The sequence below is a fragment of the Arvicanthis niloticus genome, chromosome 18 (assembly GCF_011762505.2).
Source record: "Arvicanthis niloticus isolate mArvNil1 chromosome 18, mArvNil1.pat.X, whole genome shotgun sequence".
Lineage (NCBI taxonomy): Eukaryota > Metazoa > Chordata > Mammalia > Rodentia > Muridae > Arvicanthis > Arvicanthis niloticus.
The window spans coordinates 49,686,669-49,757,674 of NC_047675.1; the positions used below are offsets into that span (position 1 = coordinate 49,686,669).

The 71,006-nt window shown below is 44.7% G+C and overlaps 2 protein-coding genes across 7 annotated transcripts; one reads left to right on the forward strand and one right to left on the reverse strand.

Moving 5' to 3' along the window:
• Window positions 1–677: 677 nt before the first annotated feature.
• Taf5l (TATA-box binding protein associated factor 5 like) lies at window positions 678–26,154 on the reverse strand. 2 transcript variants are annotated; one of them, XM_034522844.2, is made up of 5 exons: window positions 25,932–26,154; window positions 13,373–13,517; window positions 11,126–11,230; window positions 6,827–7,551; window positions 678–2,465 (listed from the first exon to the last, which is right to left on the reverse strand). In XM_034522844.2, exons 2-5 carry the CDS (start codon window positions 13,512–13,514, stop codon window positions 1,668–1,670), a joined length of 1,770 nt encoding a protein of 589 aa, XP_034378735.1. In that variant the 5' UTR covers window positions 13,515–13,517; window positions 25,932–26,154; the 3' UTR covers window positions 678–1,667. The 2 variants fall into 2 exon arrangements, with proteins under 2 accessions (XP_034378735.1, XP_034378736.1); XM_034522845.2 differs by lacking the exon at window positions 25,932–26,154 and adding an exon at window positions 25,597–25,819.
• Urb2 (URB2 ribosome biogenesis homolog) lies at window positions 26,129–52,540 on the forward strand. Of its 5 annotated transcripts, none has more exons than XM_076916036.1 (12): window positions 26,129–26,266; window positions 26,795–27,038; window positions 27,435–27,631; window positions 28,108–28,246; window positions 29,695–29,871; window positions 32,112–35,442; window positions 39,257–39,417; window positions 41,825–41,935; window positions 43,677–43,919; window positions 46,814–46,901; window positions 49,950–50,089; window positions 52,039–52,540. In XM_076916036.1, the coding sequence occupies exons 4-12, from the start codon at window positions 28,121–28,123 to the stop codon at window positions 52,234–52,236; spliced, it is 4,575 nt and encodes a 1,524-aa protein (XP_076772151.1). In that variant the 5' UTR covers window positions 26,129–26,266; window positions 26,795–27,038; window positions 27,435–27,631; window positions 28,108–28,120; the 3' UTR covers window positions 52,237–52,540. The 5 variants fall into 5 exon arrangements, with proteins under 5 accessions (XP_076772151.1, XP_076772153.1, XP_034378898.1 ...); XM_034523007.2 differs by having other exon boundaries at window positions 26,239–26,423; XM_076916038.1 differs by lacking the exon at window positions 27,435–27,631.
• Window positions 52,541–71,006: the final 18,466 nt, after the last annotated feature.

A 71,006-nucleotide genomic window follows, 5' to 3' on the forward strand; every position in this document is an offset into this window, starting at 1 on the left:
TGCTGGGATTAAAGGTGTGAGCCACCACTGCCCAGCTATTCTTTGTTTTTTGTTGTTTTTGAAACAAGGTCTCACTACACAGAGAAACCCTGTCTCGAAAAACCAAAACAAGCAAACAAACAAAAAACAAAACAAACAAAAAAAAAACAAACAAACAAAAAAACCCAAGGCCTCATGTAGCATGTAGCCCAGGCTAGTCTCAAATTCCTGATCCTCCCCCCACACCACTCATTTTGGAATTCTTCAACAGTTTATTATTAACCCAGCTTTTAGATCTCTGAGTTTACAATGGTATTTTTCTTTTCATTTGAAACAGTGCCATACCATGTACCCTTAGCTACCTGCAACTATGTAGACCAGGCTAGCCTCAACTTTATAGAGATCCACTCTTATCTGCCTCCCAAGTGTTGGGATTAAAATTGTATAGTGTCACATCCAGCTACAATGGACCCTCCTAGAGATTCATCTTTCGTCAGCAGCCAGCAACATTGGATGCAACCCTGCTGCAGGCAATCCAACTGAATACCAGGAAGAGGATGATACAAAGTAAACTGAGACCACTAGACCTGTTTTGTGGCTAATCTGGCCCACGCTCTGCCCACTGCTCTGAAGGTGAGGCACCCTTCTAGAACCAGTGATGGACTAACTCTTCTGAAAGTATAAATGAGATACACGCATTTCTTTGAAACTAAATACATTTTAATAGAAAACAAAATACAAAATAACTCTTTTCAGAAAACAGAAATATTTAATCCTTTAGCAGACATCAGAACTTGCTTTGTCTTTAGAGCATGGTTGATACTTGTGAGTGCACACTCATGATTCATCGACACCGCAGTGAGGTGGACGCAGGTCGTGAGGGAGAAGACAACCAACAAGCCACATCTTGGAATAAACAGTCATCTTTAAATCCAGCATTTCTTAAGTCTATCTTGTGACTTATTCAGAATTACTCTTTATCATAATTTTGCTGATGTTGTAGGGATGGAACCCTGGGTAGCTGGTGCAGCGTTGAGGCCCGCCCTCTGCCCTCCACAGTGCTTCTCCCCAGGGTACAAGTGCTGACAGAAGTGCAGCCAATGAAGAACACCTTTGCCATCATCACTGCAGGAGCCCGTGCTCAGGAGCCAGCTGCCTGCTCACAGAAGCACAGCATACGGTGCCCCTTTCTCCTGATACACTGGGCCGAAGTCTCAATTCCCTGAACCTCAAAATTCCAAGTATTATAGCCAGCAGTGCCAGGAGTCACTTGCTGCCAGTGCTAGGTTTTCTCTTCTCAATAATAAGATTATTATAATAATAAAAATCCTGGTTTTATCCTTATGGAAAAGGAAAGACGGCCAGATCATCCCTTCCTTTCCTAGTTCCTGTCCCCACTTCCCTCAAGGGGCAGGCACAGGAGATGCTGTCTACAGCTGCTACAGGGAGAGTTCTGCAACTGTCCACCCACTGGGGAGAGACAAATGCAAAAGCAAGGAGCCTGCATGAAGCAGGAGGCCTCATGCCTGGGGGCATCCCAGCTCTCAACAGGAGTCTTGTGCACCAGGGCTGTGCTGAGTGCATGTGGGGGAGGGGAGGGCTCGTTTGCAATCACTGATTCGGTTTTAGCAAGTCCTGGACTGTGACTAGTCTTCCAGCCCCACCCAGTCTGCCACCTGGATAAAAACTTAATGTTCTTGATTCTCTTGTGTGATTCCAGTCACCAGGAGGAGGTTGCAGGCCATGAACTGTACACTCAGGACGTTGCTCATCTGCCCAGTGTACACACCCACGAGCTCACCCGAAGAGCCGTCAGCAGGTGTGTTGCAGCATGTGCTTCTGATGTCCCAGACACGCACAGAGTTGTCCATGGAGGCAGAAGCGATCAGACCGCTGTCCGGGCTAAAGGCCAGACTGGTGATGCTGTCTGTGTGGCCTCTCAGTTCTTTAAAAAGCGTCCCGGAGGCCAAGTCCCACAACTTTAACCGCTGGTCCTCACCAGCAGATGCCAAGTACTTACCATTGGGAGAAAAGGAGAGAGAGAGCACGGGGCCTCGGTGACCCGTAAAGAGCCGCACCGAGTTCCCCTGCTGGGCGCTCCATAGCCGAACAGTTTTGTCAGTGGAACCTGTAGCTAAGTAGTTTGAATTGGGGTGGAATTTGACACAGTCCACATCTGCCAGGTGTCCTGCATAGATCCTCAGCGGGTACGTCCGATCAAAAGACCACAGCCTGGCGGTTCTGTCATGGGACCCACTGGCAAAGTACAGGCTGTAGGGGCTGATGTCCACGTCCCACACAGGGTAGGCATGTCCCTGATACAGCACAGTGTTGGTGAAGCTCCCCAGGTCCCAGTACCTGATAGACATATCTTCAGAACAAGAGAGCAGCCCTGAGCTGTCTGCGAGGAACCGTGTGCTGTACACTGGGCCACAGTGGCCCCGCAGGATCTTCATTTCTGTGCCTGCATTGTCTTCCTCATTCTCCTGGAACATAGTAGGTGGGATGGTAAAACACAAGAAAACATTTAGTGGTCTTACAAGGAAAATAAGCCCGAGAGAGGAAAAGCAGAGAGCAGGGCCTGCCTGGGAAGCAAAGTCTGTCAGAGGGCATGCTCTTCATGGCCACACCAGATTGAAGATTGGACCTTAATCTTTCAATGAGGATCTGACACAAAAGCAAGCTTATGGAAGAGCCACTATTAATTCTAATAGGTATTTTTTTTTTGAGAAGACTGACTTCTAAATTGGCAGTACCTAGATTCTCCCAATGGCACTGTCTCAGCTGTCAGCTCTCACTACTATATAAACCACATGATTCCGCTTTTCTACTCAGTGAAACCTTCATGCGATAGGCCTGGTAGTCATAGCACTGAGACATCTACAGCAGGAAAAACCTGAGCTCAAAGGCCAGCTGAGACCCACTGACAGCCTATTTAGAAGAATCCGAAGGACCTGAGCCAAAGTAAAACCTAACTGTACAGAAACTTTAAGTCAGAGTATACAGCCACCAGTGGACTATGAATGCCGACAGAAAAAAGCTGGATAAGATGACATGATTGCAACACCAGTACTCAGGACTGTCAAGATTTTAATATTACAGACCAGGGAAAAAAACAAAAAACAAAGGGAAAGAGAGGAAAGGAAGGTAGAGTTTCCAACATGTCTCCTAAGGTAACAAACCACAGATTGAGAATGACAACCAGGGGTGGTGGTTTAATCCCACAACTTTAATCCCAGCACTCGGGAGGCAGAGGCAGGTGTATTTCTGAGTTCAAACACAGCCTGGTCTTCATAGAGAGAAGACCGAGAAAGTAAGAGTATGAGAGAGAAAGAGACTTAAAATAGAGTCAAGTAACTCATGCCACCCTCGGAATAATTTTTTTTCATGGAAACAGACATGTCTACCATAGTACTTGGAGGGGAAGTATGCTCCCACAGGCTGTGTCTGAATCCATTTCTCCACCCTCTCACAGGGAAGCTCCTGAACACTGATGGTGTGATTCTCCACTACAGTGCGTTTTAAAGCTAGAGACAAACGTGATTCCGTAACACTTAGCTTTGTTGATTCCTGCATAGGAAAAGACCTCAAGCCTCGGCCAAGATACAAAGACACCAGAACATCTGTTGCTGCCTGCCAGCATCACAGCCTAAGACAACCAGCTATCATCTCTGGTACGGCTCAGCTCAGGACCACACAGGCATGTGTGCCATCCAGTGGCTGATTCACACATGCCAGCTCAGGAGTCCTCGTACATCCTCTCCTGCTGACAGAGCGCGTTCCAGAAATCCTTCCTGTGTTATATTCCTTGCAGTTCAAAGACATGGGCAATGCTGATTTGTACTGTATACGTATGCCAGAACATCCAATCTTCCTTTGAGCCAGATATACTTTGGGAGATCTGAACTTTAGCTCCAAGCTCTTGTCCTCCTCAGCTTTCAGAAAGCGAAGCAGTTATTTCTATCTAGGCTTAAGAGCATGGTAAAGCCGGGCAGTGGTGGCGCACGCCTTTAATCCCAGTAGAGGTAGGTGGATCTCTAGGTTCAAGGCCAGCCTGGTCTACAGAGTGAGTTTCTAGACAGTTGGGGCTATGCAGAGAAGCCCTGTCATGGAAACAAACAAACAAACAAACAAACAAACAAACCAAAAAGCCCCAAACAGACAGACAGACAACACTGGAAATAGGTGAGTCCGCTGCATAGCAGAAGAGATGGCCAGAGAAGGGAAGGTGGTCTATGGGGCAGACACATATTAAGTTCTAAGACAACACAAAACAGGTGTAACGCGTCATCTCTCAGCTTATACAGTGAAATAGTGTCCATATTGGATTAAAAGGAATAAATTAATTCTGACATTAACCACAACCCTTTCTACTGGACTCATATACTAGGGCCACCTGAATAGTACTAACTTACACTAAAGTTTTATACGCAAGTAACAGAGACACACTGCTGACTAACACAGGGTCTCGTGGAGTCTAAGCTGGCCTCAGGACACTCACCAACAGCATGTAGGGATTGCAGCCACTACCCATGGTGGAGACGGAACCCAGGGCCTTGCCACAGGCCTTACTTTTTTCCTAACCTAAACCATGATTTATATGCAATATAAAATTCTCAAGATTTAAAGTAAGGTATGTAACTCAATAGTATAAAGGAGTGCATGTCATAAGTCAGAGGACTGTGTGCAGTGGACTCTCTCCTTCTACCTTTACACAGGCTCTGGGGATGAAACACAGGTTGCCAGGCTTGCATAGCAAGCATCTGGCTGACACAGCTCAGTGGTAGCCTACCACACTTGCCACACCTCCCTAACACTTAGTGTTTTCATGTCATGTACACAACACTCCAGGCCCGTTAGCAGTCAGTATTCCTTTTCTTATACTTTGCCTGGCTCTCATCTGCTTCTCTTTCTGTGGAAGGACCTACTCCATAGACTTTTGATGAAATACAGAAGAGCCTTCTGAGACTGGCTCTCTAAGGCCGCATAAGCTTTAAAATTCCATGTGCCAATGCCCCATTCCTTTTCACAGCTGCATGTTTCATGGCTGGGACAGATCACAATTTTGTTCATTCTACCTTGGGGATTTGAGCCACACTGCCACGCCCATTCTCACACCTGTTCTTATGTGTGACACACTTACAGCTCTCTTGTATATACAGAGCATGGAATTGTTAGATCTGAGCACTGACTTAACAGTCTACTGTCAAAATACGACTGTACCACACAGGTTAAAGCTAACTGGGTCTTTTACTTGGTCCGTGGTTCCTGTGTTTTTCTGCCTAATCTCTGCAATTCTGTGGCCTTACCACTCACATCTCCCCGCCTCACTCCCATAGGCAGGTGAACTTCTGGCCCTGATTGTAAATTCTCTAAGAAAAATTATGTCCAAACTCTCATTGCAAAGACATTAAAAAAATCAACCATCACTTACTTTGCTTCCCCCTCGAGATGCTCCTTGTGAAGAACTGGCTGAGAAAACACGCCCAAATGGCAGACCAAGGCTGGAGCACACAGATCCCAAGAGGTGGCATTTTATACTACAACTGTCATTTGTACTATAGTTAATTCACTGTTAGGAAACAGAGGCCTAGGTCAGCAGTAATTTAGTGTGGGTATGACAGGACCCACAGTTAAGCATAAACCATTCCCCCGCTGGCTGGTGGACAGCCTCTTCTGCCATTATGACCACTGAGGCCCCAAACACAGACATCCAATGGACACTTCCCCTTCCTTACCTCTGGATAACCTAATCACTGGGCTTTGTGTTTCCTGTCTGCCCTGACTACCCTAGCCAGAGCGCACCCCCATGACAACAACATCAGCAGCCTGTCCTCTCTGCTCTGACTCCCCTGGCTCCAGTCACACTTCATTTCCTTCAGCCCTGGAAAATTCGTGGAAGCTCACATCTTCAAATACACCTTCCCATGCTTCAGACACTACAGTGCCCCTCCCTTCTCCCACCTGTCTAAATAATCTCCAGAGTCTGTGCCAAAGGTAGTAAGGTCTGCAGCATTTCTGTACTCCAGAAAACTGACAGGAAATGAGGCAGAAATGACTCAGTTGAAGTTAGGAGCTCAACAGTCTCCAGAAAGAGACTGTTTGAAAATTCAACCCAAGAGCAACAGTTGGTTCCCTGGAGAGCCCTAGAAACTAGACTCCACTCACAATCAAAATCCTCACTGCACTGTCTCAGTGCCAAGAATCAAAAGTTTAAGGTCAGCATGACTCAGAATGAAGCTAGGGGTAGCCAGAGCTCACTATGTGTACAATACCCACAACATTCTTATTGGCTGCAGCAAATTACCCAGTGTTTATTTTTCAGTGTTTCAAGAAGGTGCAAAGAATTTTCTGTCCAAAACGTCTCAAAGCAAAATTACCTGCATGCCATTGGTAACAAAACAAAAATGTCTGGGCCCAGCATTTGTGGCCCACAGAGCCAGGATGAGCGCCTCGCCATGCTCTTTATGTTCACAGGCTGAGAACCAACATCCATTTCTGTTCATATGTAGACCCTGAACTAACAACTCTGCTCCTCACTATTTGAACACACACAGAGCACATGTGATGCAATCCCTAAGTCAACACCAGCTGAAGGGAAGCTCTGTCAGTCAGGCTTAGTGCTGTTACCTGCTTTCCAGACAGCGACAACACTGTCTACTCACAAGTAATGCTGAGTGTGGGGAAAGAGCTTTACTGTGCATTATCAGGCACGGGTGGGACTTAATGCCATATCATCTGACTGGAGTCCTGCTTTGGCTGTCTAGAAGTGAACTACAGATTACTATTTCAGTGAGACAGGTCAGGTGTAGGAAGAGCACTGTAACAGGAGTAAGTGGCACCCTACCTCCTCCTCCAGAGTGTCACAAGCTAGCCGGATTCGGGACGTGTCCACATGGTGGGGCTCTGATTTCAGCTTTTTGGATCGCAAGCTCCAGAGCTTTATGCAGGAGTTGTCAAACCCAGCAGCCAGCAGTTTGCTATCAGAGGAGATCTCTGCAGTATTCAGCAGCTGTTCCGTGTTATAGAAGGCATAGAAGCAGATGGTGGTGAGGGAGGGAGGTCCATCCTTGACCCGCTTTATACTCTCCTGCAAGACTTCCAGGGCAGCCTCGTTCTGCAGAATAGGGTTGGGCACATCTGGTGGCTCCAGGCTGCTGCTCTCACTGCGGGAGGACCCACCGCTGGCATACAGCTGGTAGTCTGTCCTCTTGGCAGGTTGCACGTCCAAGTGAATGTGCACGGCAAGCACCTTGCACAGGGCAGTGTTGTTGTCGCTTTGGAGGTAGCGGATAAGGTAGTTGTAGCTATCTTCCTGGAGACGGACTACATACTTGTTGTCCAGGAATGCACGAAGCTGGAAGTTTGACAGAATGTCCTGAATGGTCTGCGTGGTTTGCAGCTGCTCGATGATGTCCTTCTGACTTGCATTCTGCAGAAACATTCCATGGAAGCGGCTATAGAAGCTTTCCACGGTGCTCTTGGGGCCGCTCTGGACCAGATTGAGGTGGAGGTAGACAAAGAGAGGGTAGAGGAGAGGCATAACTTCACGGCTGTACTGGGAGTCAGAGTCTGCAATGAGGAACAGTGACATTCAATAATACTAAAGAAATAGGCTTCTCCTACAGCCAGTAGGAGTTACTCATACTTCCGGCCCATACAGATCTAGAGTTTCAAAGTCTTCCCAATCAAACATGGAAGACTATGAGGTCCAGTCAAGGTCAGGGGATTTGGCCATGTCTTGTGACTGCTCAGCTGCTGTGGTTAGGCCTGTAATCTAGCATCTTCATTATTCCTTAAGTCAGAAACCTATACTTCTGAGAATCCTTAGAGGGGCTGTTTTTTGTCAGACAGAGTTATATGCAAAGACTTTTATTCTGATAAGCTTCAAGATAAAAACACAGGTATGTTCAAAATCTCCTGGGTAGCAAGCCAGAGGTGGTGGTGCAGGCCTTTAATTCTAAGGCTTGGGAGGCAGGTGGACCTCTGTGTGAGGCCAGCGTGATCTACATAGAGTTCCAGGCTGCCAGGAATATACAGAAAAAAAACCTGTCTCAAAAAAATCTTCTGGGGCTGGAGAGATGGCTCAGCATTTAAAAGCACTAACTGCTCTTCAGAGGTATTGAGTTCAATTCCCAGCAACCACAAGGTGGCTCACAAATGTGTATAATGGGATCTGATGCCCTCTTCTGGAGTATCTGAATATAGCTACAGTGTACTCATATACATAAAATAACACAATAAATCTTCTAAAAGAAAGAGAGAAAGATAGATAGATTCATCTTCTGGATGGCACTTAGCCTTGGTTCTGTGAGCACTGTAGCCAAGAGTAAAATCACACTTCATTGGCTACGCAGGCTGGTTTGTCCTATGCAGCGGTGAAAATATTCATTCAAAGCTTCTACTTGCTTAGTGAAACTTCCCTTTGTAGTGAGAATTACAAGTTAGATCTTTTTTTTTCTCTTTTTGTCCCTGAGAGCACTCACTGGTCAAGATACTGATAAAGACTACTGAATCAGGCCTTACTGTCAGCTGTATGAGAAGAGGTGCACACAGCACCTCAGTATGAACGAAGCTGAGGACAGAATGAGTGGGGCTCTGCAGACATGGCATTAGGGACAGAGGGCAGCCACTATGGCATAAGGACCATACAACAGCCAGGTCAGACTCTCAGAGCCATGGCAGTGTCTAGACACTTGAGGGCAGCACAATTGGCCCTGGCAAAGGCAGATCCACCTGTTATGGCCCCTTTAACTTGAACTTCACTGCTTTTGGGGTTTTACCTGTTCTTTATCGTGGTAAGTTTGGATTTTGCACAGAAACAGAAAGGTTTTCTATCGAGTATAACCTTTGCTCATGTTTCAGTAGCCAGTACGTACGTTCTGCAAGCCTGTTTAGAAAGAGCCACTCCACAGCAGGAGCACAGGAACACACTAAGATGTGATCATCCAAATGTGTAGCAGTGTGAACTCCCACAAACCCACACTCAGTGAGAGAGACAGCTTCGCTAAGAAAGCACCCTGGTCTGTGATAAAATTACTCAGAAAAAAAATTAGTCTATACTGTCATGATTAAAAACTTGTTCCCGAGTCATCCTGGAGTCATTCATCATGGAACAGACTACATCCAGTACAGGAGTTCACAGGGCTCCTCCATGATCCAATTACACGTGTGGCAGAACCCTGTCTGGCTTCCTCACTGGAAGTAAGTAAGTAAGTAAGTCTGTCTGTCTGTCTGTCTGTCTGTCTGTCTGTCTATCACTAAGTTTTTATTTTTTTAAACACACCTTTTACATTTTCTGTTTAGAAATGATTCTTTTGTATATGGGTGTTTTGCTTCAATCCATGTCTGTGTACCATGTGTGTGCCTGGTGCCTTCAAAGGCCAGAAGAGGGCATCCCCTGGAAGTGGGGTTATGATGATCGCTAACTACTTCGTGGATGCCAAGATCTGAACCTGGGTCCTCTTGTAGAGCAGCCAGTGCTCCTAACCTGAGCCATGTCTCTAGCATCTAATACAGTTTTGGAAATGATCTTTGTTTTGTAAGTGTGTGTCAGGTTATGTGTGCAGGGGGCAGAAGAGAACTGGCAATTGGTTCTCTCCTGATACGGATGTGGGTCTCAGGCACTGAGCTCAGTCTGCCAGGTTTCATTGCAAGTACCTCTACCTAATGAGCTGCCTTTCCTGGTTTGTTTTATCACAGGGTCTCATCAAGCCTGGGATGGCCTCAAACTTGCTATGAGGATGTCCTCTGTCCTTTAATTTTCAATCTTCATGTCTCTGCCTCCCAAGTACTAAGATGGTAATATTCTTGGAATTACCCCTTATCTCCCCCAAACCCTTGCTTCTGCCTGGGGACAAAGTGTGCAAGCCTCTACACTGTTACTAAGTCAATATCTGCCGATTCTTCTCAATCCATGCAGAGTAGAGAATACTTTTTATTTCTTGTAAGGTGCTTATAGAAAGGAGACAAGACTCTGATCAGAACCGACATGGAGACATGGATTTCTTTCTGCAACCCCTCCACTTTAAGTTAATACGGGCTATCACAAGTCCAGAAGACATGGTTTGGGTTAGCTGCCCAACTTGCCTCTTCACCTCACAGGAAGAACGTGGAGGTTCCCAAATTGGGAAGTTGTCTTCTGCCCCCTGCACACATAACCTGACACACACATAAAACAAAGAAAGATCACTTCCAAAAGTATTAGGGGCTAGAGAGATGGCTCAGGTTAGGAGCACTAACTAACTAACTGGCCCTGCTTGAGTAATTGTTTTTAAAAACTCACATTAATGACCAAGAAGCAAACAGAGCACATATCCATGATTTTGTCTCCGTGGTCATTCTATCTGCTTACGGCCTACATAAATGACAACAGCTAACTTCTTAACCTGACTCACCAGCACTACTCCAGGAGACAACATACATTCCAAACTCCCTTCACTTAGAGGACACTTCTGTCCATGGCTGATTTGACTTTTATTTATTCAGAGGAATTTGGAGAACTTTTTGGGGCAGTTTGGCAGGAATTTGACATTGGGCCAGGGCAGGAAAATAAGTTCTGGGAGGAATCTGAAGATTTTAGGCTTCAGGCAAGAATGTGACTTTGGGCTAGGACACGGAAGTAGGCTCTGTTATCTTGGTCATCATGATAAGCCCTTAGAAACAGTGATCATGGGACTTTGTTTATTGCCTGGCTAGTTCCTCAACCTAGAAATGACTTTAATACTTGTATGTAATTAAAAATGGTATAAAAGCAGAATAGAAAAAAATAAGCCTGCCTTAGCCTCAGAACTGGCTGGAGCCGTGTTACAGTGTTGTCTAATTGTCTTTTTTCTTTTAAATCCTCACTCCTGCGCTGGAGAACCTGTTGACTGACTAAGCTGGTTTGGTCAGAAGAAGTCTTAATTTACTGTGCCAAAAGCCACAGGCAAATAGGACAAGCAGAGTTTTCTATCCTTGTAAACTTTAACCTCAAGATCTAAGTCTCACAGAAATTTCGTTTGCACAAAAGCACTGTTAAAAGTGTGGTGGTACTTTAAAAAACAAACAAACAAACAAACCAAATAAATAAACAAGTACTCAGCTTTCTAGACTCTAACGCCATGCTTGTTACAGAATACATTCTCTGACTTCTTAAAGGACTCACCAGTGAGAAAGTTCCTCAGTCGTCCAAACTGCACTTCGTATTGCTGGGGCTCTGCCTGGCAAGGGGCTGCAGACACCGAATTGGCACAACCAGATTCTGCTTGGACTGAAGAGAAAGACACATGAGAAAGAGGCAGGAAGGCAGATACTTGACTTTCTTACTCTATCCTGTGGTCACCACTAACAGCAGGATGGACAGAGGGCACAGAGTGCAATGGTATCTCTCATTAAGTCTCTAGGATCCTGACAGACTGGGAGAGGCTGCTAACACCTGTTTGTCTCTCTTCTCTTCTGATACCCCATAATACTAACGGCAGAGGACTGAATAGCTACAAAGCACAGGATAGATTAAGTGAAGAAAAGACAGGCATACAATATTCCTGAGATTTATCTGAAAATGTCTAGTCCATGTTAACATAATACATGTGCTATGGCCTGGGATTGTCAATCTGAGAGGCCATGCCTTCCAGAGGACCCCAGTTCAAATCCCAGCACCCATACGACAGTTCACAATTGTCTGTAATCTAGTGCCAAGTGACTTGACACCCTCACAGACATACATGAAGACAAAACACCAATGCACATTAAAAAAAATTCTCAGAATGTTCTTTCTCCCAGAGTAGCACTTCTCATCCATGGACAGTGCTAGAGAAGCTTCTCCCGGGGCCTATGGCCTGGATGTAAAACAAGGTTCTGCAGGGATAATGGGAGTGTGGGGTATCACTTAGCATGGCATGAATAGTTTCCTAGAGAGTATCTCTGGTCTGGGCAGGTCAGAACCCAGCAGACTGTTGTTCACTTGCCTTCCTGGGGAATGAGGTTGGTTGCAGTGTTCTGGGAAACTAGCAGAAGTAAGAAGTCTGGGGTCTCACTCTTTTAGCATGAAAACACAACCTTTCTGACTTTATCCTTCCTATTCTAATAGGGTCTCCCCAGCTGACCTGGGAATTTCTTATTTTCTTTTTCTTCTCCTTACTCTGGAGTTAAAGGAGCATGTCCATGACACCTGGCCTGGGTTTTTGCTTCCTAAAGAATGTAAGCTTTTTGCACAGCCCAGCGAAGACTCTACGCCATGTTGCTCTTGATTCCTACTGTAACTTTAAGGCAAACTTTCACAAAACATCCAGAGACACTGATGCTCTGCAATGGAGAAGGATCCCCTCAAATTCCTTGCAGCAGGCCCCCCCGTAGGTGGGTCCAGACGTCATCTTTATAGTGACCGGAAAAAAATGTCCTGTCTAGCAACTCGTTGTAGACGGAGGGATATTAGTGACTACAGTGGAACTGAGGGAGTCAGCATGGTGGACAGAAGAGGTCCTGCTCTTCTACAGACCTCAGAGGGAGCTAGAGCAAGCAGCTATTCTCCCTCCCCTCCATCAGTCAAAGTCCTTCCAATTCCTGGTCACCTCAGACTATGCTGGTTCTTGGCTTGTATGTCTAATTTAGCCTAACTTGGGCCCTTTATACCCAACACCTAGTCACTGTTCTAAAATCTATCTCCAACCTGACAGTGGAGTGTTCCTTATGGTTCCTTGTTGGGCTTGGACTTCACTATATATTTCAAACTGCTCTCAAACTAATTGCAGTCCTCCCACTTTGGCCTCCCAAGTACTGGGATTAAAAGTATAAACCATCATGTCCAGTTCTGAATTATGATAAAACAAACAAACAAACAAACAAACAAAACCAACAACAACAACAAAAAAACCCAAAACTTAAGAATTTCAGAGCCGGGCGGTGGTGGTGCACGCCTTTAATCCCAGCACTTGGGAGGCAGAGGCAGGCGGATTTCTGAGTTCGAGGCCAGCCTGGTCTACAGAGTGAGTTCCAGGACAGCCAGGGCTACACAGAGAAACCCTGTCTCGAAAAACCAAAAAAAAAAAAAAAAGAATCTCAGAAATGCTTATGACACCAGCCATCAAGCTACAGCATGCATCCACAGTATAGGTAGGTCTGACTCCTGGGAGCAAGGTTCTATGCTAGCAGAGAGGACTTGCTCAAGACACGCAGGGTCTTGTAGGGTAAAAAGGTTGCACCTCCCAGCAGGTACACATAAAACAATCTGGACTCTCTGAGGAAGGAAATATGGTTCTAGCTGGGGGCTCCAGAAGTTCAGTGAACATAGTTTTAAGGGACAGGAAAGGCCTAGAGGCCAGTGCCCTCAGAGCTGCTCACTGAGGCTTGCTAGTTGAGAACCCAGGTGGGCAATGACAGCTCCTGTTCCAGGCCAGCCATAGGACCCCAATACCTGTAAGGTTGGCCGCCATCTCCTCAGGGGTCTGTGACAGTCTCAGGCCTTGCTTCAAAGGGCCTTCTGTGTCCGAGTACTGCCGGCGTTTGAGGTAGCAGGACACTGCCACCTGAACCTGCTCCGTGCGCACTCGTTTCATGACCTAAGAAGAAGGAACACAGCAAGCATATTGTAAGGGACAGCGGAGGTGTCACAAAGCTGGAAAAACAGAAACTGAAGTGACCCAGTGAGGACATAGTCTAATTATAGTGATTATTTGTATATACCCTAATTATAAACCTACATTCTCTTTCACTTTATCTATTTTTCCAAAGGTTGGAGAGCCAGCTCCTTCATTCTTCCCATCCTTCTTTCCCTGAGACAGTATTGGTTGATTTGTAGTCCAGCATGGCCTTAAACTTACAGAGATCTGTCTCCTCCTGCCTTCCAAGTACAGGGATTAAATAAAGGTGCAACTACATCCAGTCCTGTTTTGGTGAGGATTTTACTGCTGTGAACAGACACCGTGACCAAGGCAAATCTTATAAAGGACAACATTTAATTAGAGTGGCTTACTGGTTCAGAGATTCAGTTCAGTATCATCAAGGTGGGAGCAGGGCAGCATCTAGACAGGCATGGTGCAGGAGCTCAGAGTTCTACAGCTTCATGTGAAGGCTGCTAGTGGAAGACTCACTTCCAGGCAGCTAGGGTGAAGAACTTAAAGGCCACACCCACAATGACACACCCATTCTAACAAGGCCACACCCACTCCTACAAGGCCACTGTCTTGGCCAAGCATATACAAATAATCACAAGCCCATAGTTCTCCCCCACCGCCCTTCTCCTTCTTGTTTCCGCCCTCCTTCACTCTAATCCCTGCTCAAGCCCATAGCTCTTAACAGTCACAAGAGACGCTGCCCACCAGACACACTGGCACTAGGGAGCCAGAGGCAGGTGGATCTGGGAGTTCCAAGCCAGCACGGTCTACAGAGTGCCAGGCAGCATAGCTTGCTCTATGTAGAGAAACCTTCTCTCCAAAACCAAAAAAAAATGGTGTTGCCTGAAGTTGAGAATTTAAGCAATGTGTTTCCATCTAAATCAAAATATTTGTAATTATTCAAATCATGGACACAGCAAATGGTAACACGAAGGGCAGCGTGTCCATGTGCTAACAAACTGTTAAGAAAGGAAAGTAGTAGAAGAACCTGAACAAGACAATTTTTTAAATAATTTAAGTTCATTTGAGGCTTTTAAAAAGTGAGTAAAGGGGTATTTTCTGTTACTACCAAATTTGCAACGGAACTGGAACACCTCCAATCGTCACCGCTTCAAACATTACTTTGCCAGAAACTACAGTAAAGACAGCCAAGGGCAGTGACGTGAACTTAGGTTCACTGGTGTCCCGCCTCAGTTCCAGCTGAACAGTGTCCTCGGTTCACAAGCGTATTCCTGCCTCATGACCCGTTCTCCACTTTCCTCAATGCAGCCTTCCTCTACTTTCCTTGCCTCATGCTCCATTCTGCCCCTTAGTGCGTTTTAAAAGAGAAACTTGGTCAGACAGACTGCTCAGCAGGTATTAGTACTTGTTATAAGGCCTAATGATCTGAGATTAATGTCTAGAACCATGCAAAGGTAGGAGAGAATCAACTCCCAAGTTGTCCTCTGACCTCCACATAAGCACTGGCACACAACTGGCTTCTCTGGATTAAAACTAAAAGCCAAACAAAAGTAAAACTCCTGTAGTAAGAATGAGAGATGGGCCTACAGTAACCCCTCACTCACCCTCCTGGAACCAACCCTAGGCACAAGAGCAGACAGGAGTAGTGGAGACTGAGGAGATCAGTGGGGAGGAAGAGGGGTGAGGACATGATGGAACATGTCGCGTATGGAAACACCATCATGTTTTAGAGACCCCACTTGCATTAGTCAGGGTTCTCTAGAGTAACAGATCTTATAGAATGACTCTCCCAATATAGAGAAAAGGGACTTATTAGAAAGACTTACAGCCTGTGGTCCAACCAATCTAGCAATGACCACCTATGGATGGAAGTTCCAAAAACCCAGTAGCTGGTCAGAAGATGTGGCCCAGGTTAGCGGTGTGTATTCCCACCTCAGTGTGGATCTTACCACTCACTTCAAAGGACCTAACTAAGCAAAACAACCTCACAGGTGTGCACAGCCATTTTTGGGTTTAACTAATTCCAGAAATATATTCAAGTTGACAACCAAGATTAGCAATCACATCATCATGTTTTATGCCGCTATAATGAAAACATTAAACAACCATCCCATTCTCTTCTTCAGGATCAAAACATGTTGTCTATTCTAAAATGCACACATCACAGTCACTCACAAGTACTCATGTCTGTCAAAGTAGCTTTCTTTAAACCAAGGGCCAGCCCTGAGGGACCCTAAGGGCTTTTTCCAGTCTTATACCCTTCTTACAGCTTCCCCCGCCCACCTTCAGTTAAGGCTAGGCCAAGTTCCATTCTTCACCCACAGGAACATTCTTGAGTAAAACATTCTCAGAATGTACTGACTGATAGTCACCTGACCCTCTGGAAACTCCCAGGTAGAGTTCAAATTCGTGTCATGCTTGCTAGCCAATAGATTTAAGGTCAATATGCTTAGCCAGTAAGTAAGTCTGAACTGAAACCTCGCTGATATAACTCCATGCCCCTAAAAAGTATAAAAACTGCTTGTAATAGCCATTTGGGGTCGTCTTCTAGTCACTCGTCTTGAGGGACTACTTGAAGGTTGACCCTGAAGAGCTGGAAAATAAAACCTCTTGGTTTTACATCGATCTGCAAGTACCAGTGACTGAGGGTCAGGATCTTACAGTCCGGTGCAGCCCAGCTCCTGACCACTTACACAGCTGCACGGAGTTTCCACTTCTAACTTAGGGTTGTGCTTAGCTTTAAGTTTCACTCATATCAATCAGCATTCTACTTTGAAAGTCACTGCATTAAAAAAAAATTATTGAAAATTTCACCTTTTTCAGCCGGGTCGTGGTGGTGCACATCTTTAATTCCAGCACTCAGGAGGCAGAAGCTGGTGGACTCCAGTTCCAGGCAAGCCAGGACTACACAGAGAAATTCTGCCTCAAAAAACTAAACAAATAATCTTTACAGAACTGTTTTCTTAAAAAAAAAAAAAAAAAAAAAAACCCAGCAATAAAATGTATATGAGTGTTCTGCCTGCAAATGGCACAACTTCTGTGCCATTGGATCCCCTGGAACTAGAGTCACCGATTGCTGTGGGCTGCCACATGGATGCTGGGAATAAAAGCCGGTCCTTTGGGAGAGCACCCAGAGCTCTCAACTGTTGCACTACCTCTACAGCTGTTATTTTTTTTTCTCTAAATGCCTCTAACTGTTCTCCATCTAGAATTCTTTGTAGTGTACTGTGCATGGAGACATTTCTCCTGTCACCTGGTTAACACACTACTTCCAGAGTATCAGTAAATGTCCTTTTCCTTCTAAACTCATTTGTGAGATACTCTGAAGACCATCTCTTCCATTTCTTCAATGTCACATAGCTGGGAGAACAGGGAGGGCTGGAGTCACACAGACAAAAACATGCATGTTACAAACAAAACGTTACTGACTGTATTAGTCAGGGTTCTCTAGAGTCACAGAACTTATGGAATGTCTCTCTATATTGAGTGAATTTATTGTGATGACTTAGTCTAGTCCAGCTACCCCAATAATGAATGGTCAGCTGTGAATGGGAAGTCCAAGAATCTCTGAGTTCAAAGTCAGTCTGGGACAAAACGAGTCCCAGATCCAGGTGTGACTGTTCACACACTCAGTCTGGGCCACACCTCCGGCTGCTGGAAGACTGGCTCTTCTTCCTGCTTGCATTTACTTGCAGGCATACCTGTTGGAATCTATTTCTACAGAAGACCAGCTGAAACAACCAGCCTTGTGGGACTGAACAACGACTAGATTCCCTCAGTATAGAGACATTCCATAAGTTCTGTGACTAGAGAACCCTGACTGATACACTGACCCTATTAAACCATGAGACAGGTTATGCTGTCTATGCATTTCAGTCCTGCAGCACCACAGAGAGCCCAAGAGCCAGGAAGGAGGGACAATAGGTATGACAAGGATGTCATTTGGTCGTGCAACAAAAAGCATGAATAAATTCCCAATACTGACATTCCATTTCTTTATAGTTATGCTTTCAGTCTACTGATAAACTATTTTAATTAAGCTGCTGCTGCTTCTTTTTTTTTATTGTTAGCACAGGGGCCCTGATACTTTGAGAGGTCTCTCCTCTTGTCTATTAATGAGGCCAAGTCATTGTTTCTCTGTGGTCAGTACTCAATATAATTATTCATATCGGGTTACACAAGAACCCTGGCAGCATGTGCATGTGTATAAATAAGTAGCCTCAGCCCTGGAGATTCTGACTGGAGGGGGATGAACCAAACACATACAGCAGCAGACTCCATGACTTACTTTCCTGTGGCCCAACCAGGACAGTCACGATATCCAGCCTTGACTACATCATACTATACCTGCTGCTGATGTTCTAGAAAGCCCAATGTTAAACCCTGCTAAACCCCAATTCTACATTCAAAAACTAAGACCTTCCAACATTTTCACTGTGAGCTCTTGGAGACATGAAGCTATCTAAGAGCACGTACATACCCAGGTGTATGACAAGCATTTTCATCAAACCTTTCTGTTTTGTTTTTTAAGACAGGGTGTGTCTGTGTAGCCCAGGCTGTCCTGAAACTTAGAGATCCTCCTGCCTCTGCCTCCAGAGTGTTAGGATTAAAGATGTACCACCACTGAGGCTCCAATCAAGCCCTTATGACAGGGAAAAAAAGCTCTGCCTGTGAGACACAGACAACATGGTCTGTTGAGACCTTGAGAAGAGTGTCTCCCAGATAGGACAACACTTACGTGTCTGCAGATAAAAGACACGAAAGCTGTAAATGAAAAAAGAAATGTCCCATGTGGTGGCCCAAACTTGTAATCCCAGCATGTGGAGGAAGGGAAGGGCGAACAACACTCCAAGTAATGACCAGGAAGGAAAACCTGCTGACTCCTCTCACATGTCCCTGTATGAGAAGAGCCTCCCTCCCTCATACATGCCTCCCTGTTGGAGCAGGGCCTGGTAACAGTGATCCATCAGGATCTGCTGCATCTCACCCACCTGCTATCAAATACAGCAGGCAGGGAAGGAAAAAAAAAAACCCTCAGGCTACATAAAAATCCAGTTTAGTTTTATCTTAAAACAAAAAAACAAAGCTGGGCTTGGTGATGTACGGCTTTAATCCCAATACTCAGGAAGCAGAGGCAGGTGGGTGGATCTCTGTAAATTTAAGGTCAGCCTGATCAACAAATTCTGGTCTACAAGTTCTGGACAGCTAAGGTTGTTACACAGAGAAACTCTGTCTCACCCCACCCACCCCCCAAAAACCATTTAGGTACATTTAGAATTGAGAGAAGTTTGCAAACACTGACAGAAGAACTTACCCCCAATTAACTGCCTGATTGGGATTGTTTGAAGGCAGCTGCTTTTACTCTAAAAGACTCTCCCTGAGGACAGGTGAGTCAGCTTCTGGGCCAAAGACCTCAAGGCAGAAATTCAGCAGGAACTGTGTTCATAGCCCACGTGGAACACAAAATACCACAGACACGATTCAACTGGCTTAGCTGGTTCTATTCTGATGTACATATTTCAAGCAAAATAAAAGAATGCCTCAGAGAAATTGGATTTCCATTGTAAAATATCCATAAATGGGTGTGTGTGTGTGTGTGTCCTGGAGCATGCATACACCTTAAAACAGATTCAAGTCTCAGATGAGATTTTCGATGTAATTTCGAGATACCTACCCATTTTCTAGTAATCATAATAAAGCACTAACAAAATAAAAGGGCTTGGATATAATTATACAACCTTTTGTTTAAACTTCAAGGTTTCTCAGTTTTCAGTTCACACAAAACTGATGCCAAACATCCTTCTCCTGTATCTTAAATGGTTGCTTCTGTTCCACTAACACTCAACAACACTCCAAGTAATGACCAGGAAGGAAAACCTGCTGACTCCTCTCACATGTCCCTGTATGAGAAGAGCCTCCCTCCCTCATACATGCCTCCCTGTTGGAGCAGGGCCTGGTAACAATGATCCATCAGGATCTGCTGCATCTCACCCACCTGCTATCAAATATAGCAGGCAGGGAAGGGAAAACAACAACAACAACAAGTCTACTAAGACAAGCCAAGTAGCAAGTACTCTGCTCTGTGAAATGCCAAGACACTACTATATAGACATAATTCACTTCTTTAGAATGGAAGCTTCAAGAATGAATGAGTTCAATGTAAATCCAGGGAATCTAACTTCTACAGAATCCTCAAATTAGAGTTAATTAATAAGAGTTGTTGACCATGGGCCAGGTTTTTTTTTTTTTTGGGGGGGGTGGGGGGGTGGAGAAGGATATTTTTTCTAATTGTGAACTTAATGTTTAAAAAGTCTGGAATAAGGGGTTGGGGATTTAGCTCAGTGGGAGAGCAGCCCTGAGTTCAGTCCTCAGCTGGGGGATAGGTCTAGAACTTTATACATTTGTCGAGATGCCATGTAAAATACCTAAGGTACTCAATTAATGTAAGTTCTGCCCCCCATTTTTTGTTTTTGTGGATTGGATTCATTTTTTGACAGGGTCTCACATAGCCTAAGTTGGCTCTACAGTCTCTGAAGATGGCCCTGAATTTGGGATATCCAGGCCTTACCTCTCAAGTACTGGAGTAACAGCTATGTGCCATCACATGGAGCAAGATCTATCTAAAGGTCACCTAAGTGGACACCCAAAAGTCTAGCATTTCCATTGTCACGAGCGTATACTCAATTAGCATTGTGGGAACACAAGTCAAAGTTGAAGGTAAGTGCAGCACACTGTACAGTTTTAGCAGTATCTCAGATCACTATAAAACCCTGACTTCTCCCTTCAGACCCAGTGTCATATATCCAGGTTGACTTCAAACTCACTGTAGGTAACTTGAGTAGGGCCTTGAACTTCCGATCCTATGTGTACCTCCAAACAGGACTGCCTTTCAAAGTCAGTCTTTGCTCAGACCCAGCAGTAAGCTTCAACTGTAGCTGTGCTCTCTCCCGAAGTCTCCTTAAACACTAAAAGACCTTGTAAATGAGGCCAATAACCAGGGCTCAGGACAAACCTGGAGTTTCAGTGGTGGTGGTGGCTATGAAGTTTGTACTTAACCACAAAACCCAATGGACAACATCAGAAGCTGATTTCTTGGGCTGGATAGACAGCTCAGAGGTTCTCTTCCAGAGGACACATGAATTCAATTCCTAGAACCCATATGGCAATTTACAGTTGTAATTCTAGTCTCTGGGGCTCCGCTGCCCTTTTCTGGTTTTCAAGGGCACTGCATACATGCTGCATGTAGCATATAAACATAAAATCTCAAAAGGGAGAAAAGAGCTGATTCCTCTATCACTTTCAAGAGTTTCATGTTTTCTCTGGTTAACAAATTTTGTCTTAACACCCTAATCTAGTGGGTCCACACCAGTCTCCTGATGCAGCTGACTCTGCTCAGCCTCAATGAGCTGCTGAGAAAGACTGTGACTCCTTACCTCCTTCTTGATCCCATGACTGGGCTAGACACTGCTGAACTTGTCCTTAGAGATAACTGGGGCTTCCCAAGTGCTGAGAATGTAGGTCTGAACCACGCACAACTCCTGGCCAACTTAATGGTACTATTACCCATTAAAGCAAAAGAACTAGTCATTCTCTTTCAAGATACATTGCCCCCTGTAAGAATCTCTCATTTCTATTTGAAATTTCCTTCTAAAATCACTTGTCCTTCCTGCTGACAGCATAAAGCACTTGTCAACTGGACTATCTCCATATTCATCTGTCTCTAAATAAGTTCCTGGCACCAAGGAAGGCTTTCCGTGCCCACCACTACTATCCCCAGATGACTCCACTAGAGAGAAGGGTTTTCATTTGTTTGTGTGAGACAGGGTCTCACATCGTAGCCCTGGCTGGACTGGAACTTGCATTACTAGACCACACAGCCCTTCAACAGAAACAGATCTACCTCTGGGTGCTGGGATCAAAGCTGTGGGCCACCATGCCCAGTGGGAGGCTTTCTTAGTGTGCACACCTGTAATTCCAATCCCAGGGAAAGCAAAGTCGAAGAGCGGCACCAAGGCCGCATGGGTGGACTGAGACTGAGACACTTTACAATGGAGAAATGAAAGAAAGTGACGTGGAATGGCTTGTGATGATGCTCTGTAATTCCAGTACTCGGGAGGCAGAGACAGGTGGATCTTGGTGGGGTTAAGCACAGGTTGGTCTACACAGCAAGCTCTAGAATAGCCAGGGCTAAAAACCCTGTCTCAAAAAAAAAAAGCAATGCAGGGCAGAGAGAGCATTTTCATATTCTGTATATAAAGACACGGATACTTCACAGTGCAAAAGGGATCCAGTGCACAATGTCATTAATGTTTAGTTTGTCCTGAGCTAAACCCTGAGCTCAGATGCTCCTGGAAGAGTACAAACCAGAGACCAACAGAAACTAACTTGACCCTGCATTTCAAGAAGTAACACCTGCACTCAAACACCCACAGAATGAGAGAAGAGGGAGAGACAGAGAGAGAAGCACAGGCATCCTAAGTCTCAGAAACGTGGCTGACCAAAAAGGGTCGAGGCTGAGCTCGGGAGTGATTGACGTTTGTCTCCAACATCCTCCTCTCCTTATGTCATCTGTTGGCTGGAGATGGGATTTAAAAATATGAATCTTTGTTTTCTCAGATTGATAACACTGATATAGAAGTTATATTAAGATTCAATTCCCATTCCACTCGCTGGCCTCTGAAAGGGTAGGTAGCGTGAACTGTATTCTGATTGAAGTTTGAGTGCTGGCTAGTTTCTGCATGGACTTATTCTAGGCTTTTGATATTGTGTGATCTCTATGAATCAAGAAAGCCACAAGTATCTTATTTCTACTTTAATATTGTTTTTATAGTACAGGACAGGAAAAGTCTGTATTTTCTTGGTTACTTTTCTATCACTAATGAAGAGGAACCTGACCAAGGCAACTTATAAAAGCAAATATTTTGGTTGGGTGTGTGTGTGTTAAAATAGGGTTTCTCTATATAGCCCTGGATGTCCTGGAATCAGCTTTGTAGACCAGGCTGGCCTCAAACTCACTGATTTACCTGCCTCTGCCTTGAGTACTGGGATTAAAGGTGGGCACCACTGTCATTGTCGCCAGTGTCACCACCATCACTGGGCAAAAGCACATATTTAATTGGGGCTTGCTTACTATTTCAGAGGGCAAGTCCATGAGATCACGGTGAGGAGCATGGCAGCAGACAAGCAAGGCACGGCACTGGAGCAGTGGCTTAAAGCTTACAGGTTATTCACAAGTTGGAGGCAGAGAGAGACTAGACCTGGCAAGGACTTTTGAAACCTCAAAGCCAACCCTCAGTGATATATCTCCTCCAAAAAGGCAACACCTTCTAATCCTTCCCCAAACAATTTCATCAAGGGACCAAACACGCTGGGTATGGTTCATCTGTCTTGTGATGCACACCTTCATGTACTCAGGAGGCTGGCAACCCTTGTCTACACAGTGAGTCCCAGTCCATCCAAGGTTATGTAAACAACACAATAAAAAACCCACACAAAACATGAGTTAGTCTATGGGGGCCATCACCATTCAAAACAGCATCTATATAAAAGTCTGCTGACACAGAGGGCACAGCAGCATAAACATCAAATGTGGTGCATACAATTGTGCTCCAGCTATTCATACACATCTTAAAACACCAGAATCAACTGAACCACTATAGATTATCAAATTCAATTTTTCAGTCTGGGTATTGTGGCACATTTTTAACCTGAGCACTAAGGAGGCCAGACAGGAAAACTGTTTAAGTGAGTCCCAGGCCAACCAAGGATACATATGGAGACCCTGACTCACAAGAAGTCCAAAGGGACATATAATCGACTTTCCAAAGCATTTTATCTTCTTACCTACCAGGTCACCACAGATAACAAGTTTTTTGGGGGAGAGGTGGAGGTAGGTGGGCAATAGGGCTTAGGCCTCAGGCTTTCCGAGGCAGTCAGGCAGGCACCCTACCACATGCTCAGTCCTCACAGCACTTCAGTTTTCACATCCACACATGCTCTCCTCGCTGGAGTCAGTCCAAGCTGTCAATAAGCACGTTTTCATTCACCCCTTACAATATTTTTTGTTGTTTTCCCCTGAGTCAGAGTTTTTGCTTTGTAGCCCATGATAGCCTAAACTCTATATCTAGCTAGCCTGACCTTGAACTTTCTAATCCCTTGTCAAGGCCTGTTGTACTAGGACCACAGGAACAAACTACCATTTCCAGATTAGTGTGCTCTGTACCTGTGCTCTGTACCTGTGCTCTCTGAAACATGACCGCAGCAATCCTCACTGAACATCTATTCTTGTCGTTTTGTTTAGATAACTGATTTGGTGAGACTGAATAAAAGTTCCAACCCAGCACCACTGGTTTGCTTCAGCCTGGCGTGCCCTTCTGCAGACCATCTTGGTGCTGGAGCTGTCTGGGACCAGAGACCACAACATGGGATAACACCATCCAATCACAGGGAGACTTCTCGGAGAAGCCTGCCTTGTAACCTGGCACACGAAATATGCCAAACTATGGTTTTTAGGAAACACTGTCTAGAACGTAGAACGATTGGTATCTTCATGTTTTGTTTTAATGTTCTCTAAGCTTTGAAATTCAGATTAAAAACTTCTGTAATAAGCTAGATACAGAAACAGGGATGACCTTCTCTACCTCGACCCAGCCCCTCTACTACAGGCCTTCTTCCCAAAAGGCCACTGTGATGCTTTCACTGGAGGATTAAAAAATACGACCCACCCATGCCATTTCCAGGTTGTGCTGAACTGCTGTTTACCCACTAGAACCAACCTTCTGTTTTCATGTTACTGGGGTTTCCTCACTTTTTATGGAGGTTTTGGCCAAGCCCTTTCCTATGGGGGCACCCTCACAAATGCTCACCTGGTGTGAACAAATCTTGATGCTCAGCCCGGCTATCTCTTCCTCCCATGGCCTCCTGGTCTTTGCCCTTCTACTTCCGGAGCCTGGAACACCATCACAGTCCATGTCATAGTACAGTTTCCTACACTACCACCGATACCTAAACTTTTCTTAACATTCCACTGCTAAGACAGACGCCATCACAAGTACTTCCCACAGACTATCTACTTTTACCCATTAGGCAGGTAAACTCTTCAGATGAGAAAGCTGAGGCCCATAGTAGTCAGACAACTTGCCCAAAGCCATGTAGTTTCCTGGATGGGAAGGCAGTCTCGTGGACAGTGCCTGCACCCTCTGCTCCACTGATCCTACAGGGGACTCCTAGGGAACCACGGGGGCAAACACTCACTGATGCTTATTCCAGTGAGAACCTGGAAGTTAACCAGCTAACATGATGGCTATGTATGTGGAAGGCTGGAAACGCGACTTCAAGTAGTGTTCCATGAGCAGTGCTGGTGGCACACAAGGTCAAGCTAAGTCAGAAAAAAGCAAAGCCCCCTCTTTTGTCCCCAGATGTTGTTCATAGATCCTAACATCCAGAGTGAAAACAGAAAAATAAACAGTTACTAAGCAGTCAGAAGAGATCTTCACCTCTCTTAAGTGACACAAGTACACACAAATCTCACAGTTGGAAGAGACTGTCCCAAAACACACGAACCTAATTTATTTATTATTGATGGCAAATACTAAAGGCACAAACTGACTTTTCGGTCTTTCTGGTTTAATACTCGCTTTACAGTTCATAAGACAAGGCTCACTCTGTGGCTTAAGACCGGCGCAGAACTCACTTCGTACACCAGGCTGGCCAACAATTGGCAGCAATCTTTCTGCCTCAGCCTACAAAGTGTTGGGATTACGGAGTGCGCCACCACTACCAGCAGAGTCTGGTCTTAAATTACCATCCCATTCACCGGAGGAGAAACCGAGGCAGCAAGCTTGCCAGCTGCACGGCTGCAACTCTAAAGTACCGCGGCCACCAGCTCCATCCGTGACACTCAGCCCCCTCCGAGTTTAAGTAGCTACGAAGTCTGTAACCCGCAGAAGGCGGACTCCCTTCCCACTTCACTCTCCAGTAGGGCGGGTCGGGCTGGACCGGACTCCCGGCACAGTCCTGACGCCATCCACCTGCCGGTCCGGGGTAGCGCCGAGGGGAGACTCACCTCTCGACGCCGGAGCCACAGCGCCTGCGAGGTCCGCGGGGCCGCGTCTCCCGGCGGCAGCCGCGAGCCGTCCGTCCGCTGCCCACTTCCGCCGAGCGCCCTCGTGAGCTCGCAGTTGGCTCCGCGCGAGGGCGCCCGGCGGGGCCGCGGGGTCTCCGGGCGCGTGCAGCCGGGGCCGCCACGTGCGGGAGTCTCTCGGGCCCGCGCGCGACGAGGCCGGGACTGCGCAGGGGGCGGGCGCGCGCACGCGCGCACGAGCCGCTCGCCCGAGGCCCCTCCCCCGCGTCCCCTCCCCCTCCCCCCTGGCCCGCGCCCGGCGCCCCGCCCGCACTCACTGAACATCCCAGGCGGCTCCCGCTGCCCCGCCGCCGCCCCGGCACCGGCTGCTTCCGTATCAGTTGCCCGCCGTAGAACTCCGTACCGCGGTCGACTATCCGGGTCCCCGCGCCCTACGTCCTGCCGCGCCCGCGGCTCTCGGTGGCCGCCCCATGACCGCCTGACGGAGCGGGCGCGCCGGGCTAGGCCGCGGACGCGCGACGCCGCGGCCAGGGCGCGCTCGGCGCTCCTCTAGCGATGTCTGCGTGACGCCCCTCCCCGCCCCGAGCCGTTGGCGTCAACGTCTGCCGGAAGCGCCTCCCTCACGTGTGGCTCCGGGCTGTGGAGGTCCCAGGTGAGCGGACGGTTGGGGAGTTGGGTGTTTGCGCCGAGACGCCAGTTTGGCGGATCCGGACACCAGCCCCAACTGCAGGGAACCCGGCTGGAGAGACGGGATCTGTGGGAGCCCTGCCGGAGGGATTTCCCGTTATCTAGGGGAGCCCCAAACTGAGGTATGCTTCCAGCTTCTGAAGGCGTCACCCCGATCTGAAGCAGCTCCACTTGGGAGAACCCTGATCTGAGGGAGCCCCACTTGAGGGAGAGCACCCCGATCTCCTACAGGGAGCTTGGACCCGGGGGGCCCCGATCCGGGTAGTAGGATTTAAAGGTGTCGATCTAGAACAACCTCCGCCTCCGCCTCCCCCGTGTCAGATTTTTATTAGTATGGGTGCTTTGCCTCCACATATCTGTGTACACCCGCAGAGGTTAGAAGAGCGCCTTAGGTCTAGAACTGGAGATCCAGGTGGTTGGTTGTGAGCCAGGATGTGGGTTGTGGGCTGTGGAAACGCAGTAAGTCATCCTAACCACGGAGTCTACTTTCCAGCCCCTAGAACATTGGTTCTCAACCTTCCTGATCCTGCGACCCTTTAATACAGTTCACGTGGTGGTGGTGACACGCCCCCTCCCGCCCGCGCCCGCCACCCCTCGGCCGCCTTGAAGTTGTTTCGTTGCTACTTTATAATTCTACTGTTGGGAAGCACAGTGTAACTATCTGGGCTGCAGTCCTGCGGGGGCGTGAGCCACAGGGTGAAAACCCCTGCCCTCCACCCTTCCGAAGAAATTTGAAGGTGAGGACGGGAAGGGCCTCAGTTCTGAACTGAAGGCCCATGTAGTAAGCTTTCCAAAGCGTACAATCTCTTGCCTTGACAACATTGTTTTATCCTTTTTTGAGCTAATTTGTTTACCTCAATGAAAAACAACTTTTTATGACTTTTAGAAACTTAAAAGGTTTGGCTGGGTTTCATAGCAGTTGTAGGTTGTTAATATATGCTTTCCTTTGTTACTTGGGATTTTATTATATTATCACAGTTATTTTTTAAAGATTGTATATGTTTTTTTGTCTAATGTAGCTCTGTATATGTGTGTGTGACAAGTTACTGTTATAGTAGAAATAAGAGCATATTTATTGAAATTAATGCCTGACTTCTTTCTCTCTTTCCTTCTTTCGTCTGACATACATGAAGGATCCTGGGGAGAAGATGCAGAATCCCCTGGAAATTGACTTAGGTAGTTGTGGGTGCTAGGAACTGAACTCGGGCTTGCACAGGAGTAGCCCGTGTTCTTTACTGCTGAGCGGTTTCCTCAGCCACAACACCTCATTTCTTTTTCACCTCAAGAAGCATTATTTTCTTCAAGTACTGCACTGCTTGCTTTTTTTGCTGTGAGTAATTTACACACTTTGACTTTTCCTCATTGAATTTCTATATTCTCTAAGTGTGGTGTGTTATCACAGCAGGAGTGTTTATAATCTACTGTCTACCTGCTGTTGCTGAAAGCCAGTTTCAAATTAACTAAATATGTAATTGACACATTTTACCATGCATCCTTGCCTGGGCTCTGCTATCTAATTGTACTGATGAAGTCTATGGTGAGGGTTGGAGAGGTGGCTCTAAGTTAAGAGCACTCTGGTCTTGGAGAGGACCTGGCTCAGTTCCCAGCATCCGCTGGTGGCTAGCTCACAACTCTCTGTACTCTATCTAGTCTCACAGGGTCTAATGCCCTCTTCCGACCTTGGGCTCCTGTGTGCATATACTCAGGCACATGCACATAAAACAATTTTTTTTAAGTTACTGTTCATTTTCTGATGTCTGTTCAGTTAGGCCGTATCCTGATACTGTTCTCCCTTTTTAACTGTAGAAGACGTGTAGCAATGGCTGCTGTTTATTCTGGTATTTCCTTTAAACTTAAAAGCAAGACAACTTCCTGGGAAGATAAACTAAAATTAGCTCACTTTGCCTGGATTTCCCATCAGTGCTTTCTGCCAAATAAAGAACAAGTAAGTTTAATGTAAAACTTACACATTTTATGCTCTAAGATAATTATATGTACCACTTGGATATTGGCATTTATTTAAAAGATTAGAAAATACATGTGGGGAAAACTTCACTGGAAGTGTAATGTCAGTGAAGAAGCAGTGGGAGCGTTCAGTTTGCTAGGCAGAAGGTTGAGAAGTCAACCTTCTCATGTCAACTCTATGAGGGCAAGCTAGAAACTGTAGGAGCCAATTATAATCTTGTTGTTCTGGGATTGCTTATGCTGCTGTGGCTGAAAAGTAGGCAATGTAGCTGTGGTAGGGTGACAAGCTCATGGCACTGGGTGCCGTGCATCCCAATGCTGGTTTAAAGGAGGCACAGGAGATCCATCAAGCAGTTATAATTGTGAGAGAAGTAATGAGGTGTGGTTTGCAGAACAGTTAGTGTATCTGTCAGTGTCCACACCCGCTACACATTTTCGTCATCTTCACAGTTGGTAGTTCCCTGGTTAGCACTTCACAACATGAAACAAAAGGGTAATCCTGGTAGGCTTGCTCAAGACCCCAGCTTGTCATGCCTATCCACAGTTCTGGAGAGTAGAACTGAGTAAGTGTCATAGTGTTTGCCAAGCATGCCTCAAGCCCTGGGTTTCTTCTTATCATCATCATCACCACAAGCCCTTACAAACACAGCCCTGGGAACTGAAGCATCGCCTTTTCTCAGTGTTTTGTGCTTGAGAAAACATTGTTGCAGTAATGGAAACTGCATGTGTCCAAAGCCCTGTTTCTCTCATAAACACGTGTGCATCCATTTGCCCTCTTTGTGCCTCCTGAATGAGGAAGCTTTAGAAAGTTACATGTCTTGGGAAAGTCAGCACACATGTTCAAGTATTCTGATTATCATTCCTTTTTTGTTTCTTTAATTATCCCTCATTGCCATTTGATTTGCACATGTGATCCCTTCTGTGGTCATTGTGGATGCTTATGTGTTTCTCTTAGAAAAGGCCACTGAATAATGTTAATTTCACTGAAACTTTTCTTTGAGGCCAGATGAAGACATCATCGTTTTTCCTTAATAAACATTTCAAGATCTCAAAACATATTATGTAATGTTAACACAAGTGAGGATTTAAAAACAATGCTTTGACTATACATCTCACGCTGCCAATGAATTGAGGTCTTTAGGTCTCAGCTTCCAAGTACTGACGTTAATAGCATATGTAACCATATTTAGCCTATTTGTTTCAAATAGGATCTTGCTATGTTGCCCAGTTTCATCCTGAACTTGTAGACTGAAGTGCTCCTCCTGCAGTGTTTCACCCTCAGTGGTACCTGATACTATAGGTATTTTAACAGGAAATTGTTTTTGTTTTTCATGCAATAAAATTTGGTCATGACTAGGTGTCCCTTTAAATGCTGAAAATCTTTCATGTAAGAACTTAATTTACATAGTATGTTTTCTACAAATCCAGGTTTTACTTGATTGGGCAAGACAGTCATTGGTTGCATTTTATAAGAAAAAACTTGAACTGCAGGAAGATATTGTTGAAAGGCTCTGGGTCTATGTAGATAACATTCTACATAGCAAGAAATTGCAGAATCTCCTTAAGAATGGAAAGACTATAAATCTTCAGATTTCCCTTGTCAAGGTAAATAAATAATGGTCTCTTCTGTTGACTTCTATAATATACATCTTTGTTAATTTCTTGTTATTGCCTAAACTTGTTTTAGAAAATTATGTGACTATGTGGGAAATTTCAGGGAAGAAAAGGAAGTAGAAATAGTAACCTCCCCAACTGCACACCCCCCCTAAAAAAAGTTGTGTATTTTTTTTTGTTTGTTTGTTTGTTTGTTTGTTTGTTTTTGAAACAGGGTCTCTCTATGTAACCCTGGATGTCCTGGAAGTTTCTACATAGACCAGGCTGGCCTTGAACTCATAGAGACCTTCATTCCTCTGCCACCTAGGATTATAAGCATGAACCAGCATGCCTGGCCTATGAACTAGTTTTTATTACCATCTGCTTTCAACTCCTGTTCCTCTTTGTTTGTATCCCTGGGTGCTGGGAATATAGATGTGTGTCAGAGCCAGTTTGATTACTGTTTAACTGGAAGAGGTAGCTGCCATATCATACCATATCATAGCTGCACTGACACATGCATAGACACAGATGCTGCCATATCATACCATATCATAGCTGCACTGACACATGCATAGACACGGACACTTGTCATTTTCTGGAGGGAGATAGAAAACCAAAATGGATAGAAATTATCTCAAGGATTTTTGACTAAAATCAGAAAAGTCTGAACATCATCATCAAAACAATATTTTCAGGTGCTATGGTAATAGGTCTTACCATTAAAATCCAGTACTAGTGAGCATTTAGTACTCATGACAGGCTTTTCAAAGGGCATTAAGGATATAACTGTTCATCACATGAATAGTAAGTGGCAGTGTTGGGATTTGAACCTAGATGTGCATGTTTGCTGAGCTGTTCAGCCAGAGCCTCGCAGAATAGAGTGGAACAGAGCAGAGAACAAAGAAGTAGATAAGGTGCCAGTCATTCCTCAGACTACAGCTTTTACTGTGACACTTTTAAATAATGGGTCGTTCCGAGTGGTTCTTAAGGCAAGGCTAGAAGATTGAGTAGCTCTATATTTTAGAAAATATAGTTTTAAAATAAATGTATGTTTATAGTTATATAAAATATTACTAAAGGACACAAATACATTTGAACACAAGTTATGCTTTAGCGTCTAACTATGGAAAAGATTTTTATTAGTCATCTATATAATAAACTATCTGGAGGCCACTGATGATATGTTGACACCTTAGGATTTAGCACATTTGCTGAACTTTAAAAAAAATAAGCTCGTACTTAACTTGAGTGGAAATAATGGTTGTTTCATGCAGTCGCTAATAGCTTAGCACCTTAAACAGTTTCGACTCTTAGGTTGTTAGAAGGCTGGGAACAAGTTACTGGCCTAACAGTACATTTGGGGATCTGCCTGCTTTAGTGTCTAAATTTGGAATTTTGAAAAATGAAAGCAGTGTGTGTATTATATGATAAAAAGACTCATGTATCATAGGCTGGCATCAAGTTAGCTAGGTCATTGAGGGATGATCTTGAACTTCTGATCCTCTTCCCTGTACGTCTTGAGTACTGACATTACCGACATGCACGATCACACTCAGTTTATGTAGTGCTGGGGATTGAACATAGAACTTCATACATGTTAGGCAAGCACTCTACCAATGGGGTTCCATCGCTAGCCCTGCTTTGGGGTTCTTAATAGGAACATTTGACTGTTTTATATATATCTCCATCCATCCACATGGTCACGACTCAAGTGCTACTTGATGACACCTAGATAAAGATATAGGCTCTAAACCTTTCTTCCTCCTGGGTTGCCTCATCTAGCCTTGATAGGAGGGTTTTTGCCTAGTCTATTACATCTTGTTATGCCATGTTCAGTTGATATCTCTGGGAGGCCTGCTCTTTTCTGAAGGGAAAGGGAGGAACTGTGGATCTAGGGGGAAGGGGAGGTGGAGATGGGGCAGGAACTGGGAGGAGTGGAGGGAGAGGAGGTTGTAGTTGGGATGTATTGTATGAGAGATGAATAAATAAAAAGAAGAAGAAAAACTTGACTACTGACTTAAGTTTTGCAAAGCCCAGCCTTTAGGAATTGGATGGCAAATTTAGAAAGACACTACATCTTTTAAGGTTGATACTGACAGGAGATGGGTGTGTCAAGTTCATGTTAGAAGTAGAAAAATCTGGGTATTCCTCATCAAAATGTGGCAGAGGAATGATTCTTTCATACTTTTTGAGTAGGTGTGGCTTTGGGTAGTCATGAGTTTTTTTTTTTTTCCTTTCTTAATACTCAGATCATAAATGAGAGAATAGAAGAGTTCTCACTTTCGGGATCCCAGAAGAATGTCTGTGCCATCCTGAGTTGCTGCCAGGGCATCCTCTCAGCACCTGCTCTTGCTGTCATCTATACAGCCAAACCAGAGCTTCTTGTGGCTTTGCTGAGCCAGCTCTGCTGGTCAGCCTGCAGACAACCGGAAGGAGCCATGACAGCCAAGCTGTTTGAGGTCATTCATCTGGCTCTTGACCATTACCTCAAACTTCAGCAACAACAAGCCAACCCTAGGCGTGTCTTTGGAGATATGACTGGTCACCTCTTCCAACCCTGCTTAGTCCTGAGACACTTGCTTTTGGGGGGCACATGGACACAGGCTAGTCAGGGTCAGCTTTGGCAGGTACTAAGCCGAGATATCAGGAATAAGATTGATGCTGTTCTTCGAAGTGGTGTTTTTCGACATGATTTACTCTCATCCTATAAAGAGGAGCTCTTGGAACAGCACCAAGAGAACATAAAGATGGGGGTCCTGAAGAGTCTTCTCACTCCAATGGAAACTGTGATTACAAGACTGGTGGAGCCTGACTATGTCAAATCAGACCTCCATGCTTTGGTTGTGGCCAGCTCAGTATCTTTGTTGTATAGACTCTTTCTGGAATCATACCTTAGGGAAGAAAACCAGTTTCTCTGTTTTCAGGTTCTCCCCAGGTTGTTTGGCTGCTTGAAAATTGCACACTTGCAGGAGGGGCAGATGGAAGCCCTGTCCCTATCAGATTGGACCACAGAGCTTCTGGCTATAGAGCAACTGCTAAACTTAGTGGCCACGAGTAACATCTACAACGTGGCTGCTGACAGGATTAGGCATGCGGAGACACAGTTCCACTTTTACCGCCGTGTGGCCGAGCTGCTGATCAATCATTCACAAGCATCTGTGCCAGCTTGGTTTCGATGCCTCAAGATTTTGATATCTCTGAATCATTTGATTTTAGAGCCAGACCTGGATGACCTGTTGTCTTCGGCTTGGATTGATGCAGAAGTAACAGAATTTCGAGCCAAAAAAGCCCAGGAGGTGCTTATTAACACTGTCTTCCAGACATATGCCAAGCTCCGACAGGTGCCACAGTTATTTCAGGAGGTTTTGGAGGTGATCTGCCGCCCAGCTGCTGATGCACTGCGGCAGCCTGTGCTCGCCTCAGGCCTCTCTATGGCTCTCCGTGCATGTCTTTTGGAGCTGCCACTGAGTCAGATCTTGGATACATGGTCCCTTATACTAGATAAGTTCCAGTCTTTAGTCATGCCCTGTTTGCAGAGTGATACTGACATGGCTTTAAAGGCAGTGTCACTGAGCTCTCTGCTACACTGCATCATGTTCAACATGCAGAGTCTGGACAACAACATGCCTCTACCCATCATCAGACGGACACAGTGCACGATGGAGAGAATGCTCAAAGAGCTTGTGAAGCCCCTTTTGGGCCTTCTCCTGGACCTCTGGAGGCCAGAGCCTGAGCCGTGGCAGCAGAAGGTGAGTGACGCTGCACTCTTACTCGCTTACACCTGGGCTCAGGTGGACACTACCCTCAGTTTGCAGTGCAGCCAGTATTATTCTCTGTCAGTCTTCCTAGCCAGGGCTGGTCTGGATAGCTCAAACCTCCCTTTGTTGCTACCAGGTGTGGAAACAGAGCTTTGGAAGAAGGTGGAAAAGTGTATAGCCCAGTCCAAGTCTCTCAGTAGGTACTGCTTAGAACAGCTGTACCTTCAGAAGGTGAAGAGGACTTTAATGCGGACTAATTCCCAGTCCAAAGAAGCCCTTCAAACCTTGAGGTTTGACACTGCCCACATTCTTGATTCTGGCAGAGACCGTTTAAGCCAGAAGATAGTAGTAGCTGCCTGGGATAAGCAGGTGTCAACAATGAATGAGTTCACATATCCTGTCGCACACTGGCACTTAATTGTCTCAAACCTCACAGTTTTAATCCCCTACCTTTGTTTGAATGATGTGAGATATGTGGCCACTGTCTTGTTAAGAACTTTACTAGCAAGTAAAACCCAGGGAAGCTTGGCACACGGTGAGCCTCATGTCACGCTTGAGAAAATATCCACAGCCCTTCTTCACAGCCCTCTCTTCCCAGAGATGCAGTCCGTCCATTCCGCCTTCCTGACGTGTATCATTGAAAAGTGTTCTAGCATTCTGTGCTCTGCTGCTCGTAGTGATCTGAATCTCATTAGTCAGCAGCTCCCCTGGCTTTTTGGAAAGGACTACCACACAGTCGTGGCTCACTGGGACACCAAATTGGCAAAAGTTGGACCTGAAGGTGTAGAACCAAGAGGAGAAATTGCCCAGAATTTTCTATCCATGGTCAAGAGTGGTTTTCCAATCAAGCTGGATGAAGAGCAGCTAAAAGGCCTCCTGGAGCTCTTAGAGGTCATCTCTGCCCTGCGCCTGGACAGCCTCACGCCTTCTTACCATGTGCATCTGTTTTTCCTGATACTCTCCATGGCAGTCTCCACATTAGGGCATTGCTCTTGCCCACTAGCCCTCCAGTTCTTGGTGAAGTGCTACCGGCTCCTCAGTGGTCTGCAGAGAGGAAGGAATGCCCGCTCTGTATTCAGGGTTATGTACGTTAGTGACATGTTTGAGGTTGTGCTGACCTCACTGTTGAAAGCCAGTGCTGAGTTTCAAGTTAGGGAGGATGACTCTGCTTGGCTGCAGCTTCTTCAAATGTCAGGAGTGTTCTTGGAACAGCTGATGCAGATGCTTATCCAAGGAAAGCTGAGCTTGGTGATCAATTTTGGGAAAATCACTGCCTTTCTCTCAAGGTTCAGTAAGGAAGCTTCTAGCAAAGAATTGAAAATCCAGAACCTTCGGGGCAGGCAACTGCTTCTGGTGGCTCTAACCAAATTGTGTCAGAGTTTGGGGCCTTGTGTTAAGGAGCGGAAGCAGCTACAGGAGGCCCCAGCAGTACTACCTGAATTGCTGCAGCAGGCCATGATGCAGATGGGTGCTACGCTGCAGCTCTGCTTAGTGTCTGGGACTGCAGGCCGCCGCCTGCCTTCAGTCCTCCTCTCAGCTGTTCCCACACTTCTAGAAGTAGACCTGAGCCGGCACCTCAGGGAAGGACAGCCCAAAATTGCTCAAGTGGTGGATACAGACAAAACACTGCTGTCTCATGTGGCGCTTTACCAGGACATCTACACTCAGTTGCTGGAGGAGTTGCCGGCTCTGTCGGGGAGAACTCAGTCTTTCCAGGCAGCGTTGCAATTTCTAACCTTGTTCTTTTTGGCCCCAGAGCTCCATTCCAAGGAGAGCTCCGTCTTTGCTTCCATCTTTTATTCTGTGCGGAAAGTTCTTACAGGTAAGGTGGATTTTTTGGTGTTTTAAAATTTATGTGTATGGATGTTCTGCATGCATGTATGTCTTATGTACCAAGTATATGCCTGGTGCCCTCAAGCCAGAGGATGGTGTCAGATCCCCTGGAACTGAAGTTACTGATGGTGGTGAGCTGCCATTTGGGTGCTGGGAATCAAACCTGGGTCCTCTGGACTTACAGCCACTGTTCTTAACCACTGAGACATCTCATTAGCCCTGAAAAGGTGGGTTTCTTCTGAGCTGATTCTGTGCTGCAGAGGCTTAAAGTCAATGGGACTCCATGACCAAGTTACCGTGTTTCATGTTTTATGATTCACATGCCTCTATCTCTTCAGCATATCCTACCGGTGTGAGCACCACCACTGGCTGGGCCTCCCTCCCCCTTGAACAGGGGGTTACCTGGCAGCTTCCGAAAGAACCCCATGAGAAAGCTTGCCCCCAAAGCTTGCATTTCCTCTTTCTGTATTGGCACATGTAAGCAGTCACCTTTCCAGCCTTCCCTTCCGTGTGTCCTCTCATATTTTAGGGACTGTTTTGTATACATTTATGCTTTGTTTGTTTGAAGCAGGGTCTGTCTTTGTCATAGCTGGCCTGGAACTCATTATGCAGACCTGGCTCGTCTTGAGTTCCACATCCAGATTTTTTTTTAATCATGAGTATATGTGTGTGAGTCTGCACATGTGAGTACAGGTAGAGTACTGTAGAGCCCAGAAGAGGGTTCCTGATTCTCTAGAGCTAGAGTTACACATTTGTAAGCCGTTCAACGTGGATGCTAGAAACTTAATTTGGGTCTTCTGTCTAAACATTATGTGACCTTAACCATTGAGCCATCTCATCAACCCCCCTCCATGGTTTTGAGTTGTTGGTTTTGGTTTTTAATTTGCTCTGGCCACAGATGACTCATACAGATATCTCTCTGAGGGAGAGCGCCTGTCTCAGGTCATCTCAGCTAGGGAGAGCTCCTGTCTCAGGTCTATGGTGGTGTGGATTAAAATTCTGCTTTCCTCAGCACCCCAATTCAGTGTGATCAATAGCGTGCGCATGTGTGTGCGCGTGCGTGCTTGGTTGTATGTAGTGTATGCGTGTGTTTGTGTGTGTGTGTGTATAGTTAAATAGACTGACCTGGTGTCATCTGTGTTAATAAGGTATCATCCTTTGAGGCCAGCTAAGACCTCAGACACAGACTAGTGAGAGAACTGATGTCTTCCTGCACAAAACTGACATCTGAAAAATCTTACGTAGCCATTCAAATAGTTATAAAGATTATTTAGAAACATCTAAAATATAAATACTAAACAAATACAGTAAAAGAATTCTTTTTGGCAAGACATGGTGGCACATGCCTTTAATTCCAGTACTACAGAGGCAGAGGCAGGCGGGATTCTATAAATTTGAAGCTAGCACGGTCTGCATAGCAATTTCCAAGCCAAGAGTACAAATGAGACCTTTTCTCAAAATCCAAACATAAATAAAATAAAAATTTTAAAGTGTGTGTGTATTTGTGTATATATAAAACAGTTACTCCCTAAGGCAGACAAAGATGAATAGGCCTGATGTCTTGTATCTAGTCAGCAGCTTGTATCTGTCACAGGCAGCAGAGGCTTTCCTTTTAGTTATAGGGGTTGCTGAGGGGCTAGAGTAGGAATTAGGTTGTCTTTTGAGGGCTAGGGGGGGCAAGAGTGCATGCTAAGTAGAGAATGTGCTCAGTTGATTCCAATAGAGAAGCTACAACAGGGTGAGACATTCAGGAAGTGAAGCCACCTGGTCCGCCTGGGCGGCTACCAGATCCGGGTGTGTGGACTGAATGGTGTTGCTCTTGTTTTCCTGTCAGTGACCTTTCTGTCTAGGATTCAAGAGTGGATGAACTGAAGGAAAAAAAAAAAAAAAACCTGGCTCTGATGATCTTTTTTTTGTTTAATAACTCAGGGATTGGTGCTTCCCTAATACTGGAACTAACATTGAATTTTTGTTAAAGCTTGTGACAGCATTCCAGGTGAGTCTCTTAGGATGGCAGCTGGCATCCGAACCTATGGCTTCTGTCAACTTGTTAAACAGAACTTCTGCATACTCTTTCCCTACCTCTGGTGAGATGAGGCAGTTCTCAACCCTACTTTTATATCTCTGTGCCTGTGGTACCTCAGACCTCTGGGACAGAGCCTCAGATACAGTAAGTCCAGCATGTTCACACATCTGAACCATTAGAATGTCGGGTGATGTGCTGGAGTAGTAAGCAGTCTGAAAGAAATACCAAGTGAGGTGAGGCCCAAGGCACTGGGGAAGAAAGGGAACATTAAGGTTGCTTTGAAGAACTGAAAGGTAGCAATACAATGACTTAGGTGGATGCCCCTGCCCTCCAGTGGTGCTAAGGGGGCATTTCATAAACAGGGCCTTTTATGAATGCTTTCAGGCAATAAATAGATTGCCTTAGTGGGACTGGGGAAGCCAGTGCTTTGGAGCTGGCCTTTTATATAGGACTATCCCTGCTCTGGCTGATTTGGGTTTCAGTAACACACATCTATAGAGATTGCAGTGGAAAGAATATGAAATACAAAACCCAACCTGGATGTGGGACTGGGGCTAGAGGGTACATGTAAGCCAAGTGTAAATGGCCGTGAAGTCCAGCTAAGCAAGTATGGGTGGGTGGTCAGCCCTCCTGGAAAGGCTCGCCTATAGCTTCTGTGTCCTTTTATTTGCCAGTGACATGCACCTTCACTGATGTGTTCATTGTGCAGAAGGGGGCTGAAAGAGGCTGTAAATCTAGGTCTAACAGGTTGTAGGAGCCTATGACTTTATCAGTCAGAGCCCCTGATCTCAGTCCTCTGTAAATAGCAGATTGAGAGGTAGAAGTTGTTCTGGTGTGTGGCAGTCTGAAACACATGGAAGGACACACAGGTCAGTGTTGAAAGGCCTTGGACTTTGTTGTAGGATTGTGTGCCAGAAGGTCCTGGAGGGTTCCAGAAAACACCTTTGGGATCTGGTAGACAGTCCCAGGAATGTTAAGGCTCTTATCTTTTTCAACATTCTTGGGTGACCTGAACCAGTAGGGTGACCTAAACGTGGGTGTTGAATAGGAAGACCAGATATGAGGAATAAAGAAGACAAAAGCAGTAGCTGGGATCAGGAGGTCTTGCATAAACTAATGACTTACACCAAACAAGTTTATTAAGAAATACAGCATCATATATACTATTTGTGGGGTGGGCATGGTTGGCCAAGTCCAGAAGAGACCTAAGTTGGACAGTGTTGGCAAAGAGAGTATGGGATACCTCAGACACAGTTGCATTAGGACTGATAACAACAATCCAGGGGGAAGAGTTGGGTCTCCAGAGCTGCAGCTTTGACTCTTGAGGCATTGGTCCCAGCTTTATACTAGCCCTGCCAAGTCCACTCCTGGACAAGGATACAGAACTTAAAGTTTACTTTGTCCTTTTATCAGGGGCTTTAAGAAAGTCTAGGGTTGGTTTGGCTCCCCACATCTGGGTATTTAAAAATATGCCACTTCTGCACCATTAATGATTGTATAAGGAAGATAAAGAGTAGTGGTTACGTGACTGCTGTGGTCCCTCGCTGACTTGAGCATATTGACATTTTCTGTGTACAAACACTGTGCATAGGTACAGCTCTGGGTAAGAGAAGGGCACCACAGGAGCATCCACTCTGACTTTCTCACCAGTACCTGCTTTTGTACTGTTCACCAATTTACTCAGGTTATTAATGCTGCATGGTACAGTCATGTGGCAACTTACAAATCACTAGCACTTACAGTCAGATTGTAACAGTGTCGGCTTCTTTTCCTGCAGGTCCATGCATACCTGCTCCAGTCACTCAGGATACTGAACCTCACTTGGGAGCCCTGCTTACCCAAATGTTTCAGACTGGGACAACAGACCACTTTGGGATGGTACTGCAGGCTATTCTTCAGGGGCTGGACGTCACTCAGGCATGGAAGTCAGATCTACAGGTGGGTATCTATCTTTTGTTACAGGCCTGGAGTGGTAGTTATTCCTGGTGAAAGGAAGGATTGTTTGAAACTTGGTGTTACTTCTAAAAAACCGAAATAAAGTTGGCTGACATAGTGGAGGCAGAGCAGGAGCCTGTGGGAGGGAGCCCAGTTGTGGACTCTCTAGCTTCCACTGAAGAGTTCTTATTCTTCAAAGGAGAATTTCTTCAGAATTACAAATGTGTGCTCTTAATACGTGAGATGTGAAATCTATATAAAGACCATATATAAAAGTCTTTAAGTTCATTTCATCTACTACAGTCTTTTGGAAACATCATTAAAAAGAGAATGAAGATTAAGAGAGATACTTTTGAGAAAATAAGACACATGTGAGAACATGGTTGTGGGCTTCTCAAAGAGTTGCTCCTGCATGCTTTTTTGAAAGGTACTTGATGTGGTCAGACAGCTATAGACCAGAAATGAAGAGTCACTTGGGGAGGGGGCCGGGTGTACGTGTATGTGTACACTCATGTGTACACTTTGGGTATATAGCTTAGTTGGTAGAGTATCTGTATTACATTCATGAGGCCTTGGGGGTCAAACCTCAACACTGACAAAAAAGAAAAAAGAAAAAGAAGCATTTGAGCTCTCAGTTCATAAGCCCAGTGTCCATGTAGAATGCCTTAGACAGCTCATGAGCAGGATGGTCATGGGTACTATCTGGTCAGATACTCCCAGTGGCACTTGAGGAAAAAAGCCTCCATAGAAAGGTCTAGGCGGTTGGCTGCTTCTCTTCCTTTGTTTTTCCTGAGCTTGCCATTGCAGCCCAGTCCTGAATTTATAATCTCCTGCCTCAACCTCTCAAGGACTGTAAATATAGATATACACTATTAATAGCTAGCCTCATTAGTGTCTTCTTTATTCCTGGTCACTGACAACACCTGGGGTTGGGTTTTTGATCTGGATTTGAGGAGAGTTAGAGGGCAGTTGAGTTCTGGCAAGGGGCACAGGAACAGTTTAGACCCTTGCCCGTGAGCATGAGGACTTGAGGACCCTACCATCCCCACCAGTTGCCTGCCACACCTGCCTGCCTCTGGAACTTAATTGTATATCTTTTTGGCACAATTGGGGCCCAGCTTTAAGAAGGACGCTGGGTCTCTGGGATTCCATTTCAGCAAGTGATTTGGGGAAGAAAATAACCCCCACATTTTTATTAAACCAGTTAATTAGAGAAGACTTCATAGACAAGGGAAACTTGAAGTGAGTATTGAAGAATTTGACGGGACAGTGCGTGTGTGTCTGTTGGGGCAGAGGGTGTACAATTTTGAAAAAGGAGAGGGCACCAAGCCACAGTGGGTGGATTTATCTTGTAGATATGCAGGAAATTGGCAACAGTCAGATTTGCAGGTTTGTGCAGTCAAGAGAAGGCAAGGGAAGAGTGCACAGGGCAGACGTCAGGATCTGGCTGGGGCTGCGTGACTTCACAGTCTGAGGGGAGAAAGAGGCCTTTGTAACACTGAGAAGCAGGACATGAGGCCAGGCCTTTGTGAAACATTTAGTAAACGTAAGTCCCTGCCTGCCTGTCCTCTGCCTTAGAGGAGCTGCCTGCCATCACAGCACCACACCTAGTGTTTCCTCTAAACCTTTACGTAGTTTTGTTTTGTTTTTTAATTTTTAATTTTTCCTTTATGTGTGTGGGTGTTTTGCCTGAGTGTGTATCTGTGCACGTTGTACATGCCTTGTGCCTACAGAAGCCATCAAATAACATACCCCGGAACTGAAGCTAGATGGTTGTAAGCCACAAGGTGGGTATTGGAAATCAAACCAGGTCCTCTGGAAGACTAGCCAGTACTCGTAACCACTAAGGCATCGCTCCCTTGTGTAACCCACCCAACCCCCCCCCCTTTTTTTTTTTTGTCCTTGAGACAGGGTTTTTCTTTATAACACAGCCTTGGATGTCCTGGAATTCACTCTGTAGACCAGGCTGGCCTTGAAATCAGAGATCCACCTGCCTCTGCCTGCTGAGTGCTGGGATTAAAGGCGTGCGCCACCATTACCCAGTTCTTGTGTAGTTCTTGATCAATGAAGTAATAGTGTCCTGTGTGACCAGCATCTTGGCAAAATGGTGTCAATGATTAGGCTATTCTTTGTACCTCACTGAACTTGGTGTCCTGGACCAGTTTCCCTTTGTGACTAGTTTAGTTCCCCAAAGACCCTACTTTTGCTTGAGTTTAGCTCATCATCATTGCTTCCTGTCTGTGCACAAATGTAAAAGATAGTCCTTGCTGGTAAAACTCAACCCTGACCAGGCCTTGTTCCTGTTCCTGAGCCCAATAACATGTCAGCACCAGCAAAAGGCTCTTCTCTCCTGTGGCGTTCTCCCAGGGGATTGGCTATTTCAGTGCTAAAGTTTGCCTTTTTGTTTCAGGCTGTTTTGTGTGCCATTAGACTACTCAACCTGCTACTCAAATGTCCACTCAATGGAGAAAAGGCGAGTTTGCTGTGGCGTTCGTGCCCCCAGATAGTTACGGCTCTGATGGTGAGTGGCTGCTTGAGATGTACCTCCAGCTTGTCTCTCATTTCCTCTTCTGTAAGACAGCTAGTGGCTTGGGCTCTGTCATCTCTGGTTCTGGGGGTTTTCTTGAAGGTGGCCATGAACAGGTAACCCATTTATGCTTTCTGTCTGTATACACTGTCAGACAGTAGCAACCTGGATAAGAAGTGGTGAGAGGGACGGGCACTGAGGATTCAGACAGCGAGTGATGAGATTGATGGCAAGGACAAGCTGAGGCTACTGTGGGCCGTAGACTCAGGTGGAGGAGATCCCTGGGGCCGATGCCCACAGAGTTCTGTGGTCAGTTAAGTATACTGGTATCACGACGGGACCATGTGTGTCAGGCATGTGATACAGTAAAGGGAATACTCTTGTTTAGTTTGAGTAGTAATGTGACAGGTTGCGGCTGTATCCAACCCAAGTGTTGAATTTTCATCTGGCAATGACTTGGTTTCATTTTATACTACAGGAGCCTCGTCCATTGAGGTTGGTCTTAGTGTTCGCACCCTCCATTGATCCTGGCTCAAAGATTCTTATTGCAGATAGGAAAGGGCAGTGCCTGCTTGTCATCATCACCATCCAGATTGACAGCTTTTGAGAGAATTGTTATGGATCAGCATATTTTCAGAGCTAAAAGGCCTGAAAACTAGACTTCATGTTCCCTTCTGTTTTCTAATTTGCTTCTTTGTCTTTTCCCTAAGAATCTGTAACACCAAAGGCCTGTGCTAAATAAAGCGTGCCATTCTCCCCCCAGTATGTTTTGGTAGAGCAGACAATGGAAAAGTAAGTTACTGAGTAGGCTATAGAATGCACTGATGGGTGGCCATAACAGTGACGGTGAGTCTGTTGACTACACTGAGATGTACTAGGTTACAACCCACTTGATGCCTCTAATGTGTATGGCAGACTGGCTGCAGAGCCATGTTCCCTGCAGAGTGATGGGACTTGTAAGATTCACCCAAAAGCCTCCTTCCATATTCACTGTCAAACTGGAAGTCGTAGGGATGCTCTCTAGGTGACCCAGGGAAGACAGAGTTGTCCTTTATCTTGAGTCTATTCTCTTATTTTTCTAGGACAGTAACTGAAAATCTTATCAACTAGACCTTTATTATAATTACAGGCATTTGGAACTGATTATGTTTTGGGAAAACACTGTTATATGTGTCTGACATGCAGCTTCCTTATAAGACATTGGATGTATCTGTTCTCTTTAAGAAATGTCTTGTCGCCGGGCGGTGGTGGCACACACCTTTAATCCCAGCACCTGGGAGGCAGAGGCAGGCAGATTTCTGAGTTCGAGGCCAGCCTGGTCTACAGAGTGAGTTCCAGGACAGCCAGGGCTACACAGGGCTATCCTGTCTCAAAAAAAAAAAAAAAGAAGAAGGAGGAAGAAGAAGGAAGAAGAAGAAGAGGAGGAGGAGGAGGAGGAGGAGGAGGAGGAGGAGGAGGAGGAGGAGGAGGAGGAGGAGAAGAAGAAGAAGAAGAAGAAGAAGAAGAAGAAGAAGAAGAAGAAGAAGAAGAAGAAGTCGTCGTCTTGTCTAGATACACACTGAACAAAAAAAGTGAAGCTGCTAGGTCTCTGGAGGGTTACCCTTGGAGACGTTGCTGATTGGCCACACCACTCCCTTGCAGAGCACAGGCAGACTACCTTTGTCACCTCAAGCTTTAGTGATTTAGTGATTCTTTGGAGATAGCTTTACTTTGTTTTCTTTGTCTTGCTTTACAGCTGCAACACCGAGAGGCCTGCCAGGAGCAGCCTGTGGCCCTAGCACTGGTTGAGCCTATTCTTGAAGTCCTGGCTGTTCTGCTTCGGAAAGGGGAGGAGAGCATCAGCAACCCTCACCATGTCAGCCTGGCCTTTAACATTTTGCTCACAGTCCCTCTGGAGCACCTGAAGCCACGGGAGTACAGCAGTGTCTTCCTGAAGATGCACAACGTGCTCTTCTCCATCCTGCAGTGCCACGCTAAGGTGAGAGGCAGAGCAGTGCAGCTGCTCCTACATGAGCTGGGAATGCCAGCTGCTGGAGCAGCAAGAGGCTGGGGGCTGCTCAGTGGGCCGTACGTGCTTGTGTGCATACATGCTTGTGTGTGTGTGTGCTTGTGTATGTGCGTGTATGGTTGTGTGCGTGCATGGTTGTGTGTGTGTGCATGCTTGTGTGTTTACGTGTGTGTGTGCATGCGTGTGCTTGTGTGCGTGCTTGTGTGTGTGCTTGTGTGTGTGCATGTTTGCCTGTGTGCGTATTAGGTCCCTGAGTTATCCCTTCTACCACTAAAAATAAAAGCAAACACAAAACTAAGGAAAAGAAAGCTTCACTGTTACAGATTTTGCTTCTAGTAGTTTGTGATGTATAAACTTCTTGACCTTCTCTTCAGGCCACTTGAGTTGTTCTGTACCATGTCTGATATATTATACAAAGGAGGCCCATTACTCTGCAAGTCACTACCTTGCTCAGATGTGTTGGGTTTATAAGTCAAGTGGTAGAGGGAGTGAAGGTCTTGAGTTTACTCTGCTACTGTTTATGTTATGCAGACGCTAGGAACACGGGTCTCATAGAAGAGAGTATGGCTGGCATAGGCTTGGTGATGTTTTGACCATTATCACTTGGTTGGATCTGAGTGTTGGGCTGAGCCTATTGATACCTTTGATCAGGGTTCTTTCCATGAACCATCACTAATGCATGTGGTCAGCAGGATCTCATACATGCTATCTATGTGCCTGTACACATGTTGAGGTATTTCTAAGTATTTTGATGGTCTAAGAATAGACAGTGTGCACACATGCTGTGCGGAGTGTTGGAAGGTCAGAGGACACATTATGGAATCAGTTCTCTGTTCCTTTTATATGAGGTCCGGTGTCCAGATTAGGATTACTATTGCTATAAACAACATGATCAAAAAGCAAGTTGGGGAGAAAAGGATTTATTTGACTTACAGTTCCACATTATAGTCGACCATTGAAGGAAGCCAGGACAGGAAGTCAAGCAGGGTAGGGACCTGGAGGCAGGAGCTGATGCAGAGGCCATGGAGGGTGCTGCTTACTGGCTTGCTTCCCATGGCTTGCTCAGCCTGCTTTTTTTTTTTTTTTTGTTTGTTTGTTTGTTTGTTTTTGTTTTGTTTTGTTTTTCGAGACAGGGTTTCTCTGTGTAGCCCTGGCTGTCCTGGAACTCACTCTGTAGACCAGGCTGGCCTCGAACTCAGAAATCTGCCTGCCTCTGCCTCCCAAGTGCTGGGATTAAAGGCGTGCGCCACCACTGCTCGGCTGCAATGCTGGTTTTTAAGAGAAATATTTGATTCCAAAGACTTTCCCAGCTGTCAACTTTGGCCTTGTCTCCTATGTCACTACCTTTGACATGAAATATTTTGACTAATTATTAAGGCTGTTAGGTGACTGTAGAAGTGCAGCACAGACCCATCAGCACCAAACCATGCTTTTGTTCTGGTGCTCTAGTCTACTCTGAGCAGTGCAGTCCAGTACATACTCAGTGGTGCTCACTGGCCTCAGACATGATGGCCAGTTGAAATGTAGTCCGTGTGACTAGAAACTGAAGGTTTAATTTTGCTTAATTCCAACTAAATTTGCATGAGCTTATTACTGTTGGCTGGACATTGTATTTGTGTTCCTGATGTGTGGTATAATGGAAGCATGTTTGTGGCTGGGGAGATGGAAGCATGAGGAGCCCACGTACAGCTGGACATGGTAGCCTGTGTCTGTCATCCCAATGCTCCTATGGTAGGGTGGGAGGTGGACACAGGCAGATAGATCCCTAGAAGGTTGAGGGTCAGCTAGCCTGTAGTTCACAACAATGAACAACAAAAAGATCTTGTCTCAAAAACAAGGTAGCAGGCTCAAACCCAACACCTGAGGTTGTTGTCTAACTCTTAAATGTGTGCTGTGGTCACATATATGACCGTGTATACACAGATACCAGGAGAGAGATTAAAAAGCATGTTTTTGTCATCTTAGTCTCATTTTTTTTAAATGAAATAAAGTTAGAGTTTATTGAGAAAAGGCTTTCACTGGTGTCGTAGTGAATGTCTGTGATCTCAGCACTTGGCAAACGCAGGAGTTTGAGGCCAGCGTGGTCTACATATGAGTTTCAGGACAGCCGGTGATACAGACTGAATGTCTATTTCAAAGGAATAAAAAGATTTTTATAATATGAGAGTGAGTGAAGACAGGAGAGACACTTGAAGGTCAAGGGTTTTAGACACATAAGGAAGTTAGAAGTAGGCTTTTAAGAAGATTTTTATGTGTAGGAGTGTCTGCATGTGTGTATGTGCAGCTCGTGCATGTGGTGCTCGTGGATGTTGGAAGAGGGCATCTGATCCACGGGACTGCAGTTGTAGACATGGATTGTTGGGAGTTACTGTGTGGGTTCTGGGAACCAGACCTAGGCCCGTGGCACAGGACCTGTTCTTGAGCACTCAGCTCTCTCTCCAGCCCAGGAACAGGCTTGAAACTCTTACGGTAAGTTCCCAGTCTGTGTTCAAGGGAAAGTCCTCGGCAGGCTGTTTGATTACTGTTAATTGACATGGGTTAATTCTCATTGTAAGTGAATTTGTATAATCTTTTTAAAAATATCAATTCTTTGTGTTTTTAGGGCATATTAGGAACAGTGTAGAGAAAACATAGGTAATAGCAAATTTTAAATCAATGTGCCTACAAATTTTGAAAGGTGTTTAATGTGGAACCCCTGCTCTCTAAAATATTTAAACAAGAATTAAGGGGCCAGATAGGAGCCAGGCGCTCAGTCAGTTTAGCAAAAGATATGTGAAGTATCGGTGCTGCACAGTGGGGCATGTCCTGCCAGGTAAGCAGATGAGAGGTGACTGACTCCCTTCTGTGTGCCTTTATCACCACAGGTGATGCTGAAAGCCATTTCATCTTTCCTGAACTCCTTTAATCGACTGCTGTCTTCAGTTATGCATGAAGGGCGGCAGAAAGACAAAGGTAACTCAGAGTAATGGCGGTGTCAGGTGCACAGATTCAGATCTAGTCATCATGCAGTGTTTCTGGTCGTAAATAGTATTGAAAATAAAACCACCAAACTAAGGTGATATGAGAATTTTCAGATTATTAAGTGAATATTCAAGAAAAAAAATTTAAAGACTATATTTTGAAAAATATGTATTTGTAATGTATGTATATGTGTTTGTGTGAGCAGTGTTAATGCTGGTGGAGACCAGAAGATGGTATTTGATACCCTAGAACTAAAGTTATACATAGTTTTAAGCCACCTGATACAGGTGCTAGGAATGGAACTTGGACATCTGGACCTTAACCACTGAGATGCCTCCTTAGCCTCTTGTGTTAGTCAGGGTTTCTGTTGCTGTGTTAAAACACCATGACCTAAAGCAACCTGGTGGAGGGAAAGGGTTTGTTTCATCTCAGACCACACTCAGTCACTGACGGAAGTCAGGGCAGGAACTAAAGGCCATGGGGAATGCTGCTTGCTGGGCTTGCTTTCCATGGTTTGCTCAGCCTGCTTTTTAATACAACTCGGGACCACCTACCCAAGTATGGCACTGCCCTTCTGTGGCATTTGTGCCCTCTTACATGAATCATTAATAAATAAAATGGACTATAGACTTGCCCACAGGGGAGGCATTTTTTTCAGCTGAGATTCTGTTCCCCAACTAATAATTCTAGCTAATGCCAACTCACAAAAACAAGAACAAACTAAATACAACCCAACCAGGGCATCTCTCAAGAAAATGTTTGTTTGAGATAGGCTCTCACATGTAGTTCTGGTTGGCCCAGAACTCTTTATGTAGACCAGACTGGCCTCAAGCTAACAGCTATCCACCCTCCTTGCTCAAGGTAATTTTTTTTTAACTATTTCAGATGGTCACATTTTACTATATCCCAAACTGTGGGTGCATCTGGTGTCTCTGAAACTTCTTTTTCTGGAAAGCAGAGGAGGGGAGAGGAGATGAGAGGATGGCACTGTTGACAGATCCCATAGTCCTCCTTTGCTCTGACCAACTGTGGACAACTGGTGGCATAGCTAGTAGTCACCACCTCCTGTGCATGGCACAGTGCATGTGTTGACCTAATATTAAAAATTACTGATATTTAGGGCTGGTAGTAAGTTTGTTCTCTTTGCTAGCCATCACTGTTTATATGATGACTATCTGTGTTTTTAGTTAAGATCCTTTAATATTCCAAGATACTATTCTGATAGCAGTTTCTCTTCTGGTCTACCCAGGGAGGCAGGCAGGCAGCCAAAGCCAGGTCTTGCTGTGGACTGTGGAAGTGCAGTGTGGCTAAATGCTAAATCGAGTTTGTCCCTTATCACATGTTCTGAACATGCACAGAAGCATGTGCTTCGTGCTGGCCTAGCTCAGTCCTCGCTAATCCTAAGACTGTTCTCTCTGCACTTGTGTCCTGACCCACAAGGCTTTAACCGTGTTGTTTTCCTTTTTGGGTCCTACTGTACTCTTATTTTTATGCATAAAGTTGGTAGCTGCAATAATCAGTGCCAGTTACATATGTTGTCTGAAAAGAGAAGCAATAGAATGTTAGGCCATGAAGCATATGACTAAACATGTGAAACATGAAATACCTCTCAGATGTTAACATAATTTTATAGAAATTACATTGATCTAGAAAACTGCATTTATTTATTTATTATTAATTGATTGATTGATTGACGGGGTTTCTCTGTAACAGAGTCCTGGATGTCCCAGAATTTGCTTTATAGACCAGGTTGGCCTCAAACTCACAGAGATCCTACTGCTCTTCTCTCCCAAGTGCTGGGATTAAAGGCATTCGCCACCATGCCCAGCTAAACTGTAATTATAAAAGGTGTCTACATATTCTAAAACAAACAAACACACAAACTTGGACTATATGTACTAGAAATAAGTTTTGTTGGGATTTAATGTATACATGATGGACTCCGTCTGATTGACAATGAAGAACAAAGTGAAGTCGCACCACAGTCAGAACATAGATGATTCCAGCTTCTGAGTGCTGTGCCTTTGATATGCAATGTCAGTCTACCTTTTTGCTTGTTCCTGGGTTTGTTTGCATTTTCCGGATTTATACATAAAGTTGTGGCTGTCACTGTGCTCAGCAGAGCTTGGGAGGTGATGGAGCACCGACCAGAGCTCCCTGCCCGGGTAGTGCAGGCTGGGGGAGCCCAGGACTAGATGGCCTTACTCTGAGGAGTGAGGACAGACTGGGAGTAACACGTGACTCTGGGAAGACAGAGTGAGGTGGGTTGTCTGCTGATGCTATTACATCTCATCTCCATGTGCCGATGAAAGGAAAGCCTTACACAGACAGTTTCTAAAGCTAACAGGCAAAGACATAATTTGGAACTCTTAAATCCTCTCAATCACTTCTCTTGATAATTTTCATTTGATCCTGTCTTACCGCACTCCATCTCCTTTAAAATAATGATAGCAATCGGATTTTTACCCTGAAAGGTATTGATTTCCTAGGTATTAGTTACTTTTCTCCTGGCTGTGATAAAATACTGACAAAGCAGCTTCAGAAAGGAGCTCACAGTTTGAGGAGATGTAGTTCATCATGGGGACAGAAGTATGGGATGTTTGGTCACATGTGTGTCTGTAGTCAGGAAGCGGAGGGGTGAAGGCTGGTGCTCACTTGGCTTTGCTACGCCTTTCTTATTTTCAGCCCAGGCCTCCAGACCATGGGTGATGCTGTCTGTGTGCAGGGCGGGCTTTCCTGCTCACTTAATCCTCCCTGGAGACTGCTTCTCACACACTCACCCAGTTAGGGGGAGTGTTAGGACTGTTAAAATCCAGTAGGTTGACAATGAGAATTAGTTATCACAGACACCCTAGAAAAACAAATAGACTTGACTATTGTATTTTTACTGTTTTTGTGTTTAGACATGTCTTTTACTTTATTTTTAATCTACAGAATAAGCTGTTTAGAGTCTGGAAAGAATAGAAGGTTGCAGTCATTTCTGTTTGTAGCAGGGCCAGAGAGATGCTCTTGCCATTTCAATGCATTTGCCGTCTATAGGGAACATGGATGACCTGCCAGTGGTCCTTGAGTGTGCACGCCTGGTGGAGAGGATGTACAGCCACATTGCTACTCGAGCTGAGGAGTTCACCACATTCTCCCCATTTCTGGTGGCCCAATATGTGACAGAGGTGCAGAAGGTAAAACCCAAACTGAACATACTCATCAGGGGTTTTCATTCAGGGTCTTAGAGCATGACTTTTACCCAAAATAGCAGTCGTAGGCCCTTCCCTGTACATGGTGTGTATTGGTGTAGAGGGTAATCGTCAGCCTTACGGAATCATGGTCAGGACTGAAGAATGTGTAAGGGTCACTGAAGCCCCTCTCACTCAAGTTGCTCAGGACTCCCAGGTCTCTGGCTCCAGTACAGACTTGGACCTGTTTTCTCCTGGTTATCTATCTGATAGGCAAGTGAAATATCACCCAGGGCCAAAACCCAGAGCTCTTATGGATCTAGACCATAAGATCATAGAGAAGAGGGATGGTTCTGCTGCCCCCAGATCCTCAGAGTGGACCATGGAGTAGACACACTGGGAAATTTATTACCAGTGACTTTGTCCACATTAGTCTGACTTTTGGACTTGGTGTTTGAATGCTGAATCTGTCATTTAGAGCGTTACATGTTGCGTTTATTAGTGCACTGTTCTCACTCTTCCGTAAGCTGCTGGTACCCATGGTCAGGCAGCTCAGGACTACACATGGCATCGGAACTTTACTTTGATTAGTGAGTGCCAGTGTGTCAGAGAGCCAGGTGAATAGAGGGAGCATGTGTCTTCATTTGCTTATTTTCGTATAAACACATTTCATGCCTTCTGTCTGGGAAATAGCCAGTCTAGTGGGCTGGCTTGGTATTGGGGTCTCTTGGTGGGCACTGTAATGGAGCGTCTGGCTAGAGAAGGCAGCGTTTTCCTGGGGAGGTTTGGTTGAACAGCCTTTCTAGATTACTTCCCTCCCTATTTGAAGTAACTGTGACTGTTAAGTAACTTTGCAGCCCACACCCTTGCTGACATTAGTGTGTAAAGCTTCTTGTCATCTTAACAACTTTGGCTGGGCTGGGAGGGGCAGCAGCGCTAAGTAAGTGCACGAGAAGATATTTCTAGTGTTCCTGGGATGGCACGAGGACCTGTAATGTGATTTCCCTGTGAGTATTTAGCAGTTCTATCGAAGCTTGATCTTTCCCAAGCATCCGAGTCATTAACACAGAAGCGTTTTATGAAAGAAAAGCTTGTACTTTTTAACTGGAGAGTAAAATGAGACATAGTAATTTAACTTTGCTGAGGCCAAACAGTGACGTCATAATTGGAATCCTTAACTCATATTATTCTAAGATTTATTTTATGAAATCTCTGGCTTCCTGGCTTCATTATTCATCTCTAATTTAAACTTGTCCATTTTTTTCCTTTTTGTTTTGTTTAGTTTTAATCTTGAAAGTAAAAAGTCCTTGTGAATTATTTAAGACCATTGCATCCCAGAACCCTTTGGCAGCAGTCTAGGTTTTACCTTTCATTTATTTTTAGATTTAGTAATGAAGAAAATACTCTATATGCATTAGAGACTGCTACCGAGAGTCATACATTTCCCCAGGCAGCATGTTTAGGTTTAATTAAATGTTTACGAGCAAAGATAGCCAGAGAGACCTCCGCAGACATTCCTTGTCCTTCTGTAGATTGGGTGTTGTGGGAGAACCTGCAAGGGACAGGCAGAGGTCCTGGGAAGACCCTGTTGTTCAGGAGATGCAGTAGTCCACAGGCCTGGTTGTCTTATCTGCTTTATGTGGGTAGTGTCGGGATGAAAGCATACAGAGATGTTTCCAGTACTTTGTCTTTTCTGCCAGGTCAAGTGTACAACAGTCTCTCCATAGTACTGGCTTGGGATGAGCAGTGATAAATGCTCATCTCATCCAGTAAGTTTGAAGCTGCTGGGATATGTTTTCATTCATTGACCATTGATCCTAATGATAGAAACTGCTTTTGTCTTAGAAAGTCTCAAGCCCAGGGTCTGTGACGGTACCAATGTCATGCTGCTGCCTGAGCTCCAGGGTTTTCAGCATGTTGTCTGTTTTTTTGCTAAGCGCCTTCTTCCTTCCCAGGTAACCTTGTACCCACCTGTGAAGAACCTGCTTCAGGAGGGAATTTATCTCATCTTGGATCTCTGCATGGAGAGGGATATCCAGTTTCTCCGGGCCTCACTACAGTCAGGAGCACGTGATGTCTTTAAGGACCTGCACAGCGACTACCTCAAGTACCACAAGGCCAAGCATGAAGGAGAGAAAAGATATACAGCCTAGGTCACACCACACAACCACCTGGGACACTGTAGAATACTCATGGTTCAGAGCCCTGGAGGTTCTGAAGTTCTCATGTGTATTGTCAACAACCATGGGAAACACACACACACACACACACACACACACACACACACACACACACACAGAGTCTGCCTTACTGTGTATCCTTGAATGGCTTAGAACTCACTATGTAGAACACCAGATTGGCCTTGAACTCACAGAGATCCCTCTGCTTTCTGTATGCTGAGTCTAAATGCATGCACCACCTTGTCCACCTTGGGGATTATATATTTTTATAGCTTTTTTTAAAAAAAAAAAAAAAAAAAAAAAAAAGTTAAATGTTCTTTGATATCCTGCCCCCCAGCAGGATAAAGATTGAACACAGGCCCTCACACACACTAATCTCACACTTCCGCTGCTCAGCCACACCTGCATGCCTCAGTACATCTTTTAAAACTAAGTGTGGTATAAGAGACCTGGAAATTGGGACTGGGCTTGGTGGTGCACCCTTTTAATCCCAGCATTCAGGAGGCAGAGGGAGGTATCTTTGTGAGTTTGAGGCCAGGAAAGTCCAGGACTGCCACACACAGAAACCCTGTATTGAAAGAAAAAGAAAGAAAGAAAGAAAGAAACAAACAAACAAACAAACAAACAAACAAACAAATTTGGAAATAGGTTCTGAGATGAACATAATGGAAAAATTCCTGACCATTATGACTGTACCTAATGTGATCCTTTCTTTTCTCTCTCTTCTGGCTGTAAACTCTATATAACTGGTGTTTTGCTTCTGATACATGGGTCTATAATTAAATCTGTTTGAATAATTCTGCTTTTTAATAAATCAAGGTGCACAGAGACACTTTCCAGCTGCCACCCTGTGCCTTCCCATTGAAAATTCTGGTGGTACTGGGGGAACAGCCAGGGCTCTGGATAGGATGGTATGTACCTGTCTGGTAGGGAGGTATTCTAGCACACGAGACAGGACTCTGCTTGTTCCTGATTCAGTTTGAGAAGTTGATTACAAAGCTTTTCCTACTCAGTTCAAGAAATAACATTAACTGTTCTTACTACCTAAGCAATGTATCATAATGGTCTCAATTATCAAGCCTTTAGTATCGCTTGGAAATGTCTTGTTTTAGAGTCTTTTGTGTGTGTGTGTGTGTGTGTGTATATATATATATATATATATATGTATGTATGTATACACACACACATATATGTATGTATATATATACACAGTAAATTGATCAAAAATGTGTTTTAAGGTTATTTACTGTTTTCTTTTGTAATGATTGTCATTATCTTAATAAGAGTCAATAAAAATATTTGCTATTTTTTTAATGTTACATAGTATTCTGCTGAGCAGACATAGCTGCTTCATCTAATAAGTCCCCCATTGTCAGATGTAGGAATCTTACATACTTTTTCTTTTATAAATATTGCCTGTGGTTAGATTATTTTCTAAGACAAGTTCTTATGAGCTGGTTGTTTATTTAGTTTACAATACTATGTCTTCTATTTTGAGACAGGATGTTATTCTATAGCCTAGGCTGACCTTGAGCTTGATTCTTCTGCTTCAGTCTCCTAAGGATTTGCATAATAGGTACCAGTTACCCTGACTTGAAAGCCATAGCAGTTTTAACAGGCTTTTGTACATGTTGCCAACTTACCCTCTTGAAAGTACACACATTGATTTTCCCCAAGTGAATCTGTCACCACCTAGCTTGTTCTACAGATAGGACTGTGGATAAGCAGTTCTGGTGCTGGCAGTCACCAGCCCTTGAGTGCCTCAAAGCATAGGAACTAGACTGGCAACCTAGAAATTTACGGCTTTAACCCTAGAGAGCTGGAGACTCTAGGCCTTAGAAGTCTTAGAACTCTGAAGAACTTAAATCTTGGTATTTAAGTTGTGCTTTAAGCACTGGCACTGTTGTAATCCTTCCCTTCCAGCAGCCAGGAGCAGCGCCATCAGGAAGTGGTGACATGCAACACTCGTTAGCCTTGGCTCTCACAGTGACCAGTATTCTATACAGCTCTCAGACCTCCTGTATCTGAGGTGCTTGGCCTTAACTATGGTGCTTGGGCCTTAAGAGTCTTGGTGTTTAAGCCTTGGAAGCTTTTTTGGAATGGTCGGTGTGTAGGGCCTGCAGTTCTTCCTTTTCAGCTCTGCGCTGACTTTGTCATCTCTGCCCCTCCCCCACCCCCCACCCAGGTCACTTTCCAGGAGGCTTTAGCTACTGCCTTTCTTGCTTTCATTGCTACTCTTGCTGCTGTCACTGTGACCATCTTTGCTACTGCTGCTGCCCTGCCTCGGCTTGCATCTCTTACGTTACCAGCTCAGCCAAGAGCAAGAAAGCAAAGATTGCTTGAGTTAGATATGTTGGTACATGTCTGTTGTTATCCCAGTACTTGGGAAGTAGAGGCAGAAGGAGCAAGAGTTTAAGGTTATTCTCAGTGAATTTGAGGCCATCATGGGCTATATGAGATACCGTCTCAGAGAACACCACCAAAGACTGCTTACAAGAAGCCCTCTGTTGGACCTCGTATTGGTTGTTAACACTAGGGTGCAACACAGAAGGGTGTTTGGGGCTGACTCAAAGTCACCTGACTAGCCTACTCTGCTTGTTTAGCTGGAAAAGGTTGTAGCAGGTATTTTTGTACCAGTCACAGGCCTTCTATAGCCACCAGGGGCGGTGCTTACCAACTGCCTGATTGCTAAACCTCAGTCAGCCTCACTGAAAAAGTTCATTGCGGGGTGTTTGATGTAACATAGTTTCTTCTGGAGCCGGAGTGGTGTGCAACAAGCAGGTATGACTGCAGTGTGGCTACCTCAAGGAGGGTAAGAGTTGGTGAGGTAGCCAGCTGAGTACTAGGAAAGATACCAACAGCTGTCAGGGAATCAAAGCTTCTTTAAAGGAAAAGGAAACACTGACGAGGTGCCTACAATAAAGGCCTTCATATGACCTCAGTGTTGCTCTAATGATACTCAACAGTGCTCTGCTCTTGGTCAAATACTATAAGAAAGGTTAGATTATTTTATCTGTCTCAAATCAGTCTTGACCATGACCACCACCATCATTACTTTGAGACAAAGTCTCTTGTAACTCAGGCTGGCCTTGAGCTTCTGTTGTTGAGGAAGACCTGAAACTTGCTTCTACCTCCTGATTCTGAGATTCTAAGAGTCACCCACCACCACACTTGATTCATACGGTCCAGTTTTGAACACGGCCCAGCTTGCCAAGCAGTGGAGCTACATTCACAACAATATTTAAGAGGTTTTTGTTTCTGTTTTTAATGGTGTTATATTTTTAAAAGATTTACTTATTTTTACTTTATGAGGTGTTTTGTCTGTATATATGTGTGTATACCTTGTATTTGACTGGTACCCGAGGAGGCTAGAGAGGACATTGGATTCTCTGGAACTGCAGTGGCAGATGGTTATAATCACCACGTAAGTGCTATGAATGGAGCCAGATCTTTTGGATGAGTTGCTGGTATTTTTACTGCTGAGCCATCTCTGTAGTCCCACAACATTAATTTTTATTTATGCTTTGATAAGGGAGCTATGTCATTTTCTTTTCAATTGGTTTAGTTGCTCAGAGTATACTTTTTACATTACCTATTTAAGTTTATTCTGTAAAATTTGTTTACATAATTTTCATACGTAATAGTTTGCCTCTTATTTAGACGATTTTCTTCTCACTGACTGTAGAAATCATTTCATAAAGCTCTGTTCGTACCCTCTTTTTTGTTTTTTTTTTTTTTTTGTTTTGTTTTTTTTTTTTTTTTTTTTTTTTTTTTTTGGTTTTTTGAGACAGGGTTTCTCTGTGTAGCCCTGGCTGTCCTGGAACTCACTCTGTAGACCAGGCTGGCCTCGAACTCAGAAATCCGCCTGCCTCTGCCTCCCAAGTGCTGGGATTAAAGTCGTGCACCACCACTGCCCGGCTCGTACCCTCTTTTCATTCAGTCAAAATGTAGACTTTTGGAAACGATATTAAGAATAACCTATAAGAAATTTCTCCCCTTCTGTTTTCGTTTTGGGTCTGACTGTAGACTATGATTGTCTTGAACTCCCTTGTGAAGTATACAATTTGAATTTACCATAATGCTCCAGTACAGAATCTCTAGTGCTGGCTTAATAGTGAGCCCCATAATATACTGGACCCCACAGTATCATACTCTATTTTTCCAAACTTTTTTGAGTTGCTCTAGGTGAAACAAGGTGTGAACTAGATATGTTAGATATGAGAACATGTGTTTTATACCCCAAATCTGATTTTATTCCCTGCTCTGCTAAAGGAAACAACTTTGCATGGCTAGCTTGTCTCTTTTTTTCTTGCTCAGACCTTCAGAACTGGGCAGCTAGAACTGCATTTGAGTTGGAAAGTTCCCTTTTGCTTCTTGACAGATTTTGTTTTAATTAAGTTGCTGCAGGAACCTTCAGAGGACCTGGAGATGTGCAAGGAGCATTGTCAGTCTTTCAAGGCCTCCTGTTACTGACAGTGGAACTGAGGCTACAGCCTGCTCTGCTCCACAACCTGATAGAACAGTGTCTGACTTGTATTCTGTTGCAGGGTCATCAGATGACACAAGGCAGGAGCTAGCCAAGGTTCATCAGTTGTAGTCGCAGCAGTTCCTCGGGTGTCCTGATGGTGGTGATGTGGTGCTGCTCAAGGCACTCTGTGGCCAGAGAACTTTCCCCTAGAAGGGGATTGAGATCTTGAGCCTCTTCAACTGTGTTGTGCCAGAAGTGTGGCCCAGACAGGTTCCCATTCTAGAAGTGGCTACTAGTGCCCCAGTCACTTGTCTGTGGCCCCAAATCTCTGCCTGCAAGTAGTTTCCAGATGTGCTTTGCTGATTCAGGAGAGTATCTGCTAGTGGCACTTGTGGAGAGACTCAGACTAGGGTGGGCTGCCGGAGGGTCACACCACAGAGACCTAGGCAGAGGGGCTGATGATGCTGGGGCAGTGACCCTGTAGATGTACTCTAGCTCAAACCCCAAGCCATTCATCAAGTGCACAATATCCCTGCATAAGCGAGGTATGAGGACACAGTTCTGGGACAATGTTTACTTTCTAGCAGGGCCATTGATAACAAGAGACAAAAAAGCAAGTCTTGGAGGGGAGACCTGCCTGTGTGGCAGGAGCTGTCCCATGGAATGCGGGTCGTTGACATGCAAGAACTGATTGAATCCTGCTTTGGATGTGTGGTAGGGCATTAGGTGTGAGGGGAGCTGGGGCTGGAAGGCCCCACATGGGGGATCCCTGCTCTGCTTCTCTGAAGGCACTGCCTGCCATGGCAGTCTCAAATGGAGAGGGGGCACCAAAAAGGACATAGTAACTTGTTGCCCTCAGCTGCTCCTTGTGGGCCACAGGAAATGATCTCTAGAACCTGTCCTCTGTGGTCTTCTCCCCTCAGTTCCTCATAGACCCTCTCCTTCCTGTTCGTGTTTTCAGTGGGGCTCTGAAGGCAGTTCACAGGGGTTACTCTGGTTTATTTCTAGTGTTCTTGGACCTTCTGAGCTCACTCAATGTATTTCAGACAGGGTTTCATGTAGCTAAGGCTGGCTTTGACTTGTTGCGTAGTCAGTGCTGCTCTTGAATTCCTGATCATCCTGCCTCGGCCGCTGAGGTGACAGGCTTGCACCAGAGTGCCCACATAATCTCTCCCACTTTTTTTTTTCTTATTTTTTTCTTTTCTTTCTTTTTTTATTTTATATTTTATTTACATTAAAGAGGCCACCCCCTTTCCACATTTCCCCTCCCTAGAACACCCCTGTCCCATGCCCCCCTTTCCTTTTTGCTTTTATACGATTTTTTAAAAATGTTAATCAAAGGATTTATAAGTTTGGTAATGCTCAATCAGAAGCGTAACCCAATACCCAACCTAGATATAAAAACTATCTTTGACTGGTGGAGACATGTGAACATCTGCCTCCATGCCCCCTCTCTCTTTCTCTCTCTCATCACCTAGCTTCTCCTCTCCTTCATCTTCTCTCCTTACTCTATCTCTTCCTCTCAGTACTCTTTCCCACTTAGCTCCTCCTACATATCACTCTTCCTGTTAAAGTAGAACTTTTCTCTCAAAATACAATTAGAGCATACTTATTCCTAATTGTATCAGTGAGGTACAAGATAGTCCTAATACCCAGTCCATCATTCTGTTGACTAACCAGAACCTCTGTCATCTCTTCTAACTAAAACACTTACTTTTGATCCTGGCTTTTTGGCTTTAGAATGAATGTCAGCTGAAAACCATCTACTCAGATCTTTTCTCTCAAAGTAAATAGCCAGGATCGGTTATGAGACTATAGGTCTTCAACCCCATCAGAAATCCAGAATGACTGAGTTAACTGAAGTTATGGGAAGCACTAAGCATAGCTTCTAAAACTTAGCCAATTTATAGAGACCACTGAACACCTGAAAAGCCCCTATACTACCGAACGTTGGAGCATCAAATCTTCAGCCTTCTGGCCCAGAGTCATCTGACAGACCTTAGTGATGCAGGATTATTAAGGGCTGATTACTCTGTCTAGGCAGATATAATCAGTTGACTATTCTGCATGTGTGTCCTTTTCTGGACAGTAATTTGTCTGTAGATGGAGAGAGGCAATTCTTGCCTAGTGGCTGTCACCGCACAACTGGAGTATCTCCAAGGATGCTCAATTTCTTCATAGAATCCACGACAGGAAGCTGTCAGGAGCAGACAAGTCTCTAATCAAAATGAACATTAATATATAAACATTTGTAGCGTCAGTTCTATGGACTTCTGATGTTTTGAAAACCAACTGTCCATGTAAGGTAACCTGGACTGTTGTCTGTTCACTCCTCTCAGCTATTTCTAAATAAAATATGGGAAACACCCTAACAATAAACTCAAAACCATGAATTGCTATAGTCCCTTAACTCATAGGTTAACTGTCCCAAATCAGTTAAAAAAGTTAAAAAAAGGGCTGGGTCTAGGCATTGTATTCCTAAATGTGTTATACAGGCACAATGCTCATGAGAGTATCAATATTCATCTCATTTTTATATTAATAAGAGGCTCATACCAATGAAAACCTTAAATTTGAAATCAAAGTAAATTTTGTACCATTTAAGAAATTATAACTTCATCTTGATAATAATTATACAGATTTCTACCAATAGGTTATGGCTATGCAATAAGTCCTAGCTAATCCCCCCTGTTCCAACAAAACCACTACTTGTCCCTAGAAAGACAGACCATTATTAACCACATTAGTCCCCAAGCTCAGGGAATGGGGGCGCTGACTCTTTAACTTCTTCAAGCTGATTAAGGGCGTTGAGATTTTAGAAGAGGGGTGGGGGGAAGAGTAAGTTGATAAGCCTCTGATGCTGTGTCTTCACTGAATCCAGATGGAATTCCAGGACATTGGAGGTTTGGACAGGTCTGCTCAGTATGCTTGATGAGTAGATACACCAAGGCTGTGTATTCTGCAATATACAATTCTCAGAACAAGTTTTAGTATCAAGAAAAAAAAATTTCCCACCCCCAGGGGGCTGACATTTTTTTTTTAAAGATGTTGGTTCTGACGACTTTTTTTCCCGATTGTTAAAATTGGTTGTAGTATTTACGTTTCAGATTTTATCCCCTTACCCTACCTCCTCCGCCACCCAGAAACCTCCTATCCCATCCCCCTCCTCATGCTTCTATGAGGCAGTGACCGCACCTACCCCCCCTCACTATCCCCTCCCCGCCCTCACATTCCCCCCCCCCCCGTGTGTTCATTTTTTTTTTATGGGACCAAGAAACTCCTCTCCCACCTATGTCCGACAAGGCCATCCTCCCCTACATATACCTCTGGAGTCTTGGGTCCCTCCCTATGTGTTCCCAGGCTGGTGGTTTAGACCCTGGGGGGCTCTGGTTGTTTGGTATTGTTGCTTTCCTTCTGGGGTCGAGAACCCTTTCTGCTCCTTCAGTCCTCTCACTAAGTTCTCCATTGGGAAACCCCTGATCATATCAGTGGTTAACTGTGAGCATTGTCCTCTGAGTATGTTAGTCTTTGGCAGACCTCTAAGGAGACAGCTATATCATGTTCCTCACATTATGCACTTCCAGCCATCCACAACAGTGTTTAGCTTAGGTGGCTGTACATGGGGTGAATACCCAGGTGGAATGGTCTCCTGATGGCCCCTCCTTCAGTTTCTGTTCCATGTTTTGTTTCCCTATTTGCTCCCTTGAGCATTTTTATTTCTCGTTCTAAGTAGAACTGAGGCATCCCCTCTTGGTCTTCCTTCTTCATGAGCTTCATGTGGTCTGTGGGTTGAGTGTTCGCTAATCCAAGCTTTTGGGCTAACATCCATGGAGATATATTTGTGTAACTATCTTCTTTTGGGGTTTTTGGAAGATTACTTTCTTGCTTTTTCTAGGTTGTAGTTTCCCTCCTTGTGTTGGAGTTTTCCACCAATTATTCTTTGAAGTGCTGGATTTGTGTTGAGATACTGTGTAAATTTGGATTTGTCATGGAATATTTTGGTTTCTCCATCAATAATGATTGAGAGTTTTGCTGGGTATAGTAGTCTGGGCTGGCATTTGTGTTCTCTTAGGGTCTGTATGATATCGGTCCAGGATCTTCTGGCTTTTATGGTCTCTGGTGAGAAGTCTGGTGTAATTCTTATAGGTCTGCCTTTATATGTTACTTTGCCTTTTTCCCTTACTGCTTTTAGTGTTTTTTCTTTGTTTTGTACATTTGATGTTTTGACTATTATATGGCGGGAAGTATTTCTTTTCTGGTCTAAACTATTTGGAGTTCTGTAGGCTTCTTGTATATTTATGGACATCTCTTTCTTTAGGTTAGGGAAGTTTTCCTCTATAATTTTGTTGAGAATATTTACTGGTCCTTTAAGTTGGGTGTCTTCCCCCTCATCTATACCTATTATCCTTAGGTTTGGCCTTCTCATTGTGTCTTGGATTTCTTGTATATTTTGGGTTAGTAGCTTTTTGTATTTTGCATTTTCTTTGACAGTTGTGTCAATGTTTTCCATGGTATCTTCTGCACATGAGATTCTCTCTTCCATCTCTTGTATTCTGTTGGTGATATTTGTGTCTATGACTCCTGATCTTTTTTTTAGGTTTTCTATCTCCAGGGTATTGTCCCTTTGTGATTTCTTTATTGTTTCTACTTCCATTTTTAGATCCTGCATGGTTCTGTTTAATTCCTTTTCTCGTTTGGTTGCATTTTCTTGCAATTCCTTAAGGGATTTTTGTGTTTCCTCTTTAATGGTTTCTATCTGTCTACCAGTGCTCTCCTTAAGTTCTTTGAGAGTGTTATTTATGTCTTTCTTAAAGCCCTCTATCATCATCATGAGAAGTGATTTTAATTCTGATTCCTGCTTTTCTGGTGTGATGGGGTGTTCAGGGCTTGCTCTGATGGGAGAGCTGGGTTCTGATGATGCCATGTAACTTTGGTTTCTGTTGCTTACGTTCTTGCTCTTGCCTTTTGCCATCTGGTTAACTCTAGTGCTGCCTGTACTTGCTGTCTCTGACTGAAGCCTGTCTTTCTAGTTATCTAGCTTGTGTCTGATCTCCTAGGGGTCCAGATGTCTCTGTGATCTTTTCCAACTGCACTGATTACAGTGGTACCTCTAGGATGCCTCAGGATATGGTGCCTCCAAGGTAGTAGTCCAGCTAGGTGTCTGCTGTTCTGGGTGCAGTGTCTCCTCTAGAATATCTCAGGATATGTTGTCTGACACTCTGAGTTCAGTTGTTCCTCTGTGGCTCTGGGTTGAGTGGACCTTCCAGTATGTCTCAGGTGGAATCCGGAGTCCACACAACAGCAGACCTGGCAGAGGTCTGATGCAGGCCTCAGATCTGAGAACTAGTTTCTAAGACACTGTCCAAGTTAGAGCACTTGGGATCCCTGCTTCCTCTGGGTTCTTGGAGGTTGGGGACAGAGCTGCCACCCAAGATCTGCTCAGTGCTCTGGGCCAGACAGGAAGGGACCAGTGTTCCGGGACGGGAGTGACTTCCCGGGTCCTTGTGGGTCCTAGTTACTCCCTGTTTAGGACAGGCCCTACTGTCTGCTTACCTAAGATACTGCCTGAGTTAGAGCGCCTGGGATCCCTGCTTCCTCTGGGTTCTTGGAGGTTGGGGGCAGAGCTGCCACCCAAGATCTGCTCAGTGCTCTGGCCCAGACTGAAAGCCACTTTTGTTTTTAAAGCCACTGTCCAGAGGCAGCTTTATCACGTTGTGATCCCTCATTCTCTTGAGCATCTTCTAAGTGTGATTCCTCTCTGTTCTATTTTTCACCTTCCCTTTCTGCACAGTCGGTATATGGTAGGCAGTGTGCAGTTTACACAGATGTAACTCCTGTCATCCTAAGACCTGCCATCTCCACTCAGCTCCCTGCCACTTCTGCCTGTAGTGATGTCACCCATACCCCACCTCCCTTTTTGTTTCCTATGGGCATACTTTGTACCTCAGGGTCTATCCTGAGACCCTGATGACACCCTGGTCCTGAATCCCAAGATTGCCACCTGTGGTCTGCCATCAGGCACTAACAGAGACCTTGCATTTGAGATCCTTCATTTGAAGTCCCTCAGCTTCACATGTTCACAATTATCTTTTGGCTCACCCCTCCTCACCCCTCAGTTTCTCATGTGTTCCTTACTGCCATGTCTCCAGCACTCAGTAGCATTCCCAATCCAGCACCTTCTGTTGTTACTTCATTGAGATCTGAGTCCCCTAATGTTCTTCCTTCTTTCCCTCCAGAGGCCAGATCAGTTGTTGGGGGCAGTGGTAAGGCTTCAGTGATGGATTCTCTCCAGATCCTACTTTCCTCCTCACTGGCCCAGCTGTCTGAAGGAAAAGCTTCTCATCTGAGGAGGAGTTACCCACAAGGCAGCATGGTTTTAGTTTACAGTTTCATGGTGAGGTTACGGTTGATTGTAGCATAAATGCTAAGAGAAGGCAAGCAGTGTAAAGTGCTCTGTAGTGAATACAGCTGGCAAGAATGGGAATAGTCTCGTTATTTAGAGGGGGACCCAAGAGGCTGTTCCTCAAAAACTACAGGACTGGGCCCCATGGCCCCATGGCCCTCACTACCATCCCTGGTCTCTCTGGGTGTGAAAGCATGGGTGTCAGGGGTCAACAGCTCTCGGCTGTAAAGCCACGGGAGGACAAAGACCATCGCAGCGTGTGACTGCTCTGCCTTCATGTCCTCCTGGAGGAGGCAGTCATTTCAGAGACTGAGGGATTGTGTGGTCTCACAGGGCCCCATGCCATCCACATGCTATAGGACTGTGCTGCTCTGATTCCCCATGCAGTTTGCTGTGGTGTTTGTGTGACACGTTGAGTTGGCCATGTCCCTTAGTCTAGCCCTGGCCCTTTTTCATCTCACTTTCTCTTTTGTTTCTGGATGGAGTTCTGTGGTTCTAAGCCAGCCTGCCCAGCTCTCTGTCCTTCCCACATTCCTACCTGTTACGGCCCGAGCTGCCCCATGTTTGGGGGCCAAGATGTCTCGGACCACTCTGTCAATGTTTGAACCCGCACTGCCAAAAGCCTTGGGGTTAAACTGTTAGAGCCTGTACTGCCCCAATTTGCTCCAGTCCGCAGGTCGGGGTTCAGCAAGAGAGAGAGGACGAATGCGAAGAATGGAGACCAGACAGAGTGTGATTCAATCCCGTTTATTCTTCAGTCTCTCTTCTTCTCTCCAAGTCCCTAGTCCCTAGTTCCTAGTCCCAAGTGCCTCCAAGTTCCAAGTTACTTCTTCCAAGTGCTAAGTGCCTAACTCTTCCTCCAAGTGCCAAGACTCAAGTGCCTAATTCCTACTCCAAGTTGTACTCTTAGTTGTATTCTCTAACCTAATTCCTAGTTCCAAGTTGTACTCACTCTTCTGTCTGCCTCTTGCCTTTTATATGTCTCACTTCTAAGCCATGCCTCTAAGTCATGCCTTTAAGTCATGCCCTTAGGCCTTGTCTGTAAATCTGATCTCTAAGTCATGCCCTTAAGTCTCAGCTCTGAATCACAGCTTTAAGTCTCACACACCCAAGGAAAGATCCTGGGTATCTAAACAAAGATGTTATCAGAGTGTGCTCAGCTGTTGTAGGCTAATGTAATCAAATCTCTTGTCAGGGTATATGGCTCAAGATGGCTACAAGGATGATAGCCGCCTTCTGTCGGCTCCCCACAGGTCCCCCTTTTAAAATTTTTTTCAAAAGGAAAGGCTGGGAAAACTTACGGAAACCGTGCCTGTCTTAGGTTGGAACAAATGACCCTAGCCTCCCTTTCCCGTCTTTGGATACTCAACGGCCATTGGTTGAGCTCCTGTCTTAGGATGGTGAGGCTTCCCTTTTTAGGGGCAAGGGTCTTGAAGTGTTCTTTTACCCGTCTTTGACTATCCGGCTTAGTGTGTAAGTTAGGGGATAATCCTCGTTTGTCTTGATGACAGAGGTTTTACAATCCCCTATTTCCAGCCTATAATAATGGGCCTGTATGGGTTTCATTTGCATACAAAAGCCATCAGTTTGTTGAACAGCATGGATCTGAGAGGCAAGAGACTTAACAATGCCTGAATAGTTAGTATAGCAGCAACACTCTCTTTTAAGGGCAACACATAACTCCCTCTATCAGAGGAGTAAAAACTATAAGCCTCTTCTGTTTACAAATGTGTTATAGCAGAATCTAAATCTATAGAAATACACAACTGATCATAGCTTTGATCTTAACAAGTAAGGAAATCCCTGTTCCTGCTCCAGTCAATCTCAAACCCCAAAAAACCTATAATAACTGTGGTAGTGGGTTTTCTCCTAGGTCTAAACAATGTTCTCCACTAAATCATAAGGTGGGGAACTGAGAGTCCAATAGAGCCACCCTGGAGGTACAGGTGGTGATGTCTCCTTCCACACTGGGGACTTCCCAAGTCAGGTTTGCTGGTTGATCTGTTCCAGTTTAAAGGCAATTGAGAAGCATCTTCATGTTTCCTGCAAAGAAAAAAATATGCTTCTCAGGGGGTTTCTCCTCCCTGGACTTGTTATTGTTGTTTATTTGTTTAATCAATCTCTCTGGCAGCCAGCGTGCAGCATCTGCAGTTTGGGAATATATGCAGACAGAACCTCTTCCCCAGATAAGCACTGGATCTGTCCCATTCCAGGTTCCAGTTAATGGGTCTTTCCAGAGGACTGTTGCAAAATTCTGTTTGGTATCAGGATGCCAGAATCTATCTGCAGCGGTTTTTCCTTCAGAATCCAAAGTTTAAAAATTTAAAATAAACAGTGTGTGATGAAGGATATTTCTGGGGGATCACTTGGTAGGGTACCATTCCCCCTTTTTAATTTTTTCAAATTGACATTTAATGGTTCGATGTGCCTTTTCTACCCTACCTTGGCCCTGTGGATTATATGGAATACCCGTTTTATGTAGTATTCCCTATTTTTCACAGAATTGGTGGAAACTGAAACTTGTATAACCTGGAACATTGTCTTATCTGTTTAGGCACACCCAATACAGCAATTGTAGCAAGCATATGAGTGATCACATGCTTGCTTGTTTCTCCAGATTGTAATGTCGCATAAATGAAACTACTGTACACATGTATATATTTTTGATTGCCAAATTCATTATAATGAGTAACATCCATTTGCCAGAGACTGTTTGGTATCAGTCCCTTTGGATTTATGCCCAAATGAGGAACTGGTAAAAGTGTAACACATGATTGACATTGTTTAACAATTTGTCTAGCTTGTTCTCTGGTAATTTTAAACATGATTTTTAAAGTTTTAGAATTAAGGTGATGTAACTCATGAGCCTTTATGGCCTGATCCAAGTTAGATGGTGGATCTGATAATGTCACTGCAGCTGCACGAGTAGCTAGATCTGCCTTAGTGTTTCCCTCAGAGAGAGGACCTGTTAGCCCAGTGTGGGCTTTCAGGTGTCCTATAAAGAATTTATACTTTCTCCTCAAAATTAATTGTTGGCACTGTAAAAACAATTTGGCTGCTTCTGCGGAATGCTTTATTTGTGCAGCAGTTTCTAGCAGAGGGATAGATTGAGCTATATATGAGCTATCTGTATAAATATTCATGGTTTGATTTGGAAATGCTTGAAACACAGCAATAACAGCATGTAATTCAACCAATTGAGCTGACACAGAAGATGTAGCAAAGGAGACTACTTGATCTTGAAAGGCATAACAGCTGTTCCTGATGAGGAACCATCAGTAAAAACTAGCAATGCTTCCTTGATAGGTGCATGCACAGTACCAGTTGGAAAAACGAATTCATGGCAATTACAAAACTGGATCAATTTATCTGATGGATAATGATTATCTATCTGACCAACAAATGAGGCACATGCAATAGGCCAGACTTCAGAACTCTGCATAAGCCAATCAACCTGATACCTTGTATAGGGTTGTACTATGATAGCAGGATCATTTCCAAAATATTTTTGATTATTATCTCTGCCCAACATAATCATATCAGCTACAGCAACATAGTATGGATAAAGAAACTTCTTAGGGGATGAGGGAAGATGGACCCATAATATGCGTGCAGTTTGCCAAAAAACTGCAGTAGGAGTTAGTTTAGTGTTAAAAATAAGAAAATATAAAGGTGTAGAATAATTAATATGAGTTACAAATTGAGATGAAATAGCACTCTCCACCTTCTGTAAGGCTTTTCTACTCTCCTCTGTTAGAGCCCTGTGAGACTTAGGGTCAGAATTTCCTTTGAGAATCTCAAACAGAGGCTTCAATTCTCCTGTTGTGAGTTTCAAATATGGTCATAGCCAATTAATGTCTCCCAATAATTTTTGAAAATCATTAAGTGTCTTAAGGGAATCAGTCCTCAAGGTGGCCTTACTATTAATAATATGTGGACCATTAATCTGAAATCCTAAATAAGTATACGGATCTTGTAATTGTACCTTTTCTGGTGCTATCTGTAAACCTGCAGCCTGTAAAGCTATTCTAAGATCATCAAAGCACTGGAGTACCTGTTTTCCATCTTTCCCTGCTATTAAAATATCATCCATGAAATGAATCATATAGATTTGCTTCCACATGATTCTAACACCCTCTATGGCGGAAGCCACAAACTTTTGGGACAGGGTAGGACTGTTAACCATACCCTGAGGCAAGACCTTCCATTGACATCTCTTCACAGGTTCTCTAAAATTTATAGTGGGAACACTGAAAGCAAAGCGCTTTCTGTCATTAGGATGCAATGGGATAGTAAAAACAAACAAACAAACAAACAAACAAAAAAAACAGTCTTTTAAATCTATAACTATTGTATAATAGCCTAAAGGTATGGCCACCGGTGTGGGCAGCCCAGGTTGTAAGGCTCCCATCCTAACCATGGTTGCATTAACAGCCCTCAGGTCTTGCAACAGTCTCTGCTTTCCTGACTTTTTCCTAATGACAAATATTGGGGTATTCCAGGGAGAGTTACTCTCTTCTAAATGTCCTGCCTGTAATTGCTCCTGCACTAACAATTGAGCAGCTTGTAATTTTTCGGTGGTTAAAGACCACTGATCCACCCAGATGGGCAAGTCCCCCTTCCAGGTGATGGGATCCGCACAACGCCCTAGGGGTGCAGCTGAATCAGTAGCTCCCAAGCCTCTTTTTTCAGTGTTACCATAAACCTCAATAGGATGAGTAATCCCTTTCTCACTTTTTCCTAATCCTTTGCCTGAGGAAAGCTCAGAGTTTACCATTTGAGCCATGATTACATCATTAGGGCTGCACATGATCAATCCCATCTGGGATAACATATCTCTGCCCCAGAGATTAATGGGAAGGCCTGGGATGATATAGGGTTGTATATTCCCTGTATTATCTCCTTTATCTTTCCATGTCAGCACCTTAGAGCTTTGTTGTGGATTTTGACTTTGGCCAATACCCCTTAGATTGGTTAAGGTTGGGATCAGAGGCCAGGTGGCAGGCCAATCACTCTGTTTTAGGATAGTCACATCAGCTCCTGTGTCAACCAAGCCTCGGAATGCCTTTCCATCCAGCCATAGTGTTATCATAGGTTTTTGTTTAACTATAGGCTGTACCCAGTATGCATCAGAGGAACCAAAGCCTTGATCCCCTCTCTTAGGATTCTTATATTTGTGATTAGTTGGGTACAATGGAAGTAACAATAGTTGAGCTATCCTCCTTCCTGTAGGAATGGTGACTATATTCTGAATTGTCTGTGCCATTACCTTAATCTCACCTTCATAATCATTGTTTATTACTCCAGTCCCTGCATAGTAGTACTGCTTCTTCCCACTATCAGGCCAAACACATTTGGATAGAATAGTCCAAACACTCCAGTGGGTAAGGCCTGAGGTCTCATTTCTGGGGTTAATACTATGTGGGTGGCAGAACTGAGGTCTGGTCCTGCACTTCCTGGTGTTGCTCGACTAAGTTTTGAAAGGGATTGTCCTTTGTTAGTGAGAAACTGACTGTTCCATAAGCCTGTTTTGGCTTGTGTTGGTTCGGGGCCTGGAGCTAGCCCCTGTTCCCATTTCCCTGATTATGGGAAAGGGTGTTTCCTTGTGTGTCTCTTTTGGACCTACATTCACTAGCCCAATGGCTTCCACGTTTGCAAAGTGGGCAGAGCCCAGGCTGTTTTCTGGGTTGTTTCTGGGTTAACTCATTTTCTGCCCTGTAGTCTCTTGCAAAGTGTCTAGGCTTGCTACATTTAAAACAGGCCTTTTGGTTTCTACTAGCCAAAAAATCTCTTACTGATTGTCCTTGCATGGCAGCAGCCATAGCTAAGCCCTGTTGGTAGGAGGACCCTATATCAGAACAGAGTCTGATATACCCCGTAAGGTCTGTTTTTTTCCTGTAGGGTCTAATGGCCGCTTGGCAGGCAGGATTGGCATTTTCATATACAAGTTATTTCACATAATCTACACCTGCCTCTGCATTACCAAAAATCCTCCCTGCTGTTGTCATTAATCTATGAACAAAATCAGAAAATCGTTCATCAGGTCCTTGTCTGACTGCTGTTAAGGATGCACCAGGGTCTCCCTTTGCAGGAAGTTTATGCCAAGCCTTCATGGCTGCATTTTGAATTTGAGCAAATAAGCCTAGGTCATATTACATCTGGTTATCACTAGAAGCAAACTGCCCTTCTCCTACTAAAGCATCAAAGGACCAACCATTGCCTGCCTGAATGTTTCTCCTAGCTGTTTCTTTACAATTCTCATGATACTCTGATTTCCAAATAAGATAGTCACCACCAATAAGAACTGCTCTCACTAAAGTATTCCAATCACTAGGAGTCAGCCACTTTTCTGTGGCAGACTCTAAAATTGCAAGAGTAAAGGGAGCAGTGGCACCATATTGTGATACTGCATTTTTAAATTCCTTAATGATTTGAAAATTAAACCCTGTGTGATGTCTCCAAGCAACCCCTTGATTGTCTCTGGTCTCTGATACAGGGAAAGCCTCAGCATCTCCCTTCTCTGAATGATCTGTGGCTAATCTTAAGCTAGGGGATAGGGACTGCCTTTGGACTCCTGGTTGAGGAACACAAGGAGCCAGGGGATTTTCACAGTTTACCTCTCGAGACATCTTCCCTGTCTTTAATTTTTGTAGCTGATTAATTAAGTCCTGATACTCTTTTTCTAACTCTATTTGTTGTTTAAGAACAGATATTTTTTCCTGTAACTCCCATCTGGGATCTATAACCACCATCTCCATTGGGGGAGCACTTGGTAGTGGAGGTGCATAGGGAGGGGGTCTTCGGGAAGAGGGCCATTCAGGGTCATAATGTTCGGCTGCCTCTTCCTCTAGGTCAGCACAATCTGGCTCTGACAAATCGTCATCAACCTTTGGTTGTATTTTAGATTCTAATTTACGTTTCTTTTTATTTTAAACATGAAAGACAGCATTCAAACAGTGAAACAAAAGCAGACAATTAACACACGTGAGCAGCAAACGACAAAACAAAAACAGAGAGTTGAGTTCAGGCTGACTTATTTCTTGCCCCATTTTCATTAACATGACTTACCTTTCTCGAAGTGGCAGATTCCCACAGTGATCACCTTCGTTTCACTTCTGAATTTTTGGCAGATCCTTCTTCCAGTAACGTCCCTCACTAGGTTTCTTGTTCTTGCTGCCCCACGTTGGGCGCCAAAAATGTTGCGGCCTGAGCTGCCCCACGTTTGGGGGCCAAGATGTCTCGGACCACTCTGTCAATGTTTGAACCCGCACTTCCAAAAGCCTTGGGGGCTAAACTGTTAGAGCCTGCCCTACCCCAAGTTGCTCCAGTCCGCAGGTCGGGGTTCAGCAAGAGAGAGAGTGAGGACGAATGCGAAGAATGGAGACCAGACAGAGTGTGATTCAATCCCGTTTATTCTTCAGTCTCTCTTCTTCTCCCCAAGTCCCTAGTCCCTAGTTCCTAGTCCCAAGTGCCTCCAAGTTCCAAGTTACTTCTTCCAAGTGCTAAATGCCTAACTCTTCCTCCAAGTGCCAAGACTCAAGTGCCTAATTCCTACTCCAAGTTGTACTCTTAGTTGTATTCTCTAACCTAATTCCTAGTTCCAAGTTGTACTCACTCTTCTGTCTGCCTCTTGCCTTTTATATGTCTCACTTCTAAGCCATGCCTCTAAGTCATGCCTTTAAGTCATGCCCTTAGGCCTTGTCTGTAAATCTGATCTCTAAGTCATGCCCTTAAGTCTCAGCTCTGAATCACAGCTTTAAGTCTCACACACCCAAGGAAAGATCCTGGGTATCTAAACAAAGATGTTATCAGAGTGTGCTCAGCTGTTGTAGGCTAATGTAATCAAATCTCTTGTCAGGGTATATGGCTCAA

Excerpts from the sequence above, each read along its gene's own strand:
- Taf5l (XM_034522844.2), bottom strand. The coding sequence starts at position 13,514 with ATGAAACGAGTGCGCACGGAGCAGGTTCAGGTGGCAGTGTCCTGCTAC. Across the intron at positions 11,231-13,372 it reads GATGGCGGCCAACCTTACAG|TCCAAGCAGAATCTGGTTGT; the intron begins GTATTGGGGTCC and ends CTTTCTCTTCAG. Across the intron at positions 7,552-11,125 it reads ACTGAGGAACTTTCTCACTG|ACTCTGACTCCCAGTACAGC; the intron begins GTGAGTCCTTTA and ends TCCTCATTGCAG.
- Urb2 (XM_076916036.1), top strand. The coding sequence starts at position 28,121 with ATGGCTGCTGTTTATTCTGGTATTTCCTTTAAACTTAAAAGCAAGACA. Across the intron at positions 28,247-29,694 it reads TTCTGCCAAATAAAGAACAA|GTTTTACTTGATTGGGCAAG; the intron begins GTAAGTTTAATG and ends CTACAAATCCAG. Across the intron at positions 50,090-52,038 it reads ATGTGACAGAGGTGCAGAAG|GTAACCTTGTACCCACCTGT; the intron begins GTAAAACCCAAA and ends CTTCCTTCCCAG.